Source organism: Leucoraja erinacea, chromosome 21, assembly GCF_028641065.1.
Source record: "Leucoraja erinacea ecotype New England chromosome 21, Leri_hhj_1, whole genome shotgun sequence".
Classification (NCBI taxonomy): domain Eukaryota; kingdom Metazoa; phylum Chordata; class Chondrichthyes; order Rajiformes; family Rajidae; genus Leucoraja; species Leucoraja erinaceus.
This window is the reverse complement of record NC_073397.1, coordinates 8,589,688-8,661,776: the sequence shown is the minus strand read 5'-3', so window position 1 is coordinate 8,661,776 and position 72,089 is coordinate 8,589,688. Positions and strand designations below refer to the sequence as shown.

General features: G+C 45.5%; 1 protein-coding gene across 2 annotated transcripts; it reads right to left on the bottom strand.

Moving 5' to 3' along the window:
• Window positions 1-15,041: 15,041 nt before the first annotated feature.
• tfap2c (transcription factor AP-2 gamma (activating enhancer binding protein 2 gamma)) lies at window positions 15,042-70,418 on the bottom strand. Of its 2 annotated transcripts, none has more exons than XM_055652059.1 (7): window positions 70,330-70,418; window positions 58,045-58,488; window positions 55,810-55,861; window positions 31,805-32,030; window positions 20,875-20,993; window positions 18,836-18,977; window positions 15,042-18,149 (listed from the first exon to the last, which is right to left on the bottom strand). In XM_055652059.1, exons 1-7 carry the CDS (start codon window positions 70,360-70,362, stop codon window positions 17,858-17,860), a joined length of 1,308 nt encoding a protein of 435 aa, XP_055508034.1. In that variant the 5' UTR covers window positions 70,363-70,418; the 3' UTR covers window positions 15,042-17,857. The 2 variants fall into 2 exon arrangements, with proteins under 2 accessions (XP_055508034.1, XP_055508033.1); XM_055652058.1 differs by lacking the exon at window positions 70,330-70,418 and adding an exon at window positions 61,811-62,004.
• Window positions 70,419-72,089: the final 1,671 nt, after the last annotated feature.

Genomic DNA, 72,089 nt, shown 5'->3' with positions numbered 1-72,089 from the left:
TGTAGGTCAATTGGCCTAGGTAACTTGTCCCTTGTGTGCAGGGAGTAAATGAGTAAATGGAGGCAACATAGAACTGGTATCAAAGGGGGTGATCAATGTGTGGACTCTGTGCACCTAAAGGCCTGTTTTCATGCTGGGTCTCTGATTTCTCAACTCTAATCGTTTCCCAAACAAAGGCCACAGCTGATCATCCAATACATGTCTTGCCAAAAACTACAGAATGCTGCCTTTTCACTGTATCAACGTCTCTGGTGATCAGAGACCATTAAGAATGGAAAACATTTGAATAATTAAGAGATGAAAAAATATTAATAAATACTTTTAAAATAATTAATGTTAAACATAGGTTAAAGTAAATAACAAAAACAAATAATTTGCCTTCACCTTTCGGTTTAGTGATGTTCGGTGACCCATACACCTGAATGGGGTGAATAAAAGTAAAGAGCCAGATAGGAAGTGCATCCTGCTCCTCAACTCAAGGGTTTCACAGAAAACCAATGGACTCAGTGGTAGTCCACGGATAGAGCAAGAGGGCAAAAGTACCCAGGTCTGACCACCACTGTATTCCATACATCTGGGTTACACTAAAGAACTGGCTGTTAGCCATCAGCAGAATGAAGCCCATTGGTAAAGCTGTGAGCAGAGACCACAAGAGTTATTCTACCTTAGACCTGTATTATAAAATGCCTGCCCATGATATGACATAGCCAACTCTCTCTTCTGCTATTTCAGTCGAACACAAGACTGGATTTGGTGCGTGATTGTTGATAAAATTCATAACATCCATTTGCCACCACCGTCCCACAGTGCATGATGATGTTACAGAGGAGCAGAGAGGGTTCATGATGAAGTTGGAAAGTTGAAACTAGCACACCTTTGACACAAAACTGGAAAATACCATCCTTGAGTGAAGGCTGAGATGGTGAGACTGAGTTCGCTCGGACAAAGTGAATTGACTGGTATAGATGTAATTTGACTGTGGTATTAAGGTGTCATGGCGTGTTATGTTTTCTTAAGAAAGATATGATCACCTTCCGTATAAACAAATGCCCCTTCATTCTAACCAACCAATGTATATTAAACATAACATTTAGAAATACTTAACTTTAATTGACTTATTTTACTTTCTGATGATCGTCCCACAGAATATAATTTGAAACAATTAAATTAAAACGTCATAAATCCATGCTAATTTGAGGAGTGGCATTTCTCCATTATATACTTTGGTGTTGCAATTTGGAAGCTATTTGCCGGAAGCCATGGAGTTGATGGCACGCTAGGACAGAAAGCAACAGTTGTTGGGATGGAAGCAAAAACTGTGGAGGTTGGAAATCTGCATCAAAAATAAAAACACTGGGAACACTCAGCAGGTCAGGCAGCAATAGATCATCATGGGATCCTGATTAGGGTGCATGGTGGTGCAGTGGTACAGTTGCTGCTTTTCAGCGCTTGCAGCGCCAGAGACCCTGGTTTGATCCCGACCAAGGGTGCTGTCTGTACGGAGTTTGTACGTACTCCCCGTGATGTGCAGGTTTGTAGGTTAATTGGCTTGGTATAAGTGTGAATTGTCCCTAGTGTGTGTAGGGTAATGTTAATGTGTGGAGATCCCTGGTTGGTCTCAGTGGGCCGAACAGCCTGTTTCCGCACTGTATCTCTAAACTAAAACTAAACTAAAACTAAACTAAATTATAAAACAAATTATCTTAGACTTTAGTTCGTGACATGAACTAGGGTTAATTGACGATTTCACAAGTGATCACATTGATAGAATTTTGTCTGCAGCTTAAGAGAGACACAGAGCAGTCAGAAATTGGAATACTGCAAATTAAAACAGGAAAACAAATTAAACAGTATTTGCTGGAAACAAAATCTGAAACAAAAATAGAATTCAGTCAACCTTTGACCCAGGACATTGATTAGTATCTGTCTCCACAAATGTTGCTTAAATAGCTCAGATCTTCCCGCATTTCTGAATTGTTTTCTGCCAAATAAAACCAACACGAGGAGTAGGTGACGTTTCAGGGTCGAGACCTTTCTTCAGACTGAAACATCACGCATTCCTTCTCTCCAGAGATGCTGCCTGTCCCGCTGAGTTACTCCAGCATTTTGTGTCTATCTTCGGTTAAAAACCAGCAGTTCCTTCCTACACATGAGGAGTAGGTATACTGACCAAATAGATTGGCACATTAGGTTTAAAGTATTCCTATAAATAAACCATGGCAATCATTTCATAATTTGTAACAAATGTACATTCCAATGAAAAATCAATATTCCACAGAATTCCAGAGTATTCATAATCTTGGCAAGAAATTATGTTGGCTTTAGCAGTGAGATATGATGTTAGAAACATAGAAACATAGAAATTAGGTGCAGGAGTAGGCCATTCGGCCCTTCGAGCCTGCACCGCTATTCAATATGATCATGGCTGATCATCCAACTCAGTATCCCTATGTTGGCAGCAGGAAGCAACGGCAGTAGGAATGAATTGTTGGTTTTCCGAGTGGCAGAATGTTACCGAGCCTGTGTCATGTAATTAGTCCTGGACTCTTGGCTACTGACACGTTATATTATTGGCCGAGATAAAAAGTCAGTGTGATGTATCCAAGTATATCGATCAATTAAACTTAGATGGGAAGGATAAATAACAAAGACAATGATGTATCTGAAAATGGATATAATGTTCGAAAAGGTGACTCAAGGTACTGCAATAGGAAAAATAGTAATCTTGTCGAACTGGCAAGGAGCTGGCGATTGTTGGTGTAGGTGGGATCTGGGCGTGCCAGTTCATGACGGGTGCAAGATACAGCAAGCAAAATTGAAGGCAGATGGTGTGTTTTCCCTTTGTGAAGTCTGTGCAAGGATAATGAGCTTCTCAGTTCTTCTGTCACGGATTTTCTCAGTGCATTAGTAGTTATTGAGATTAAGGGCAATTGTTTTAGTATTTGGTGCTGATCAGAGTAAGTGCACGTTTGGTGTGCTCTTTGTAGATGTCTGTTGCATCCATCTCTGCACGCAGATTTCGGCATGCACTGCCATGGGCTGGTTTAACTTGAATAATTGATAACTTATTGTTAATTAATTTGTTGGGTTGTATTGTTGTGTTGCTGCATTTAATGTGGAGCTTGCAAGGATTTCATTATTCTGGTCCATTCTATAGAATTCACAGCCCCCACTTCGGTCTAACTTTGTATCACCAGCACTTACCATGTGGTGCAATAAACTGTGTTGGAACCCCAGCACTGAACCCTGTGACACCCCAAAAATAATATCTATCACTACCGATGCTGTGTCTCAAATTGTATTTAATAAACTCTTGTGAGGGATCTCCATAACTGTCTCTATTAAAACTTGGGCTGTGGGTCATCAGGACCTGAGGACATTACATTTCACCCCTACCAATGATTAATGATACTTATTTGAGCTCCTGATTTACTTTCAGCTTATCGTCTCCTCCAGTATAGTGGAAGATGGTGCCTTGCCCCACAACTCCAGTGACCCTGGTTCAATCCTGACTTCAGGCACAATCTGTGTGGAGTTTGTACCTTCTCCCTGTGATTCCATGGGTTTCTCCCGAGTGCTCCGGTTTCCTCCCGCATCTGAAAGACACGAGGCTTGGTTGGTTAAGTGATCACTGAAAATTGTCCCAGTGGGCAGGCGAGTGCTACAATCTGAAGGAGTTGATGGGAACGCGAGGAGAATCGGTTACAAGGAAAGTAAGTGGGGAATGGGCTTACTCTGTGAGCAAGCATTGATTCGACGGGCCAAATGCTCTTTCTATGTTGAGTGGAAACGCACTATCCTTGGAAGGTTTTCTGGTTCTCCTTCTGGAAGACAGTCGAAAGGGTAGATTGCCAGAACCATTTTTCCAGGGTGGAAATGTCAAAGACTAGAGGGCAAAGTTTAAAGGGGATGTGCAGGGCAAGTTCGTTACATGGTCAGTGCCTGGAACCCGTTGCCAGAATTGATTGTAGAGCATCTAAGACTTTTAGATAGACATGTGGAGATGCAGAGAATGGTGGGATATGGATCATGTGCATGCAGCTGAGATAGGTTTATCTTGACATCATGTACGTCACAGACATCGTGTCCCAGGCGATCAATTTTACTCCCCTCCCATGCTTTCAGTTCCATTGTCCAACAATACCGGTTTGACAGCCAAACCTCTCAGCAGAGAGATGTTGCGATTCTCATGTTCAGATAAGATTATCGCCACAGTATGTGAAACTGGCGTTTTCAAAGAGGCAGCTCCAGAAGACAGGGACACAGAGAGATGAGACTGCAAATCAATTTATTTAATGGTGCAAGCCTCAAACGCTCATAATAATGAGGTAACAGAGAGAGGCGACATCTGCTTTTACTGCCTCAGCAGGGTATCTGCTCTGCTCTCACACCTTGTGTTAACATATGGCACACGCCTGCAGCCCATCAAACTGCCAGCCTGCATTAGGCTTTGCCTGAGAGGGAAAAATACAGGGACAATCGTCAGGAAAGCCTTCACAGCCCCATAAGGCAATGCTCATCAAACGCCTGAATCTTTTCATACATCTCACTTCCCTCTCCCTGGATTCTCACTCTAAAGAAGGGCCTCGACCCGAAAGGTCACCTATTCCTTTTCTCCAGAGACGCGGCCTGAGCCTTTGAGTTACTCCAGCATTTTGTGCCTGTCTTCGGTGTAAACCAGCATCTGCAGTTGCTTCCGACTCATTAAATGCTTCCTGCAAAGCTGACAGGGATAGAAAAGGGGTGAAGGAGGGGGGATGTGAATGGGAGGGGGGGGAGGTCAGAGAACACAGATCCCAAGATCAAGCGTAGACTAGGCGACCATTTCATCCAACACGCGCTCAGTCAGCCAAGGCCTGCTGACGCTCCAGGTTGCTAACCATTTTAATGCCACTTTCCATTCTCATACCAACCTTTCACACCTTGCTTCCACCATTACCAGTGAAGGCACAAGCAAACTGGAAGAGCAGTACTTCATATCCTGCTTAAGTAGCTTACAACCCAACAGGTATGAACATTGAATCCTCCAATTCCGACATCACCCTTAAACCCTTCTCTTTCCCCTGACCCCCCCACCCGATGCACACACATGTCTCCCAACACTCCAGTCACCCTGCTCTTTTCCCCTTCTTCATACACTCATCTCCTGTTCCCGAGTCCCGCAGTTCCCTTTTATCCCTCTTCCCATCTTTTTCCAATTCTTCCCTCCTCTTGTCTTCTCAACTGACACTCTTTTGTTTCCTTTTCGCCTTCAGCCTTCGTCACTTTCTTTGCCCTCTGCCGATCAGCAACACCCCCCTCCCCCTCTCCGTTAACCACCCATCTTGCCAGGCTGTGCTCCACCTCCATCCCTCGTTTCCAGCTTTCCCCTCCCTCCCCTCCATCAATTTGAAGAGTTCCGAGCCATTGTCTCTCCATTTGCAGCAGAGATGCTGCCGGGCCCTATGAGTTCCACCAGGAAAGGAAGGACTCAGCTGATGTTACATAGACCTCCCTGGAGATAAGGGCAGCAGCGAATTTGGGAGAGGGGTGTGTTTAGTCGCCCGCCTGCTGGAAGGTGGGGGGGGGGGATTGTCCACCGCTTCAGATGGTTTAACGGTCAAGTCAAGTCAAGTCGTCACATTTATTTATATAGCACATTTAAAAAACAACTCTTGTTCGCCAAAGTGCTTTACATTTGTTATAAGAATAGTATAGACAAACAAACTACATACATACTTCATACTTCAGCTCTGCGTTTAACACAATCATTCCGCAGCAGCTGGTGGAGAAGTTGGAGCTATTGGGGGTTGATGCTGGCACATGTAACTGGGTCCTGAACTTTCTATCACAACGGCAGCAGACAGTCAGGGTGGGCAGTAGGACATCAAAAACCATAGCCGTGAGCACTGGCTCGCCCCAAGGCTGTGTCCTAAGCCCCCTGTTGTTTAGTCTGCTTACACACGACTGTACTGCTAGACTCAATAACAACTTCATCAACAAGTTCGCTGATGACACAACAGTGGTGGGTCTCATCAGTGACAATGATGAGTCGGCGTACAGGATGGAGGTGGAGCTGCTCACAGGATGGTGCAAATCCCACAACCTCATTCTCAACGTGGGAAAAACTAAGGAGATGGTGGTTGACTTCAGGAGGGCGGGAAAACAACACCTCTGCACATTGATGGAGCTGATGTGGAAAGGGTCAGCAGCGTGAAGTTCCTAGGACTCCACCTGTCAGATGACCTGATGTCCACAACCAACACCACAGCACTGGTCAAGAGAGCCTAGCAGCGACTACACCCTCTCCGAAGACTACGTAAAGCAGGTCTCCCCACTACACATCTATGAACTTTTTATAGGGGGACAGTCGAGAGCACATTAACCAACGGCATCACTTCCTGGTTCGGGAGCTGCAAGGCGTACGAACGGCACCAACTTGACAGGATTGTGAAGACCGCCAGCAGGATTATTGGTGCTCCACTCCCTTTCTTGCTGGACATATACAGGAAGAGATGTATCAACAGAGCCATCTCCATCATCAAAGACCCCATACCACCCATCGCATCACATATTCTCCATCCTGCCATCTGGGAAGAGGTACAGGAGCATTAGCTGCAAAACCAGCAGGATGCTCCTCAGCTTCTTCCCGCAGGCTATAAGACTGATAAACGGACTTAGCCCCCTGCCAAAGTATCGCGCACCAACCATCAACCTGGACACACTGCAGCAGCTGTCAATCGGAACGCCTGTTGATGTTTAGTAGAGAGTAGAGTGTTTAATTTAATTTGTTCATGATATATGTATTTTTATTTCTATTTACTTGTTGTTATTTGTACTGCACACTGAATGGACACTGGTTGAGCAACGTTTTTTTTGTTTCCTCTGGGTATGTGAGTACTCATGAAATGACAATAAAGATATACTGATACTCATACATATATACATATAACCCTCGCTCAGTGGACGTCAGGAATGGCTTGGGAGTATAGATATGTTTTTAGTCTTGACTTAAAGTAGTCGATGGAGGGGGCAGTTCTGATGGGAAAGGGGATGCTGTTCCACAGTCTAGGAGCTGCAACCGCAAAGGCGCGGTCACCCCTGAGCTTATGCCTAGACCGCGGGATATTCAGCAGCCCCAAGTCGGCCGATCTGAGGGGCCTGGAGGTGGAGTGGTGGGTGAGAAGACTTTTGATGTAGGAGGGGGGAAGCCCATTGAGGGCTTTGTAGACATAGGGGAGGGTCTTGAAATGTATACGGAACCGCACATGGAACCAGTGGAGAGAGGCCAGGATCGGGGTGATGTGGTCCCTTTTTCGGGTGCCCGTCAGGTGTCTCGCTGCGGCGTTTTGGACCAGTTGCAGGCGGGACAGGGAAGATTGGCTGATGCCAGTGTAAAGAGAGTTGCAGTAATCTTGGCGGGAGGAGATAAATGTGTGGATGATCTTTTCGAGGTCATCAAAGTGGAGGAATTGTTTTATTTTAGCTATCGTCCGAAGCTGAAAGAAGCTAGCTTTTACCACGGCATTGACTTGTTTGTCAAAGGTAGCCACCTCCGCATTGCCTTTGAATCCTATCTTTGCCTCTGACTGGCCTCCAGGGAAACAGCTTGAAGATACTCCACTTAGACACTGAATTCAGCACTTCCGTTCAACACGGATTGTCAGAAAGACAGATGTTAGTTAAAAATAAAGCTGGCACCGTGTGTTTGGCACAGTATTTGTTTACATCTAATTTACATTTGATTGTAAATGTAATGTACACATTTATACAGAAGAAACAACACATATTTTTAAGAGACACAAGAGACTTCAGAGGCTGAGATCTTGAGCAAAATACAACGTGTTGGTGGAACTCAGCAGGTCAGGTAGCACCCGTTGAGGACATGGATAGACAGTGTTTCGGGCATCGTCAGACTGATTGGAGTAGGGGAGAGAAAGTTGGAAAAGTATAGTGTGAGTGAGACAAAGCCTGGCAAATGACAGGTGGATACAAGTGAGGGAGAGGGCAGACGGGTGCAGTTAGTGGCAAAGGCTAGAGGTTAAAAGGAGAGAAAAGAGTGTCAGATATGGAAAGAGGAGTGAAATGCAAAGCTGGAGAGAGGGATAGGGTTGAACGCACACGGGGGGGAAGGGGAAGATAACTGGGAACCGGGGATAAATGGGATGGGAGATGAATGTGCAAACGAGGGGAAAGGAGCAGGTTGAATGAAGTGGTGAGAAACGGCATGAGAAATGAGCTGGGGGGGGGGGGGGGGGGGGGGGGGGGGGGGGGGGGGGGGGAAAGGGGAAAGAGAGAGGGGAGGGTAAGGATACTAATTGAAATTGGAAAAGTTAATTTTCATATTATCGGGCTAAGCTACCAAAGCGAATGTGAGGTGCTGTCTACCAGTGAATGTACCAGGACAGTCTTCTATCCCCTTGCCAAAGTCCACAAGTAGGACTACCCTGGCAGACCCATTGTTTCTACCTGCTTCTACCCCACATAACTCATCTCCAAATACCTCCGTTCTATCTTGTACCCTTTCTCATCCAATCCCATCTGAAATACAAGCGAGACATCTCGCACCTTCTTCACAATTTCAGAAACGTTCAATTTCTCAGCCAATCGCCTCTTCTTTACCCTGTACCTTTGCACTTCCTCTCTCACCTCCATCCAGAGACCCCAGTAGCCCTTCCAGGTGAGACAGGTGTTCACATGCACCTCCTCCAAACTCATCAACTGATTTGGATCTCCTGATGTAGTCTCTCTCCCAAGACCAAACGTAGACCAGGCGACCATTCCGCCCAACACTTGCGCTTTGTCAACCAAGTTGAGTTTCAGGCCACATGATGGTGCCATTAAAAGGGTGTCTCATTTACCCTCCCTCCCCTATCAGATTCAGTATCAAGTGACACAACTCTGCCAAGAGTTACCAGCTCAATAGCCTGCACCTTGCCCGACAGGTTGCATCATGGCCTGGTATGGCAATTCCAATGCCCAAGAATGCAAAAGGCTGCAAAGATCGGTGAATCCAGCACAGTCCATCACAGGCACAGCCCTCTCTGCTATTGACAGCATTTACATGAAGGAGACATCTCTCATCAAGGATGCCCAACATCTGGGATATTCCCTCTTCTCGCTGCTACCATTGGGCAGGAGGTGCAGACACCTGAAATCCCACATGACCAGGTTCTTGAACTTGCCAGCACAACCTTAATCATATCTCAGCAACAGACCATCCCGTACAATACCTTGATCTTGTCTTTTCTAATGGTGTGTTGTCCTAATGTCTTGTTTGATGCACTTTCCCCTGCCTTGCAGAATTTATGTTTTTGTCTGTTGTTTTAGTCATGGGTTGTGATGCTGCTACAAGCAAGGTTTTCATTGTACCTGTACCTCATTGTACATGTGAACCTGACAGTAAACCCACCTTGAGATCATTTGATGATTGCAGCCTCACTAAATCGTGTACAACTGTAACAGAAAGTCTAGCTACTACACGCAACTCCCTAATTGATGATGGCCAACATAACAAGCCTTCTAAAACTCTCAACCTATCACTCCAAGATCCCTCTGTTCTACAACATTCCCAAAGGTCTTACATTCAATGGGAAAGTTCTGTCCCGATTTGACTTACAAAAATTTAACACCCGACTAATCTAAATTGAACCCCATTTGCCATTCGTCGGCCCACTTGCCCACTGATCAAGATCCCACTGATAAGTATCTGCACGCTCTACAAAGCCACCTATTTTGTTGCCATCAGCAAACTTACTAATTATGCCTTGATCATTCTCATCCAAATTGTTGAAATAGATGACAAAAGCCTTGAAGTTGATATTGACTACATCTTTGATGTTGCCTTCATTAACTTACTTGCTCCAGCAGCAGAGAATCTATGATGGAAGGAGAGAAGATTTCCAACCAAGCTGAGCTTAATCTTTGATATTAATTAGCTACTTTGGTGTCGTTGGAGATGCACTCATCCCGCAAGTGCTGCTAATCCTATCACTATCACACGTGCCCTGTGGAGGGGGGTGTTAAACCCCTGTCCCACTTAGGAAACCAGAACGGAAACCATGGAGACCTTGCACCCCACCCAAGGTTATTTCAGACAATTCAAAACCGGCCTCGACTAAAAATAGGTTGCCGTTTTAAAAATTGGTAATTTTTCAGTCGAAGACAGTTGCAATGCTAGTTGAAGGTGGTTACCGGAGGTTGCAGGTAGTGGAAGGTAAGACCTCCCTGGTGGAATAAAACTGGGTTAAAAAAATGTCTTACTTTCCGCTACCAGCAACCTAGTCTAGGCTGGCTTTTAATTTTTTGAAATAATCGCCTGTACATAGAAGAAGTTTGACTACGCGGAAACCACTTTCGACCATTAGGGAGAGTGACCAAAACCTCCGGGAACCTCACGGAAACCTTGGGTGGGGCGCAAGGTCTCCAGAGGTTTCCGTTCAGGTTTCCTAAGTGGGACAGGGGCTTTAGGAGGGACATTTCCAATTGCAGTTTCACACACTGGCTACAACATAGGAGGCCATTCAGTCCTTTATATCTATACCTACTCCAGGTATTCCAGCTAGCCACATATCTGCACCCCCTCCCATTGCTTCCTTTCAAATTATTATCCAGCTCTCTCAGGGCAAATTTGGATGAAGTTGCATTGTCTAATTTAAAAAAAGATAAACCTTTGAGTAATTCATGGTTTTCAGACATTCGTGATCGTCAGGTACACTCAGAAATAGTTTCACGCACCTCAATGCAATCTGTCTGCATAACAAATTCAGCACTGCATTCCTGATTCTAACCACTCAATCAATAGAAAGATATTACCTCTTGTTAATTTTCATACTATCTGCCGATCACCTTTATTGTATCTCTTAGATCACAACCCCTCCATCGTTAGAAACAGTTTCACTCTATACCAATACTCGTGATGAGTTTAAATACCATTATCATTGTTCATGGCAGGACAATTCCATCTTTTCCAATCTAGCCATGTAACTGAAGTGCCTCATTTCTGGAATCTATTGATACAAACCTCTCTGGATCTTCTTTAGTCCTAAATGGGACAGGGGCTTTAGGAGGGACATTTCCAATTACAGTTTCACACACTGGCTACAACATAGGAGGCCATTCAGTCCTTTATATCTATACCTACTCCAGGTATTCCAGCTAGCCACATATCTGCACCCCCTCCCATAAAGTGCAGCATCCAGAATTGGACATACTTACCCAGCAGTGGCTAAGATTGTATTTTATTAAGGTTACTCATGATTACCTTCATTTCTGTTTATTTATAAAGCCCTTGTGCCTCTTTTAAAACCCTTTTTCAACCTGCCTACGAACATATCTACTCAGATCACTCTGTTCTTGTATTCCTTTTAGAGCTAAACACAGTGCTGGAAGAACTCAGCAGGTCAGGCAGTGTCTGCGGAGGGAATGAACAGGCACAGTTTCAAGTTGGGACTTCCAGTCTGAAGAATGGCCCCGACCTAAAATGTCAACAGTCCATTCTTTCCAAGTACTGCTTGACCTGCTGAGTCGCTCCAGCACCTTGTGTTTAGCTCAAGATTCCAGCATCTGCAGTTGACTGTGTCTCCTTTTTTAGAGTTGCGCAATCTAGTTTATATTGCCACCTGTTCGTCCTGCAAAAATGTTACACTTCACATTAAATTTCATGCACCACCTCTGTCCTTTACTCCTTGAGACCTCCTCACATTTCATGTCTCTAAATTGTGTCATCAGCAAACCTTAGAAATTGTTACCTGTACATCCAAGTCATTAGGTGAATCAGTGATCCATGGGAAAAATTATCAGGAGACTGCAGAGGCTTTAGTTTAGTTTAGAGGTACATCATGCAAAACAGGCCCTTTGGCCTACCGTGTCCAACGATCCCCATGCACTAGTTCGATCCTACACAGTAGGGACAATTTACAGAAGCCAATTAACCTACAAACCTGCACATCTTTGGAGTGTGGGAGGAAACTGGAGCACCCGGAGAAAACCCATATTGTCACAGGGAGAACGTAGAAACTCCATCGTGATAGCACCCGTAGTCAGGATCGAACCCAGGCCTCTGGCACTGTAAGGCAGCAACTCTACTGCCATCTGCACTGTGCCGCTGTGCCTCCACTGTGCCAGCTCAGAGCACCAAATACCCACAACCTGCACTATCACATTCCTGGGATTTAACTGCACCGTGCAGTTGCCTGTTTACTATTCCAATCACCACTTCATAAAACATAATTCATTAAAGTTTAACTCGCATATTTACTGTCCTTTATTTTATTTATCCTTCAGCTAGAAGTATCTTATTAACGTCTGATTTCTCAGTTATTTATAAGCTCATCTAAAGCCCCCATCATATTCTTCTGGAGGAAGAGGCCCAGCCTTTCCAGACTTTTAGTGAGTGATATCATTTCCGCACAGGAGGTCACTCCTAAACCACAAGGCCAGGCTTCCTGCTGATCTGGTTGTGGCTTTGCCTCCCATTGAGCTTTGCAAATTAGTTACATCCGAAGAGTTAAGCGGCTTCCATGCCATCTGGTCACCTTATGGATGGAGGGGACTGGAGCAGGGATGGGAGGGGTGGGAGCAGAGGGAATTCCGCATCGATACTAAACAGGGTCATCGGCTCGTGGGGATTCAAAAGACTAAAATCTCCGCTTTAGTTCATGTAGTTCAATCACTTCAGTGGCCTATGCAGATGTCAGGCAGAAGGGCAAGAGGACAACATAACTGGCCAGAGGAAGGAGGAAACCAAATGTTGGACATCATTCCCGCTTGTGATTTTTTTTATACAATGACTCCCACTCGAAAATATGTGGTGGCCAAGTAAGGAATTCACAATCAGGCAGCACATGAGGGTTACATTGGATAATGCTGAATACCATTTTTGTTTATAAGATTAAAAATTATAATCATTGAGCAACTTTTAATGGCTTTCAAATGTTTGTTTTTTGAAAATCCTTAGTGATCAAAGTTTTTTGGACATCCGGGTGAGCTGGGAGAGTGGTTCAGCGTGCAGTCCACATTGTCAGTCAGTGTACTTGTGTGTGGGGGCTTGTTACTGGCCCAACTATCTGATGGGGTTTACATCCATAGCATCTATACTCCATAGGCTCTCCCCAATGGGTTGAGGGACTGATTCTGCAAACGAGGCATACAAGTGCTTGGCAGCAAGAGAGCGGTAAGTTACAGGAGGTGACGGGAGAATGGAGTCGGTAACGACGACAAACGTGATGGGAGAGGAGAGAGGCCGATAGGACGGGAGAGGGAACCAGACTCTAGCCTAACGTGCCCTCGAGGTCGGCTGCGGGTGGCTCCCCCAGGGAACCAGGGAGGACGGGCGAGGGGAAGACACCGGTTGCTGGTCGAAGGAGGAAGGCGATGGTTGGAGGCCCTGGAGCTTGCCTGAATCAGGCACCGTTCTTAACAACTGGAGCGTAGACATGGCGCCTCTTGCATGCAGCCTCAGTAGACTATTTCTGTACAATGTGACAATTGGGAGGGTTAATCTACTGAACTGTAAAAGTAAATAATTTGCTGTGCTGTGCGTTTGCACTTTGCATACGTGACAATAACGCACCATTGAACCACACACTGATGGTAAATTCTGTGTTCTTAAAGTGCTGTGTGAAATGTCACAATTGGCCCAGCTTTTAACATTTTATAACCTCTGGCATCAGAGGAAATACATGTTTCCATTATCTACTGCATATTGAAGCATACATTTAAAACATCTTGATTAGATCAATTAGCCAACCTTCTAAACTTTGGAAACGTCCCCTTATAAAAAAAGACTAAGCAGAGGTCAAAGGTGAGAAGTTAATTAGAAACAACAGGAGGAAAGTGGAATAACACATCACATAGAGGAAATGGGTAAATATTTCCAACACTGGGAAAATCAAGAAATAAATTGCTTTTAGGTTGCAAAGGGAGAGAAAGGGTGTGGAAAATGAATGGGAGGTTTTGAAGTGGGGAGAAGAACAGAAAAGATGAAATGTGAGGTGACATTGAAGGTGAAAGGGAGTGGTAATGAGACAAATAAAACAAAATGGCCAGTGCAAAGATGCGAGTGGGAAAAGCAGAATCCTTACCTGGAAAATAATGCAAAACATTACTGGAAATGCTAATTTTCTGTCCAGAATGTTATAAATTGTGTCTTTGTATCAAGACACTCTGTAATGTTACATTCACCAAATGGCTTAGTATAAACATCTAGGAGAACACTATTAACTGGAACTGAAATATATTGGTTCATCAACACTGGGTCAAAATTCATTAGAGTAAATTCGCCAACCCCCCCCAAATACAATGGGGCCATGTCAATGGTGACCACATTCTATTACACACACAACACTTTCAAGTTTCGACATGCGAGGATGAATCAGTCACTGACGACTTTGTCATTGACTCTTTCAATTACGTCTCGGAGTTGAGTCAGAGCCGGTTACATTCCCACGAACAGTTTGCAAATGATTAGCTGTTGCCGGGTGTACTGACAAGCATATAGGTCAATGAAATGGGGCTTAATTGATTCATCTAGAGGATAATAGGTGAAGGCAGAAGGTGTTAGAACATCATTTTCCACACTACCAAAGATGATCCTGTATTTACCTTTGGCAGTGGTTACCATTTTAAATGGAAACTGGTTAAAAATCACCTACCTGGTGTTCTGAGTTTTAAACCGGCCCTGCTGAGCAGGCAGTAATAGTACTCGGGGTCAAGGTGACCTAGGCAGGCAAGTTAACAGCGTTATAGATGCAACATTTGGAAAAGTTGGAACATGTTGCACACATGTCCTTCCCAAAACCAGGAGCTTCCGAGACCACGTCATACCCAGATTGCTTGCATGCAGAAATTTGGCTGGTTGGAAGGCAAAAGACTACAAAAGCCCAGGGATTTAATTTTGGAGCAGCCACTAACTTTCCATTTCACCACTATCCATCAATACATAGTCGTTGTCTCTGCAATCTAACCAGCACTCGCATGATCTCCCCCACCAGTCTTTGAACTGAGCCAGTTCACAGTACCACATTACTGAATGAAAAAAACAGATATGTTGCAGAGACGGCTTTAAATTCAGAATATCATCTTTATTCTTTCTGATTTGACATTATATTACAGAACAGACACTAAATCCACATTTCAGAAACTGCATCTAGACATCCATTCGCTTAAAATTCACTGACAAGAGTTTTAAGAAAAACTGTCCCACTGGATTTATAGAAAGAAAGTACTTTACAACTCACACCAAGAATAATTATTGCTTTCCGCCCACCTCCCAAAGAGTTGGGCGAGTCTTGAGGAAGAACACACTTTCAGGCACACCGCACCTTGGACATATTTAAATACCCTGTTTTACATTACTTCCTGTTGTAATTATGCAGGAATGATAAAGGAATTTATATCTCAGCTTACCCATTACCAGGGAAACACTTCTCCATAATAATATGAAAATGGAAAGACTTAACCCTATATACAAGAGGTAAACAAGCTTTTTTTTAAAAAAAAAGATTTCAATGTTGCACCATATTTACATTACCCATTAAATTACACATAAATAAATATGTACATTCAGAACAATGTTCCCTTGTTACCCTATTTACCCTGTGAAGGAAACTCTACTGAAGACTGGAAGGTGAATTGCAACCTAAATTTCAAGTAAATTTGTAACTGGACCAAGTGGAGCCTCCAGACAATAAATGATCGATTGGCGACAACAAGGATGAGGAAAATCATTCGGCAGGGTCAAGACAAGGATCGAGGGGAGTTTCGCCCACAGACTTTTCGCAGAAAGGTCACAGGTAAGTTACAGTTTTGTTCAGAGCTGATGCGAGAGGGTGTGCCTTGCTTCCCAAAACCAAAGCCAGGATCATTAGGCATCGAACAACGTTGAGCTGCACAGCCGTTCCTGTTCATTGCTGTAAGATCGCTTGGTTTTGCAGATTTCATGGCTGAATTAAAAACTTAGCAGTAGATTGAACAGAAGTTTTTTATGAATACAAGTAGCACATTATAAAATGGCAGGAAAACCCAGAAACTATTGCCAATAGCAGACACATTATATGTTTGCGCAGTTAGTTTTTCCACACAAAGGCTGGTGGGAATATGGAATGGGCTGCCGGAGGAGGTAGTTGAGGCAGGTACTATTACAACGTTCAAGAAACATTTAGACAGGTACATGAATTGGACAGTTTTAGAGGGATATAGGCCAAATGCAGGCAGGTGGGACTAGTGTAGATGGGACATGTTGGCTGATATGGACAAGTTGGGTGGAAGGGCCTGTTTCCACACTATAGGACTCTGTGACTCATTTGGCTGCATTAACCAGACTGTCCTGACCAGTTTATGTAAACAGGTTAAAGCCTCACACAAATCTCTCAACTATTGCTCTTCCCTACCATTCATTCTCTCAAACATGCTGATTTAAAAAAAAAAAAAGAAAAAAAAAAAACCATGCCTGCACTCACCTGTGGAACAAGAGTTAATTAAAAAAGATCAAACCCACCTTAAGATCCTAGCAGCAGAGCTCGAAGGAGTGACAGTAAATGAGTCAATGTCAGTGTCATCTGCCAATGGACTCCCCACTCTGGCTGGGGCAGAGCTTTCAAATCATTACACTTTGTTAAAAACAATGAATGTTTTTAGTTTGTTCTGTAGCCCCCCCCCCCCTTTGTAATTAGATAGAGTGAATGTTTCTTTCCACAGCCCAAGTTTGAAAATGACAGGTGTCTGGATTGTTCCCAGGGCCCAGAGAAGTTGTAAGTCCCTGAATAAAGACCAGTAGTAGGTTGTCCAAAGGGTTTGTTTAAACCCATTGGTGTGCAAGGAGAAGAGACAAGAAAGCACCAAAGACCAAAACCTTCCTTTTTGACCTTTGTGTGGAATGTAGATTCAATCTGTGCATTTATTAAGAGATGGAATCAAACTGCTCAAAGCACAAGTTCAACCAGCTGGGCTCCACTGCTAATGGGTGCTGGTTATTTAAGATTCTGCTTGCCACCAGCCTAATTTTGTACAGAGGCTTCCGCCTAACTAAAGCCTGGTATGGAGCCCCTGTGTGTTTGCAACTCAGTGTGATCCAGTCTAATATGGTGATAACCAGCAAAGTGTGGGTGTCAAATTTCTGATTCAGAGACAGACAAGGGGGCTACTGACCATAGGTATTACTGGACGATCTGGTGACTACAAGCTTTCATGTGTTGTCTGTCGGATTTATCTTCTCATCTTCCTTAAGGCCTCCACCCTATTTCCCTGACGTAGGATATCAGCAGAGCTGGGAATCTCTCTGCTAATCTTTATCTGGACAACATCAGCACAACTACATAACTGGGAGACAGCCATGCCAGGTACAGTGCAAGTCAACAGGTTACATAAAACGAAACCACATATTGCTTCATCAAAGGCTAGTAGTTTCTCCCTGTCTCTTCCCAGCTCCCTCTCACCAACCGAACACCACAGGATGGAAGAGGTTTGGTGTCATCACTTGTGGTGCAGTGCGATGGAGCCTTCCTTGGGGTTTGGGTCTGGAGCAGAATATATCTTGTAGCTGTAGATTTCAACAAACAGTCCAAGTCCCTGATAGCCTTGGCAATGCAAGTTAGACAGTTTCATCGACTGTTACCCCGGCAAAAGAGGGCAGCGGCCCAGATACTCAGTTGGAGCCATGATGATGAGAGCGCCAGATAGGTTTGATACTTGAAGCATGAATAAAATGGTGGATCATGTAGGCATAGTGCACATCTTCAACCCTGCAAATCACAATTAGAAGGAGGTTCAATCCAGCCCCTGGCCATCAATGCTGTTGCTGGTTTGGTGAATTTCATGTAGTCCCATATGCAAAGAAGGGGAGAGGAAGGGTAAAGTCCACGGATTCATTGCCAGCCGCTCACTTCCTGTGCTTTTCATCTTTGTCCAGGGTTTTATTGTGGTTTTCCTGGGGGCTCTGGCCACTGCTGTTGGCCATGTACATTTTGTCCAGGGTCTTGACTGCTTCGTTCAGGTAATTCTGCAGCGAGGACATGGCAGCACATATGGCAGGGCTCCCAAAGCCGTGCGTGATGAGACTGAAGTGGGTCAGGCAGCTCTGGATTTCGGGTTCCAGGATCGGGCCGGGGCGGGCATTGCCCAAGGGCGATCGGTCCTGGGTTAGCATGTCAGTGAACTCTTTAAAGATTTGCCTGGAAACAAACAGAAAAAGGGATTAAAGAAGTGAACTCGTCCAAGAGCAACAGAGTGGCTCCTTAACAATTATACAACGGAAAACGTCATTTGTCCTAGTGGGTCTAAAGTGGAGTTCATACCCCATAGGATTACAACCGGAAACTGTCCGCCACTTTCTGCAGCCCCCTTCATTCTTGGGCATTCGAGTTACTGAACCAGACAGTGATGCAACTAATCAGTATGTTCTCTACCATACACATGATGTGGGTTCAATAGAATATTTGGTGATGTATCAAATTTCCCCAATCTTCTGAGAAGTGGAGGTGTTGGCGAGCTTCCTTTGTGATCGCATCAGTGTGCTGGGCCCAGCTCAGGCAGGTCTTCAGACAAATACATATCCAGGAACTTGAAGTAATGACCGAGAGCACTGGACACAGCAAAAGGCAATAGAAAGTGGCAATGAAGGATTATGTCCCATAACTAGCTGCACCTCCAGCTCAGCCTCAAACTGCAGCAAAGTGATGGTAGACATCAAAGACAATGCTGTCAAGACCCACCACTTACCATAGATCTACCACCGAGACAAAACTCGGGATGTTAGCTAAGGGAATAACAATTTACTGGTCAGGATGAGCTCAGTTGTCACATTACACCCCGTGTCCTATTTCTGTCCTCCAGCCCTGCTTGTAGCAGCCACACTTACTTGGCTGCAAGGAGCATGCTCTTCCGGCTGCCGATCTCATTCCGCTCCATATGCTGTCGGGTCAGGTACTCTGCAGCTGTTTTTGCGGGGAATTCCGTCTCGCACACGTAACCAAAATCACGGGCAAGGTGCACAGCCTCACCTAAGAACAAGACATGAATGTTAGCAACGAGCAGAACCCAAACTCAATTACTAGACTCCTTGACTATAATGGGCCATGTTAGAGTGGTAACCTAGAGTGGCTTCCACGGGCCTCTTGAGTAGGATTCCTATTCTAATATGGGAGAATGAAGCAGTTTTGAGGAAGCTAGGAGAGGCTGAAGTCCACTTTTGAAGCAGTTTTGAGGAAGCTAGAAGAACACAAAGTGTGGTGGGTATATGGAAGAAGCTGCCAGAGGAGTCGGGAGAAGCAGGGACTATCCCGACATTTAAGAAACAGTTTGACAGGTACATAGATAGGACAGATTTGGAGGGATATGGACAGGTGGGACTGGTGTCGCAGGGACATGTTGGCCAGTGTGGGCAAGTTGGGCTGAAGGGCCTGTTTCCACATTGTATCAATCTATGATTCGATGGTACAGAACTGCAATACATTCATTGCAAAGATGTCTTGCGGCAGGAAAGTTCTAATCATGGCCTGTCAACTTGCAACTTCATCCTCTGCCCATCCCTTTTGAAAAGTAATATCTGCCTAAGGTTGGGACAGCTGGAGAAGATTATAGATGGTCATGGTGGTGTCCTTAAAAAAGGGGGACGCACAGGGAGCAGGCCTCATGACCCCATCTCATTCCACACATTCACAACATGGCCATGGCACATTACAACTTGTACTAGCTGATTCCACCCATATAATATTGGAGCAGTTCCTTAAAATGCTTGGATGCACAAAGGGGATTTATTGGGTGAAAAATGAAGGATTGAGAGACATGTGTACCGCAGGTGTAATCCCTCCATTTGTTCTTTGATAAAAAGAACTGGTAACATTACAGCTTGTTCTTTTATAAAAGAATCGGTGAAGTTGCCTTTTACCTAATCTCCAAACCCGGCCAGGAGATCCATTTAGTGTCCTGGGGCAACATGGGAGAGGGGAGAGATTTCCCCCCCCAAAGTACCTGCTCAAATGCAATCATAGACTGGAAGTTAAGTGGAAATCCTGGACCAAAATAAATCATTTAATCAGTAACATCCCCAAGAAAAGCCCCGGGAACTCTTACTGCCTTTCCCAAACAAATCACCCAGGTTCATAAGGTCATGAGATCAAAAGTGATTGGAGTAGAATTAAGCCATTCGGCCCATCAAGTCTACCCCACCATTCAATCATCTATCTTTCCCTCCTAACCCAATTCTCCTGCCTTCTCCCCATAACCCCTGACACACATACCAATTAAAATGATCCATCTCTGCCTTAAAAATATCCATTGACTTGATTACTGTGTAATTTACCACTAAACAAAGGTTCTCCATTTCTAAGTAAGTACAATGGAGACTATCCTACCAACAACTAGAGGGCAGTCCTGAATTACTATCTACCCAATTTGGAGACCCTCGGACTATCTTGGATCAGACTTTACTGGCTTTACCTTGCACTAAATTCACGATATTCCCTTTATCGTGTGTCAGTACACTGTGGATGGCTCGATTATGATCATGTGTTTAAGAAGGAACTGCAGATGCGGGAAAATCGAAGGTACACAAAAATGCCGGAGAAACTCAGCGGGTGCGGCAGCATCTATGGAGTGAAGGAAATAGGCAACGTTTCGGGACGAAACGTTGCCTATTTCCTTCGCTCCATAGATGCTGCTGCACCCGCTGAGTTTCTCCAGCATTTTTGTGTACCTTCGATTATAATCATGTTTGACATAAAATGCTGGAGTAACTCAGCGGGACAGGGAGCATCTCCGGAGAGAAGGAATGGGCGGCGTTTCGGGTCGAGACCCTCCTTCAGTATTGTCCTTCTGCCGACTGCAACAAAATGGCTTTTCACTGAACCTCAGTACAGGAGACAATGAACTAGTCAATTCAGTTGATCAACAACGCACCTTCCACCAGCGAAGTCAGCAGAGTGACATTGGCAGCTTTCCGTCTGCCCGCAGGAAGGTTTAAACCTATTTTGTCAAGCCTCTCCCGTAATGATCTTCCTCCATTTTTTGACTTAGCCCTGGAGGAAGAATAATTGTGTTAGTTTATTTTTAGATTCAGATTCAGATTCAATTTTAATTGTCATTGTCAGTGTACAGTACAGAGACAACGAAATGCATTTATTTTTAAAAGCGCATAAATTTATGCCATTTCACGAGTGAAAGACATTGAAGAGACGAACTTGAATTGCCCCACTCAGCACTGCCTGCCTTAAGATGTGTCTTTACATTCCTCGTCCACCTCCCTAGCAATCACAAGCCAGGCTCACTGAGCTGAAGCTCAAGTGAGTGGTGATGAGAAATGCAACCATTTTAGCATTTGGCAGGTTTATCTCATTTAAAGCCCCAGATTCTACTCACACAGAGCTAACTATTGCTTCATGATCAACAGATGTCCACTTCAACTCTTCACACTCTTACTTGGCAGAATAATGAGAGATAATGGCAGGATTTGCATACTAGTTAGCCCCTAGCCCTTGTCATCTTCATGAGTGTAATCATACTTACACCCGTGATAACTAAAACTTGTGAGCCGCCAATACTTATGAGATTAGGAAGAATATAGTAAAAACCATACGAGATAGAAGCTGGTGGAGGCCATTCAGCCCATCATGCCTGCTCTGGCAACAAAATATGCACTAACACCGTGTTCATTGAAAGCTGACAGATCTACCCACAACCTTGAGGTAGGGGACATCATTCACTAAACACAAACATGGTAGCTAACATGGGCCGCACTGGGGCGCAGCGGTAGAGTTGCTGCCTTACAGTGCCAGAGACTCGGGTTCAATCCTGTACGGAGTTTGTAGATTCTCCCTGTGACCACGTGGGTTCTCTCCGGGTGATCTGGTGTCCTGCCACCCTCTAAAGATGCACAGTTTGTAGGTTAATTGGCTTCAGACAAAAATGGAAATTGTCCCTAGTGTGCAGGATAGGGTTAGTGTATGGGGATAGCCTTTTTCCGCACTGAATCTCTAAACTAAACGAAATGAGATAAAAACAAAAGTGAGCCCACAAAGAGGTTCTTCAACATTCCATAGAACACCGTACAGCTGAGGAAAAGGCTCTGCGACCCACCATGCCCGTGTCAGCCATGATGCTAACATAACTATGTCCATCAGCATCAACAAGATCCCTATTCTCTGCCCGTTCATGTGTCCATACTTCAATTGGCATTTTTCCAAACCTCACTTACTTCCAGGATGGTTCCAGAAGATTGTACAAGGGAGAAATACACCAGCTGAGGAACTACATGCCAGTTACCTTTACATCTATTGCTGGCAAGACGTTGGAGTTAAAAATCAAAGAAAAAAACAAAACAAATTAAAGCCGAATAAAATCAAATCTAGTCAACGTGGTTTTATAAGATGCAAATTATTTTTGACGTTTGCTTGAATTCTTTGAGGATGCGTCAGGAAGTGTTGATAGAGGAGAACTTGTACATGTCATGTGTTTAGAATTACCAAAGACATCTGCCATTGTGACATACAAGAGGCTTGTGCTTAAATGAACTACCCAGGGTTTTAGAGAAAGTGTATTTGCATGGATTGAAAACCGCTCGCTATGTTGAAAACAAGGAGTTTAAATAAATGTTATTTTAAGGTAAAAGGCATGTAACTAGTTGAGTGCTCCAGGAATAGTGGCCCTTGTTTAATATTAACATTGATGACCTGGAAGATGGAAAACATTTTAAGGTTAAAGGTTTCCAAGTTTGTTAATGATACAAAGGTAGGTGGAAGAGGCGGTTGTGATGAGGGCATAGTGATTCTACAACAAGTTGAATATGATGGGTGGAGGTCGAATCATTAGGTATATTTAAGATATAGATACAACATCAATAGATTGAATGATTTGGCCCAGGCAAATTGAGTTTAATGTGGGGTAAGTGCATGGTTCTTCAGTCAGAGAAATTATAGAAACATAGAAATTAGGTGCAGAAGTAGGCCATTCGGCCCTTCGAGCCTGCACCGCCATTCAATATGATCATGGCTGATCATCCAACTCAATATCCCGTACCTGCCTTCTCTCCATACCCCCCGATCCCCTTAGCCACAAGGGCCACATCTAACTCCCTCTTAAATATAGCCAATGAACTGGCCTCAACTACCCTCTGTGGCAGAGAGTTCCAGAGATTCACCACTCTGTGTGAAATTTATATAAATTATATAAATGGAGATAGATTGCATATGTACACATTTCCAAGGGACATGGTTGTTCTGTGCATGAATCTCATGGTGATAGCAGACAGATCCAGATAGCATGACAAGATAGGTCATTATGGAATGCAAAATATATTTGGTGTTTATGGCACAAGAAGTTGGGAGTTGAAGTACAGGAAAGTTTTGTTACTGCTGCAAAGGATGTTGGTGAGGTCCCACCTGGAATATTGCCCACAGTTCCTTTCCCCTTACCTACAAAGGATATAGTAGTCACAGGAGATTCACCAGGCTAATTACTGGGATAGGAGAATTGTCCTATCAAGAGAGACTACACAGTTTGGGTCCATATTCCTTGCAAGTTCAGAGAATGAGTGGTGGCATTATTGAAGCATACAAGATTGCAAGGGGAAGCTTTACCGGGTAGATGTTGGGATGTTTCCACTAGTGAAAGAGTCATGAACTGGTATAAAGTATATTGCTACTGGTTATAGGGTGTGGGAGATCATGAGAGACCCCTTCCACCCCTGCAATGGACTGTTCCAGCTGCTACGGTCAGGCAAACGCCTCCGTTGCCATGCAGTGAGAGAACAGAGAGGTTGAGAAGGAGTTTCTTCCCAGAAGCCATTCGGACTGTAAACGCCTATCTCACCAGGGACTAACTCTACTGAACATTTTTCCTTCCATTATTTATTATGTAAAGGTATATGTGTGTTATGATTGTGTTTATAGGTTGTTTGGTTGTTTGTCTTTTTGCACAAAAGTCCGCGAGCATTGCCACTTTCATTTCACTGCACATCTCGTATGTGAATGTGACAAATAAACTTGACTTGACTTGACTTGGTAATTTAAAACTGATATTTGCAGAAATTTCTTCTCAAATGTTAATGAAACTCTGGAAATCACTGCCCAAGAGGATGGTGGGTGAAGGGCAGATCATTAGATATGTTTAAGATGGATAAATATTTGACATATCAAGGAATTGAATGTTATTTGAAAATGGGACAGAAGAGGAGACATGGTCAGCACAGATCAGCCACGATCACATTGAATGCCAGGGTAGCTTTGTATGGCACCATCCTGCTCCTATTTTCATGGTTGGTCAGGAGGGAGGTGAGCACGTCTTAATTGAGAGTTAACAACTCTACCCTCATTATCCAGCAGCTCTTCAGATTCTCCCCAGCATTAACCTAACCCAACCCACTGGCATCAATCATCTGAATCAAGGCTTCCCATCAACCATCCACTTGGCAGAGGTTCCTCTGCTTCCACCTACCAACCACCCCCCTGACTAACCATCCACAGGCCACATCCAGCACCGATCACAGCACATCCCACATCACTGTCACCATTAACCACAAGTAGACAATTCTTATCTCAACCTCTCCCTTCTGATCCATAACCTCCTCCTCACAAACCCTCAGCCCTAGCTTTACCAGCTTCCTTTCTCACACCCTGCACTGGCACAACACACAGAGGAATGGCCTTGTGCAAGGCTGATCCAGCGATGCCCGACATCCCAAGCACTATCAATATCCAAGTGGTGGGCCCTCAACCAAAGCAGGTCTTCTCCAATCACATGGTGGCTGATTGGTACACAAAAGGCAGCGATGAAATGCGAGGCAGATTTGTTCTTAAAGCAATGGCCTCTCCCTTCATCTAGTCTTCCCATAGTCATTCTTATCTCTCTTCCTGCCATAGATGAATATTCAATTGGACTCTATTTGTGAGGCACACTCTTCATAGACATCACTTTTGAAGTACCCCAATTCTCTGAAAGTAACTCCGCACCAAAGAGAATTAGAAGCTTACAATGTTTACACCGCAGCCTGCACCTCTTCCACTTGGATGAACCCATGGTAACCACAAGCCACCTTAGCACCCACTCCATCTATGTTGGGAATCCTTGCTGCCCTCTTAATTTCCACAGCTTTGACAAACTTCTCTCCCTCGGCAAAAACAGCGCAAGTTATTTATACCTCAGACACACCTTCAGCCTCCATCCAGTGAGTCTCTTTGGCAAAAGGAAGCAAAGGAAATGACATACAATATACATCCAGGGTCTGAGCCAGCCCTGCACGGCAACACAGTTTCTCCACATTGCAGATAGACTCAAAATACTGGAGTAACTCATCGGGACAGGCAGCATCTCTGGACAGAAGGAATGCAGCCTGTCTCGCCAAGTTACTCCAGCATCTTGTGTCTATCCTTGGTTTAAACCAGCATCTGCAGTTCCTGCCTACACTTCTCCACTATGTAGTCTGACTCCTGTCCCACCTATAATCCATCATGATTTTTCCAATGTGATGTGGGTTCAAGATTACTGAACCTTCAAACAGTAATCCCCCCCCCCCAATCACAAAATATGAAGAGTTGCGAATTCATTTTACTCTTTCTGGCTGCAGTGTCCGCTTTGCAAATACCAGACGAGCCTCGTAAGAAAGTGGTCTATTGAAATAAACCACTCTGACTGGAGTGATTAAGAACATAGGAATTCAAAAGCAGGACAAGGCTTATCACTCGTCGCACATATCAACCCCACCTATTGCTTTCCCATATACTTCAACAGCAATTGATGCGCTGTTCAGCTGTACAAACAACTTGTAATTGTGTGGTTCAACCAGCTTCCTTTGGAATGTATTTTGAATTATTACAGATAATTCCCGACTCCAACTTTTTAATTCGTAGTTCGTGTTCCTTGGAATTTGAAGCAACGACTACCGTGAATATTTTGCTCAAATCTGTTTTGGCGATGGAATTCGTGCGATTTTTCAGCACTTATGAAAAGAATTCCACTTTGAACTCTGCAGACACTGGGGCAATGTAGGAGAGACTGCTGATTATGCCACTCAATTCCCATCAAAACTTAAAGGCCTGTCCCACTTGGGCGTCATTTGCGCATCATTTACGCGACATCACTTATGCGTCACGACGCGCACGTGATGCGCACATGGCGTGAATTGGGCGCGCATGGTGCAAGGGGGCACATAGGCAGTGACGCTCGGCGCCCCAGGATTCACAAAATCTTCGCGCGTACCATCCACGTGACACGCAAATGTTGCCCAAGTGGGACAGGCCCTTAAGGCTTTGGTCAGTGGCTGGAAATTTCTAAAACTCTGTTCGCAGCCTATTTAAATAGTTCACCAGGACATATTCCTCAGTTGGCAAGCATGAAGAAGTGTGAAAAATGCTAAGAACACTTTGTGTGAAGTTTGCACATCGTGCCTGTTACACCGTGTGTTTCCCCCCCATGTTCTCCATTTTCTCAAATGCATTTTCTCACACGTTCCGCGTGCATGCTGGTTGGAAGGTTAATTGACCACCGTAAATTGCACCAAATGTGTGCGAGTGAGTGGTAGAATCTTGGGGCAGCAGATGGGAATGTGCGGAGAATAGAATGGGATGAGTGTAAATGGGCGCTTGATGATCTACACGGACTCGCATGGTCGAGAGGCCCCAATTCCAAGCTATGTTACTCAATGACTGACTCTGACCAAGCCAAAACTTGCTTAGCCAATCTAACCCTACGATGGCAGGCTGCTTGTCTAACACCCAGTGCTGAATCAGCAAAAATTGCTGCCAACCGAATGATGGAAAAGTGAACCCATTGTCTCAGTCTCTGCAACAAACCCATTTCCTGTTCCGTCCGCTCACTGGCACCCAGCAGAGACTGGACCACATTGCCAACAACCCTGGTGTTGGGAATAACCAAGTGTTGCACTTCCAACCGCACAACACCAATTAGATTCTCGTAACATTAACATAGAAACATAGAAACATAGAAATTAGGTGCAGGAGTAGGCCATTCGGCCCTTCGAGCCTGCACCGCCATTCAATATGACCATGGCTGATCATCCAACTCAGTATCCTGTACCTGCCTTCTCTCCATACCCCCTGATCCCCTTAGCCACAAGGGCCACATCTAACTCCCTCTTAAATATAGCCAATAAACTGGCCTCAACTACCCTCTGTGGCAGAGAGTTCCAGAGATTCACCACTCTCTGTGTGAAAAAAGTTCTCCTCATCTCGGTTTTAAAGGATTTCCCCCTTATCCTTAAGCTGTGACCCCTTGTCCTGGACTTCCCTAACATCGGGAACAATCTTCCTGCATCTAGCCTGTCCAACCCCTTAAGAATTTTGTAAGTTTCTATAAGATCCCCTCTCAATCTTCTAAATTCTAGAGAGTATAAACCAAGTCTATCCAGTCTTTCTTCATAAGACAGTCCTGACATCCCAGGAATCAGTCTGGTGAACCGTCTCTGCACTCCCTCTATGGCAATAATGTCCTTCCTCAGATTTGGAGACCAAAACTGTACGCTCCCTGGTCCATTAACTCCCTGGTCCATCAGCTGATCTGCTAAGAAGCCTCCATTGCCGAGTGATTTCTGGGTCTGACTGTTCTAAAGCTCTCCTATCTTTGGTAGACCATATCTTGACTCACTCTAAACCTCCTTCACCAAGCTTACAAAGGTTGCAGTAGTCACTCAGGGGTTTAATCTTTAAAAAGAATCTGATTTCCATCCCATTTTTCACCACAATCACTCCAACCCCACCATCACCCACTGCTTTCTTCGCAACTTTTGTAAGCATACATGCTTGATTTTTTTTTTTTGCTTTATCGCTCAATGGTTCAAAGGTGATTTATTGTTATGTGCATTGCACCATGAAATTCTTCACCGAAACACAGTGAAAAGCATGTGCATAGATTACACATGCACGAGTCGCCATATTTCGGCAGCATTTACCAAAAGTTCAACTCCCCAGGTAAGCGCCAGGCTGCTACAGGGCCTCCTCCGTCTCCCTCGGCCAGCTTGACCTGCTAACCAACGTCAAGAGATTCACCCGACCGCCATTGTGTCCCGGGGGTGCCTCCTGCAGCCTGGGCAGAGGGACTTCAGGCCTTGAAAGTACTGGAGCACTAGAGGCAATACCCCGGCCCCACTCCTCGAGTCTGTCATCACCAGCGGCTCAGACGGCACCTCTGGAGAAAAGGAACAGGTGACATTTTGGGTCGAGACCTTTTTTCCCCAGAAACGTCACCTATTCCTTTTATCCACAGATGCTTTCTAACCTGCTGAGTCACTCCAGTTTTTTTGTGTCTATCTTCGGTTTAAACCAGCATCTGCAGTTCCTTCCTACACATAACCAGCGACTCCAACCCCCTTGGTTCTGCAGTGTTCAGGACTCAGCTTGACCGCTTCCAAGCCTCCCCCCCCTACAGGCCACAGACCGCCGGGTCTTCCTTCTTCCGCCCACCTCGTCTCCTGGGTGGGTTCCCAGCTCCGCACAGCGTTCCGGGAGCCTTGGCCCCTTTCCCATTCACCACGTCAAATAACATTTCTATTGATCTGGGAACTGGATGTAGGAATGGGGCTTTCAGTTCATTGAACCAGATCCTCCATTCGTCATGGTCATGACTGATCATGTTGTAACAATTCAGTTCATTCAGTGTATCCTTTCAACTTCCTTCCCTTTTCAACTTCCGCGGAAGAGGCTTTCAAAGACTCAGAAAAGTTTGCATCAACCTTAAACCACATATCCCCTTATTTTAAAGTGATTCGTTTTCCAGATTTTTCTGCAAAAAGGAAAAATTCACCCTCATTTACCATGCCAAGACTTCTCAAGATGTAATGGATATGTTACTGTCAAGTCCTCTCTCAACTCTTCTTCAAGCCTAATCTGTTCAACCATCCCTCATATGACATTATGGCATTCAGTATATCAGTCTAGTAAATCACTGAAGTGCTTTCAACTTATTTACATCCAGTCATTTATATCTATACTCTACCTTCCTCTCTCCTTTTTAAACCTCGTCATATGCTCTTCTCAACTTATTTTCCACCAATCTATGTGCCAGCAGGAAATTTCGTAACCATTCCTCGAGTGAATTAATCCAAGTCATGTAGTAAAATAACGGCTCCAGCATCAATGCTTATTGTATTGAACCAATCTTAGCTCACTACATCTTGTCAGCCAGTAAAGGACACATTTATGCCTACTAGCTTTCCAATTAGCCAGACAAACTTCAGCCCACGCCCACTATGTAACCACCTACATTTTGAGCTTTGATTTACCACAATAATTCTGAGGTTGCCTTTTATCAAATTGCCTCTGGATCTCCGAGTACATCAACCCATGCTCCATTGTGTAGGAGGGAACTGCAGATACTGGTTTAAACTGAAGAGAGACACAAAATGCTGGAGTAACTCAACGGGACAGGCAGCATCTCTGGATAGAAGGAACGGGTGACGTTTTGGGTCTTCGGACTGAAGAAGGATCTCGACCCAAAACGTCACCCATTCCTTCTATCCAAAGATGCTGCCTGTCCCGCTGAATTACTCCAGCATTTTGTGATTAACCCATTCTCATTTATCCATAGCCCGTTAATTTATCAATGAACAGTAAATTGATCAGACACTATATCCCTTTTCACTGTACGATGCTGAGTTTGCCCAATTACTTTGAGTTTTTCTAAGTGCCCTGCTCTAAATTATTTAATCATAGTCTCTAACTTTATTTGTTAAGCTAATGGACCTGTAGTTCCCCACTTTCTGCCTACCTCAGTTTTTAAATAAGGGAGTTACGTTTGCTACTTTCCAATCTGATGGATCCTTCCCTAAATCCACCAAACATCTTGTACATCCCGACTTCCAGAACTAAGCCCGTACCTTTCTCTTTCTGCAAGAAATATTTCATCAACACAATTCTTTGGTCACAGGGTGGTGAATCTGTGCAATTCACTGCCCCAGGCGGCTGTGGAGGCCAAGTCAATGGATATTTTTAAGGCAGAGATAGATAGATCCTTGATTACTACAGGTATCAAGGGTTATGGGGAGAAGGCAGGAGAATAGGGTTCGGATGGAGAGATGGATCAGCCATGATCGGCAAAGTATTCTTGATAGACCGAACGGCCGCTTCTTCACACAACTGTCCATCTTAAAAGTGGAAAGTACCTTCAATATTCAGATCCCCATCCATGTCTTCCAGTAGCCATGTCTCTGTTATGGCTCTCAGACCATGCTGATTTATCACATCATGGCCTTACAAGTTTTACTTGTTGAACAAAGAACCAACCAAGATTCCCACCTGTTGATCTTGGTTAGACCAACATGAAAATAAGGGACAATTCAGTTCAGAGTCCAGAATACGACTTTGCTAAACAGAAGGTTGCGGTCATTTGTTCACATTCCAGCAAAGAATGCAAGATGATTTCCTTTGAGTAGAGACAGGATTTTACTCTGAAATGTGCTGACTAGCTCAGTTGCTGGCTGTATTAGCATAGATCAGCATTTAATGATCGGTTGACAGTGCTGAGTGTGCAATGATGCAGTCACTGCTCCTAGTTGCAATGTTGAACCTTGCTACCTTTGCCAGCATTTTTCCAGAGCAGCAAGTTCTCTCGTTTAACACCTTTCCTCCAGCAAATGCCATAAAGCCCACTGCTGCTAGAACTAGTACAGACACAAAATGGCTATGACATTCCAACGTACACAAAATTGCTGGAGAAACTCAGCGGGTGCAGCAGCATCTATGGAGCGAAGGAAATAGGCGATGTTTCGGGCCAAAACCCTTCTTCAGACTGATGGGGGGGGGGGGGGGGAGAAGGAAGTGCGGGCAGATAGGAGGGTGGGAGGAGACAGCTAGAGGGTTAAGGAAGGGGAGGAGACGGCAAAATTGGGAGAATTCAATGTTAATGCCATCCGGACGCAAGGTCCCCAGGCGGAATATGAGGTGCTGTTCCTCCAATTTCCGCTGTTGCTCACTATGGCAATGGCGGAGACTGTATGACATTCCAACGTCGTGCAGTTGTCCTGCTCCCACAGTTAATGAAGCCCCAGAGAGTGAGATGCAGAATCCAAGCTCCACAACACTGACAGACTGTTGTATAGCCAGAGGTCCCATCTTCAGACTGATGGAGTAATGGGGAGGATAGCTGGTGGGAAAAAGATGTACGGAAAGGACCTCACTTCAACTCCATCAAGTCTGCAGAAGGGCCTCAACCCAACACTCTACATTTCTCTCCACAGATGCTGCCTGACACACTGAATTCCTCCAGTCGATTGCTTTTTTGCTTTTTCCTTTTTTTGCTTACGACTCTTGCATCCAGTCTGTTGTATCCCCAAAAATGCCACCCTATGCACGGTAGTAAAGACCGTCAAATATCACTGGTTGTAAAAATGCATCTCCTTTTATTTCACGAAACACTTATCTCATGCATCAGTCAAATCACACAATTAGTTTAGTTTAGTTTAGTATAGAGATGCAGCGCGGAAACAGGCCTTTGGCCCACCGAGTTCGCACTGATCCCCGCACACTAACACTATCCTACACACCAGGGACAATTTACAACTATACCAAGCCAATTAACCTACAAACCTCAACGTCTTTGGAGTGTGGGAGGAAACCGGAACACCCGGAGTAAGCCCAGGCAGGTCATGGGGAGAACATACAAACTCCACACGGACAGCATCCATAGTCAGGATAGAACCCTTGTTCCTGGCGCTGTGAGACAGCAACTCTACTGTTGCACCACCGTGCCGCACTTCCATTGAGACGGCGCAGCCCCATTCATGTGCCCGCCAGTCGGTGTTCTTGCAGCGTTCCGTTTTATGGCGTTTCAACCCAACAAGAAATGAGAAGGGATTTTAACACCAAAGAGAGTCTCCACCACTCACCTTCGCAGGACGCCCCCGAGAAGGGAAGCATTCAGACACTCGGGCGGGGACAGGCGCCTCTGGACCTCCGCAACCGTCACCTTGTACTTGGACGTGGAGCTCAGGAGCGAGAGCCGGCCAGGAACCGAGCAAAACACCTCGTTGGGGTTTGTCACGCCGCCAAGCAGACCGTCCTTCTGGTAGGAGAGAGCCGACAGCGCTGTGCCTCGGGATATCGTCATTGGACCTTGAAAGGGAGAAGAGTAAAAGCCAGGTTAGTGAAAGGACAAGAGTACACCTATGTGTCAAATCACAGCATGCTGTCAAATTTGTTGTCAGCATGAAACCAAAAGTGCAACTTCTTAAAAAAAAAATAATTGAAACAGATCAATTAAAAAATAGAACATATGTGGAATGATGGAGATATCGGGGCACATTCACTGGTTCGGATCAATCCAGTGCATATATCCAGCCGGGGCAAGCTTCCTGCTACTCAACAGCTGGGCCAGAGGGTCAGATCATTGAGCAGGGCCTCACTTAAATTACAATTTTACAGAATTGCTCTTTTCACAGGATGAGATCTGTGTCTTAATGTTGTGACTCTGGATATCCCTGCTGAGTTGACTCTCACATGATCACACTCACTCTCTCACCCTCACCAGTATCCCTCCTCTCACCATCATTCCCCCTCTCAGCTGTTCGGTTTAGCTTATCGTCACATGTACAGAGGTACAGTGAAAAGCCTTTGTTGTGTGCTAACCAGCCAGCAGAAAGACAATGCATGATTACAATCGAGCCATTCACAGTGTACAGAACTGGTAGATGATAAGTGAAAGCTAGTAAAGCCCCCGATCGAAGATAGACCGAGAGTATCTACTGAGGTAGATAGTAGTTCAGTATTGCACTCTGGTTGTGGTGGGATGGTTCTGTTAACCTGAGCTGAGATCAGCCACAGCCAGGGGGGCAGAAGGAGTGGCGGGCACAGCAGACCGTCTGGGGCTGTGATGGGGAACAAAGCAGCCCCACTCTCAGCCACCGGTGGATTACTGCCTTTCCCACTCACTCTGTTGCGGAATGAGAAAGGATCTGTGGTTCTCAGCAAAATCCAGCCAACATAATTAGTAGAAGGTGCAGCATTTAATGAATGTACAACTATAGCTGCTTCTCCCCCTCAAATGAAATGTGCCTGTTGACCTCTGCCAAATAGCTCAGCTACTAAACAGTCGATAATATTTTCCAGTTACAGGCAACCCAGTGATGCCTGCGGATGGAGCTAACGTTACACAGCTCCAATGACCCAGGTTCAATCTTGACCTTGAATGCTGAGACCATGCATACTGCGGCCATGCAGGATTCTCCCAGGTGCTCCAGTTATCTCCCATATTCCAAGTTGATGGGTTAATGGCTGCTGTAAAGGGCACCCCTCGTGGAAGTGGGTGATGAAAGTATGAAACATGAGGAATACAAAGGAGATTGTTTTGAGAGCAAGTATATAGATAAATGGGCTGAATGGTCTCCATTAAACTGAAAGACAAAGCAATAAATAGTCACCTCCATAAGATTAAAGGAGGAGATTTCACTCAGAAATCAAGTGTCCAACATCCCTCCTACAGAGACACAAAGAGCTGGTGTAACTCAGTGGGACAGGCAGCATCTCTGGAGAGAAGGAATGGGCGACATTTCGGGTTGAGACCCTTCTTCAGAAGAAACGTCACCCATTCACTCTCTCCAGAGATGATTGATGCCTGTCCCGCTGAGTAACTCCAGCTCTTTGTTGTCCAGCTCCATCCAGGACAAGGGGTCACAGCTTAAGGATAAAGGGGAAATCCTTTAAAACCAAGATGAGAAGAACTTTTTTCACACAGAGAGTGGTGAATCTCTGGAACTCTCTGCCACAGAAGGGTAGTTGAGGCCAGTTCATTGGCTATATTTAAGAGGGAGTTAGATGTGGCCCTTGTGGCTAAGGGGATCAGGGGGTATAGAGAGAAGGCAGGTACGGGATACTGAGTTGGATGATCAGCCATGATCATATTGAATGGCGGTGCAGGCTCGAAGGGCCGAATGGCCTACTCCTGCATCTAATTTCTATGTTTCTATCTATCTTCGGTTTAAATCAGCATCTGCAGTTCCTTCCTGCACATCCCCGCCACAGAGTTCTGGTTGAAGGAGGAATATCTGGGTAAAGCAGTGAAAAAGTCATTTTTCTTTCTTCAGACAGAGTTAGTGTTAGATCCTTCATGTACGCCCGGATCAGTGCATGAGACACAGTTTAACGTTACAGTAGCAGGTCAGCACCGTAACTCAACACCAATGGCTCAATGCTGCTTTTATTGTCACGTGCAAATGCACAGTGAAATTAATTTCTTACAAACAGTCCAGCAACGTACTGCCATGCCTGAGCACATCCCCCATTAGCAAAGTGTACAGAAGTACTTCTACTGATCCCGCATTCAAGAAGCGATGTGCTTATGTGGCATATTCAAAACCCAGCCCGCGCTCTAGTTGTTATGAGTGTACAATTCCACAGCGAGGGGTAACTTACATATATCTCCTCAGCGGGGCACACCAGAGTGGGATGGATGGGCCACTACAAACTCTTGCTGAGAAGGAAACCATCATGCTAGCCTCACATGTACGTAAACATCCAAGGCATAATATAATATATTCATCCTTGAGTGTTTCTCTATATATAAATATCAACAAATACCAAACACCCAGAGTGCTTTTGAGAAAGGAGTTACTGTATTTAGACCTTGCTTTAAGGACCAACAAGGATGTTGGGCACCTTGATGGGGAACCTGCAGGTGGTGCTAAGCCCATGCATCTATAGTTTGTTTAGAGATACAGCACGGGAACAGGTCCTTTGGCCAACTGAGTCTGCGCCGACCAGCGATCCCCGTACACTAGCGCCACCCTACACACTAGCGCCAATTTACAATTTTATCGAAGCCAATCAACCTACAAACACGTATGGTAATACGAGTGGAAACCGGAGCACCCGGAGAAAACCCACGTGGTCACGGGGAGAACATACAAACAGCATGCAGACAGCACCCGCAGTCAGGATCGAACCCGAGTCCCTGGCGTGATAAGGCAGCAACTCCAGAGCTGTGCCACCCTGCCGCTTCTGTTGCATTTCCCTTTCTTTTGGCTGAGGCTGTAGGTTTGGGAGTTGCTGCGTAGCCTGGGCAAGTTGCTGCAGCAAATGCCGTGAGCAGCCTTTGAAGAAGTCTCTTAAAATAGAGAAGTTCAATCTATCTTACGTATCAACCCCACCTACTGCGGATAAAATGGAGAAGTTTGATGAGAGAGAGAAATCATTTACAGAACAAATAAACACAGATAAAGGGTAGTCGCTGATCAAATAAAGAGAATCACACATCATGGAGATAATGAAAAGTGCACTGAACATCCACAATAAGGCCATTTACTGAACCATCAATACATGCTTTAGTCAATACTAATTGCTGGCTAATCTATTGTTCTTTCAAACACCTAATTTCCATCTCAATATCAAACCAGTGGAGACATCTTTGCTACGATTTTATACCACTTGGCATTAAGCAATCAAACTCTAATCATTGATGACAGCATTCAGGGAGCATCTTTTAAAATTTCCTACCAAGGTGGTTAATTGGTCGGCTAATTTGTTGCTGTAAATAACACCTTGTATGATTGGGTGATGCTTATGGAAGTTGCAGAGAGATAAGTATGGAAATGAGTTGATGAGAATGGTCAGAGCCAGCATGACTAAACGGGCTGAATGGCCTCCTCCCATATCCAGAGAACATATGAGAAATTGGCCAAAATTGCTTGCACTGTTATTTGGCAGGAAATGCAACGGTAAACTTACAGCAGAATAAAGCATATCACTGGAAAATTTGGTGTTTAAGATGATAGTGCACTGCAAGAGCCAGTAACCTATGGAGCTGTACAGCACAGAGCACTTTGTCCATGCTGACCAATTTGGCATTCTGGGCTAGTCCTATTTACCTTCATTTGGCCCATAGCCCCCCCAAAGTCTATTTTGTAGTTTAGTTTAGCGATATAGCGAGGAAGCAGGCCAGTCGTCAGACTGAATCCGCACAAACCAGCGATTCCCGCACATTAACACCATCCTGCACACACTAGGGATAATTTACACATACTCCAAACCAATTACCCCTCAAACCTGTGCATCTTTGGAATTTGGGAGGAAACCGATGATCTCAGACAAAACCCATGTGGCCACGGGGAATATATACAAACTCCGTACAGACAGCGCCCGTAGTTGGGATCGGGCTCTGGTCTCTAGCACGGCAAGCGCTATAAACTCTATCGCTGTGCCACTAAGCCACCTGTATCCATATATCTGCCCAAATGTCTTTTAAAAGTCATATTTACTGTACGTCCACTACTCTAGTTTCCTCAGGCAGTTCATTCCAGATATAGACGAACCTCAGAGTAGAAATGTTGCTCCTGTTTATTCCCATGCCACGTAGTTTAGGTTTGTCTACCTTTGAAAATAGACTGCGAGCATTCAGTTTATCCATGGATCTCATTAAGGACACCCCTCATCCCCCTACACTCCAAAGAGAAAAGTCCCAGCCTCTCCAACAACTCAAGCCTACAAGGCCAGGTAACATCCTGGTGAATCTCTTCCACACATTGTCCAAATAAATGACACCATTCCTGCAGCTGGATAACCAGACCTGCACGCAGTATTCCAGGTGTGGCCTCACTGACTGCTGCATCGTGATGTCTAAGAGGTACACAGCACAGAAACAGGCTCCTCGGCCAAACTTTGTCCATCCTAACCAAGACATCGGAGCTGGTATCAGGGCTGTAATTACCCCATATCACTCTAAATGTTCATCTGCCTATCTAAATGTATTTTAAACATTGCAAGAGCCAACAAAGATTTGATAGGAAAAATTATTTCCAATGTCTTCTGTAAATATGGGGGGGGGGGGGAGGAATTGATTAGAGGTGTTAAAAATAGATTTAATAGATGTAATCATATGGTGGCTCAGCAAGAATTCATCAAAGTAGTGCATGGTAGAATGGTCAACTTATCTTATCAGCCACCAGATAAAACAATAAGAAACAGTTTACTAATCCACACTATCCTTTTTATTGCAAGCAGAGAGTACAGCTGTAAGCCATGGAGTCAAACAGCAGTCTTGCCCCACCAAGTCTGTAAAGATCATTGAACACCCATTTAGTACTAATCTTATGCTGATCCCATTTAACTGTCCCTATATTCCCCTCTATTCACCCAAGATTCTACCACCCACCTACATACATACCGGGGACAATTTATTGTGGCTTAATAACCTACTAATCTGCACAACCTTATGCCCCTGTCCCACTTAGGAAACCTGAACGGAAACCTCTGGAGACTTTGCGCCCCACCCAAAGTTTCCATGCGGTTCCCGGAGGTTTTTGTCAGTCTCCCTACCTGCTTCCACTACCTGCAACTTCCGGCAACCACCTGCAACCTCCGGGAAACCTTGGCTGGGGCGCAAAGTCTCCAGAGGTTTCCGTTCAGGTTTCCTAAGTGGGACAGGGGCATTAGCATGAGAGGAATCCAGAGAGAGGGTCAACATGCAAACTCCACAGAGACAACACTGGAGTTCAGCATTGAACCGGTATCAAAATGCTATAGATTCTGTGCTGTGAAGATGAATACTAACAGGCAAATTGCGCTGTTGAGAACAGTGCAAGTCTTTTATTGGAATTCAAGCATGATAATCACCCTTTGTAAACAGTTTCCACTGAGACACCATAAGGTGAAAAGAGGAAAAAGAGAGAGAAAAAAACAAGGCCCACCTGGGTGCATTAACAGCCCTGGGGTTATTCTTTAATTACTTAGGTAACAAAAGAACCACATCAGAAAAGGGAACCTCAGCAGTGGAACTGTGGGGAAATATAGATCCAAAATCACCTGCCCCTCCCAAGCACATCATGCCTACTGTATTCTGTCTTCAATAACTCTGACGCCCTCCACAATGTTAATAGCAAATGCGTTCACATTAACCTCATTGCCTCACCATGTGACGAACAACATCACATATTTCAGCATTAAAGGTGGAAGCATACACTGGTTGGGGAAGACCCAACATTATTTTATGTTGACATCTACAAATAACAGCAAACATGTAAAGAAAAGAGAAAACCACATTGAAATTAAACATAAAGCAGCAAGCTGGAGGAACACAACATTTGCAGATAGCGTTTACGGAGGGAAATCGAGAGATGATGTTTTGGATTAGGAACCTTCTCCACACTGTCCATTTCTCTCCACAGATGCGGCCTTCCCCAATTTCCTCCAGCAGTTTGTTATTTGTTTGATTTCAGTTTCTGTCTCTCTTGTGTCTCCAGTATAATAATTAACTCGATTATAGTAACTGTAGTCAGGCTGTTAACATCCATTTTGGGGTCTACAATGTCTCTTCAAAGGAGATTGATAGCCAGCGGCTAAACACAGCCACAAAACATATTTGTACTTACAGCCATTTAACAAGAAAGTTTGCTTTGGAAAGAATTGATAAGTGCAGAAGGTTAGGTTAATTGCACTTTAACGAGGTGCTAAAAACTTCATAAAAAGAGTCTTTATGGAATAGACAGCACTCGTTATGTGCTATTAGTCGCATCTTATGCTGTAATGAAGTGGACGTAATTAACAGTTGATTATCCCCTGCACTTGGCAGATAAACAGGGCATTGGACTGTAACCAAAACTCTTATTTTCTGAAAGAAATCCTCTCTTATTTACATTTGTATATCAGTATTAACTGAACCTATCATCTCCTAATGTCCCTGTCCCACTTAGGAAACCGGAACGGAAACCTCTGGAGACTTTGCGCCCCACCCAAGTTTCCGTGCAGTTCCCGGAGGTTGCAGGTAGTTGCAGCAGGTAGGGAGACTGACAAAAGCCTCCGGAAACCACACGGAAACCTTGGGTGGGGCACAAAGTCTCCAGAGGTTTCCGTTCAGGTTTCCCAAGTGGGACAGGGCCATTAGCGAGTCTCATCGCGTACTGACCACACTACTGATATTGCCACACTAACCTCAAATGAAATGAAATGAAATATTCAATTTATTGCGTTGTACAGTACCAACGAAATATTTTAGTTTCCCTTGAAACACTCGCGGTCAACATTCCTTACAGGCAAAGGTGGGTGAAGTGTCTTGCCCAAGGACACAACGACAGTATGCACTCCAAGCGGGATTTGAACCGGCTACCTTCCGGTCCCCAGCCGAACTGCAAGGAGCTCACCTTTTCCAAGAAAGTCAACATAGAAATATAGAAATTAGGTGCAGGAGTAGGCCATTCGGCACTTCGAGCCTGCACCGCCATTCAATATGATCACGGCTGATCATCCAACTCAGTATCCTGTACCTGCCTTCTCTCCATACCCCCTGATCCCCTTAGCCACAAGGGCCACATCTAACTCCCTCTTAAATATAGCCAATGAACTGGCCTCAACTACCCTCTGTGGCAGAGAGTTCCAGAGATTCACCACTCTCTGTGTGAAAAACGTTCTTCTCATCTCGGTTTTAAAGGATTTCCCCCCTTATCCTTAAGCTGTGACCCCTTGTCCTGGACTTCCCTAACATCGGGAACAATCTTCCTGCATCTAGCCTGTCCAACCCCTTAAGAATGTTGTAAGTTTCTATAAGATCCCCTCTCAATCTCAAGCATTTGGATTCATCACGATAGGATATCAGATGGCAGACAAAGGACGAGTTTCAAGGAACTCCATAAACAAGCCTCCTTGAAAGCATGAAACAGCAATCAGCAATTTGCTGCAATCTGCCCACTGACTGCTCAAAGCTGAGGTATAAAACAGAGGAAGATACTGAGCACCTCAAGTCTCTACAATGGGAGCACGTGAAGGCCAACAACAATGGAAGGAGCATACAACATGATAGATAACCCACCCACCTGCCCGGTCGAGCACCACTGGTGGCACATCCAACAGAGGAACCTTGTGCCATCACAGATCTGGAGAAGTAACTCATGCTTTGGAAGGGTGGAACCGTCAAACTAAGATAAACCAGCCCCACATCAGGATAAACCCATGGACAGCAGCGAGACAAACACATTCGAAGAAGGGTTTCGGCCCGAAACGTCACCATTTTCCTTCGCTCCATAGGTGCTGCTGCACCCGCTGAGTTTCTCCAGCATTTTTGTGTACCCACATTCTACTCTTCTTGGGTGCTTGTGACCATAGTCAAATTGTAGGTATAAAGAGAGCAAAGAAACAAAGCTCCACTGTGAGTCAAAGCCTTGGTGACCTCCACATCCAGACATAAAACTGTCAAAGGAAATAAACAGAAAGGATGCCACATGTTGGAGTTTTAACATCAGCCTGGAGTGTGGAGAGCAAAGGAATTAGAACTGAAAGTGTTACTGTAAACTAGACACTTGAAAGACATCATCTCCATTGAATTTAGATCAGAAGGACAATGAACAAAGCGTCCACATGTTATAGTCGTGCTTATAAAAGTTGCAAATTAGGTCTGCTACAAATTAACTGCCCAAATGGGAAGAAACGCAAGCTGTGATAGTCTAAGGCAGGCAGACAAACCTAGGTTTGTGTGTTCATGAGGCCAACTCAGGAATGGATCAGAGAATATGTTCAGTGTGGGAGTGACCCTCAAAAGGTTAGTAAGATCCTGCCTACAACCCCAGGTAGAGGTCAAGTGGGAAAGATTTAGTTTAGTTGAGATAGTGTGGAAACAGGCCCTTCAACCCACACTGGCCAGCAATCGTTCTACACACTGGGGCCAATTTAAAGAACCCAATCAATCTACAAACCTATATATCTTTGGAATGTGGGAGGAAACCAGAGCACCCGCAGAAAATCCACAGGTCACAGGGAAACATACGAAAACCCACGCGGATCACAGGAAGAACATAAAACTCCGTGCAGACAGCACCTTTATCAGGATCGAACCCGGATCTCTGGCACTGCAGGGCATCAACTCTCCTGCTGCACCACTGTACCACCCCACTGTGGCCGACAACTGCAAGCAGCTACAGCGCTTTGGGGTGAAGGCCATGCAATTCACCGTGGCAGATAGAGGGGTGAGAACTGGATTAATTTTGGTTACAATCCGCAGTGAGTTTTAATGACCCAATGAAAGCTCACCATTTGGTAAATAATGGCCATGCTCAAGATGCACTGCTGTTCCCTGTTCTTTTTGCATTTCAACACTTTAACAATGAATACATTTCTTCAAGAGCAAAGAGCCAATAAAACAAGTAGAATCATTTCTGGGAAGTGCTGCTCTTGCTACTGGGAGCAGAGAGGATCATTGGCGTCTCCCTACCCTCGGTACAAGAACTGTTCCAGAGCCGCTGTCTGAAAAAAGCTCAGAGAATTGCTAAGGACAAACTGCACCCCCTCCACATACACCTGGATCTCCTGCCATCAGGCAAGAGATATCGAAGCATCAAAGCCCGGACTACAAGACTGCTAAACACCTTCCTGCCACAGGCTGTGAGGCTGCTAAACAGTCACTCTGTACTCACAGTCACTTGACTCTGCGGCTGGCACGGACACTCTAATAACTGGCACTGGCCACTCAAATCAGCTGCCCCGGACATTTTTATGATTGGTTTATTATATTTTAACATTGTGTTTTTACCTACTTTTAACTATTTATACTGTTCCATCAGGGACTGGATTGTTTTTAGTGTTATTATGTGTGAAATGTTTTAAATTTCATGTGCGATGCTCCGCTATTCCCTGGGAAACGTCTTTTCATTTTGCACTGTACAACTGTTGCTTGCAAGATGACAATAAAGGTTGATTGATTGATTGATTGATTGATTGATGAGATTGTAAACTCATTAGACGATGGATACAGAGGCGAGTGAGGGATACGGTTTAGAATTGTGCACATTCACTGAGAAAGAACTCAAATCGGAGCCTCAACAATCCAGCAAAACTCTCCATTTTGAACATTAACTAAAAAATATTTCAATAACAGGTGAAATGATTGGGACACAAAACTCTGGGAGGGAACCAGGAACAAAACCTCAAATCTTACAAGCAGTGCAGAGATAAAAAAAAAAAAGAAAAACAGAAGGCTTCATATCAGACTGACACAAGGTCCAGAAATCCAATAGTGCAAATTCTGATCAATACAACAACTTCCATCTGTGGGGCAGCTAATAGAGTTGCTGCCTGACAACACCAGTGACCCGGTTCATCCCTGCCCCTCTGGGAAGTTTGCATGTTCTCCGTAATCCTCCGTCATCGGGTGGCGCCGTGTATGGCAGCCTCGCCAGCAGTCTGTCCGGCCTTTCGCCCTTTTTGTTATTTTTTGTCTGTTTGAATTATGTTCCTGTGCGGATGTTCATGTTAAACTCTATCGTGTATTGCGTTCTTTTCATTGTATGGCTGTATGGTAACTCAAATCTTACTGTACCAATTGCTGCGTGTGACTATAAATGGAACTTGAACTTGAATTTATCCGGATGCTCCAGTTTCTTCCCACATCCAGAAGACATTGGCCATTCCAAAGTTCCCCTAGTGCCCAGTTGTGGGAATGCAGGGAACATAGAAACATAGAAACATAGAAACATAGAAATTAGGTGCAGGAGTAGGCCATTCGGCCCTTCGAGCCTGCACCGCCATTTAATATGATCATGGCTGATCATCCAACTCAGTATCCCGTACCTGCCTTCTCTCAATACCCTCTGATCCCCTTGGCCACAAGGGCCACATCTAACTCCCTCTTAAATATAGCCAATGAACTGGCCTCAACTACCCTCTGTGGCAGAGAGTTCCAGAGATTCACCACTCTCTGTGTGAAAAAAGTTCTCCTCATCTCTCGGTTTTAAAGGATTTCCCCCTTATCCTTAAGCTGTGACCCCTTGTCCTGGACTTCCCCAACATCGGGAACAATCTTCCTGCATCTAGCCTGTCCAAGGTCCCCTTAAGAATTTTGTAAGTTTCTATAAGATCCCCTCTCAATCTCACTAAATTCTAGAGAGTAAAACCAAGTCTATCCAGTCTTTCTTCATAAGTGACAGTCCTGACATCCCAGGAATCAGTCTGGTGAACCTTCTCTGCACTCCCTCTATGGCAATAATGTCCTTCCTCAGATTGGAGACCAAAACTGCACGCAATACTCCAGGTGTGGTCTCACCAAGACCCTATACAACTGCAGTAGAACCTTCTTGCTCCTATACTCAAATCCTCTTGCTATGAAAGCCAACATGCCATTCGCTTTCTTTACTGCCTGCTGCACCTGCATGCCTACCTTCAATGACTGGTGTACCATGACACCCAGGTCTCGCTGCATCTCCCCCTTTCCCAATTGGGCCACCGTTTAGATATTTACAAACATGTTAAAAATTTTCGCCGGCAGTCTCCTGTATAATCTGCTTTCCCGTTTTTGCCACCAAAATGGATAACCTCACATTTATCCACATTATACTGCATCTGCCAAACATTTGCCCACTCACCCAGCCTATCCAAGTCACCTTGCAGTCTCCTAGCATCCTCCTCACAGCTAACACTGCCCCCCAGCTTAGTGTCATCCGCAAACTTGGAGATATTGCCTTCAATTCCCTCATCCAGGTCATTAATATATATTGTAAATAGCTGGGGTCCCAGTACTGAGCCTTGCGGTACCCCACTAGTCACTGCCTGCCATTGTGAAAAGGACCCGTTTACTCCTACTCTTTGCTTCCTGTTTGCCAGCCAGTTCTCTATCCACACCAATACTGAACCCCCAATGCCATGTGCTTTAAGTTTGTATACTAATCTCTTATGTGGGACCTTGTCGAAAGCCTTCTGGAAGTCCAGATACACCACATCCACTGGTTCTCCCCTATCCACGCTACTAGTTACATCCTCGAAAAATTCTATAAGATTCGTCAGACATGATTTACCTTTCGTAAATCCATGCTGACTTTGTCCAATGATTTCACCACTTTCAAATGTGCTGCTATCCCATCTTTAATAACTGACTCTAGCAGTTTCCCCACATAATTATATGCTTATAGAAACTTACAAAATACAAAATTCTTAAGGGGTTGGACAGGCTAGATGCAGGAAGATTATTCCCAATGTTGGGGAAGTCCAGAACTAGGGGTCATAGTTTAAGGATAAGAGGGAAGTCTTTAGGACCAAGATGAGAAAATCATTTTTTACACAGAGAGTGGTGAATCTGTGGAATTCTCTGCCACAGAAGGTAGTTAAGGCCAGTTCATTGGGTATATTTAAGAGGGAGTTAGATGTGGCCCTTGTGGCTAAAGGGATCAGGGGGTATGGAGAGAAGGCAGGGATGGGATACTGAGTTGAATGATAAGCCATGATCATATCGAATGGCGGTGCAGGCTCGAAGGGCCGAATGGCCTACTCCTGCAGCTATTTTCTATGTTTCTATGTTTCTATAATGTGAGAACAGTGTAAATGTGTGCTTGTTTGTCAGTGTGGACTTTAGGTGGGCTGAAGGACTTGTTTCATGCTATCTTTCTCCAAGACTGAGTGTGAAGTGATTCCGTTTGGAACTAAAAGTGAGCAGTAACAACCTAAACTAAATAAATCACATTTGATAAAGATGTTTGGGCTTCAGAACCGAAGGAGAGGATCATAGAATGTTTGTGGGGCTAGATCGCTGGAGAGAAGGAATGGGTGATGTTTTGGGTCAAGACCATTCTTCAAACTAGTAAAGGAGAACTTCGTCAAAGTCTGTATACTTGCTTGATACTGTCACGCCAGGTTTGTAGGTTAATTGACTTTGGTGAGTTAACATAGAAAATAGGTGCAGGAGTAGGTCAATTGGCCCCTCGAACCAGCTGATCATCCAAAATCAGTACCCCGTTCCTGCTTTCTTCCCATATCCCTTGATTCCGTTTGCTCGAAGAGCTGTATCGAACTCAATCTTGAATACATCCAAATTGGCCTCCACTGCCTTCTGTGGTAGAGAATTCCACGCAAAATTGTAAAAGGTTGTAAAATGTTCCCTGTTGTGTAGGATAGTGTACGGGGGTAATCGCTGGTTGGACAAACTTGGAGGACCAAAGAGCCTGTTCACACACTGTTTCTCTAAAGTAAACTAAAACATCGCCTCATTCCTGGAAGCGAGGTGCAGGTGCTGAAAGTACGATTTACACAAAATTCCACGTATTGGATTGAAACATCTTGGGAGGTCTGTGATAAATGTAACAATGCAGAGCCAGAAGTTGTGTCTTTTAACAGGTTTTACCAGCTGCAAACACTAAGCACACAACAGCAAATACTTATCCTCCAGCGTATCTCAATGGTCTTCCTCCTAAAATTCAGACATGGGGACATTACAAAGAAATGTTGTGGAACACAGTATGAACACTTCCAATCTGATTGTGTCACTCACTACTCTCTTGCACACTAGGTTTGTTTTCCAGAATTGCGACATATACAATCCGGCACCCTCTATCTGGGAGATTATAGTCCTACAGTTCAGAAATGGTCCTCTCAGTCCATGCCATTTTTTTTGCCTGTGTACATTAAATCATTTGCCCACATTAGGACCATATCCTTCAATGCCTTGCCTATTTCAATGTCTGAATAATTCTTCTTAAAAATAAGAGCGCAACCCTTACTCTGTGGCAGTCATATAAAGCACACTTTACAGCAGGGGTCTCGGAGTGACAAACAAGGACAGGACCCCAGGCATGCCTGCAGAAATGATTTAATCCACACACAAGCTCAAGTGGAATAGAAGCAAGTTTACATAGAAATATTTTCTGCTCCCTAAATTATCTAGACTCTTTATAAAGGGAAAAGTAAAGAAATGATTTTGAAAACAAACTTCTGGAGGAAATCAGCAGGTTAGACAGCATCCAAAGGTGGGGGGGGGGGGGGGGGGGGGGGGATGACAGATGACGTTTCTGGTTTGGATCCTTCTTTTGAACGATTGCTGATACTCAAAATAAACTGCTGCAGAAACTCAGTGGGCCAGTCAGCGTCTGTGAGTGAGAAAACCAAACTGCTGGAGATTGGAGGAGGGTCCCATCCTGAAATGTCATCTGTTCATTTCTCCCACAGATGCAGTCTGAGTTACTGCAGCAGTTTGTTTTTATTCAATAATCCAGCATCTCCAGTCTCTTGCTCCACCGTCTTAATGCAATTTGACGGTTCTTACTGCTGAGAACGCTGATGATTATTACTCAGAAAAGCCCCAGAAACAGCGATGAGAAAAATTATGATGTCTTGTTGCTAGAATTGAGTTCGGCTAAAGTGTGATCAGTTCGACAGTGGGAGAATTACCCTGCAATTCTGCAAACAATGTCCATTTACACACAGGGCACGGATTGCATCTTCGACCCTTGATTCCTGGTAACCTGGAAATCAGTGACCTTTTGTGTCTATAGCAGATAAGATCAGGTAACGATTCATCCTTGATTTTCTACATCATAGGTTCATCCTACAATTTAGATTTCATTGAAAATCTCACCAACATGCCTTTTTTTAAAAAAAATACTGCAGATACTGGGATCAGGCAGTGAATGTGAAAAGAGAAACAGTTAATGTTTCAGAATTTCTGGTTTCAGAATTTGTAATGTTTCTCTTCCAACAGATACTGCCTGAACTGCTGCATATTTCCAGCATTTTCTGTTTTATCGTTGCATTTAGCTTTGCTGTCTAATACCAAATAGAGCAAGCTGAGATATGATGAAAGGAAAAGTTGAAGACCTGAAACATTGCCTATCCATTCCCTCCACAGATGCTGCCTAACCCACTGAGTTATTCCAGCACTTTAAGTTTTACCTGAGACAGGATTTGGCGTATTATCTGAGATTCAGGGGTTCCATGCCACATATGCAATGATCCAATAAACAAAGGGAAGATAGGCACAAAATGCTGGAGTAACAGGCAGCGTCGCTGGAGAGAAGGAATGGGTGACTGGTTTCCGGTCGAGATTGAAGTTTAAAGAAGGGTCTTGAGCCGAAACGTCACCCATTCCTTCTCTCCAGAGACGCTGCCCGCCCCAATAAACAAAGGGCTTGGCTAGTTAACAAATATGTAAGTTACAAAAGCTATTCAATACTCATAAGGGTTAACCTGTGCTGCTTTAGTTCAGAGTATGCCTCAGCCTGCAAGGTATACAGAACACCAGCAGTGGCTTTGTGATGTTAATTAGGAGTTAAAGCCTGACCCAAGACGAGAGCTGCTGACCCAGAAGGCGTACCCCACCCAACACAATGATCTCAGACAAAAGTATAAACACAACACAGCAAACCAACCATCTATAACAACCATTCCATCAGCAGCAGCAAGGCAAGGTACAGGAAAGTCCTAGATGAGCTGATAGGGTTCATGGTCTATGTTTGATCAGTAATACAGGTAGAATGGAAGGAGCTGGGCAAGATATCAAGAAACAGGCCCTCAAAAGTTAGCAATGTGTTTGATTAACAGTGTCAAAAAGTCGTGAATATTGGAGGACGGTACAATGTGGCTGAAGCTTGGAGGGGGGAGCATTTTGGATTCCTGGAGTATTGGGACCCGTCACGACAGATTACATCTCTACAGAGGCAGCACTCCAGGTACAGGGAGTTCTCCAACACTGTGGGGGCAGAAGAGGGAACTCAGGAGATAACAGCAGGAAGAAGACAATGTGCAAAAACGACTGACTAAGACAAGTTGTGAACTATTAGATTCAAACCACGTGGACTACCAAGAGCTGTTGGGTGCTGCTGGTGAAGTTGTGAAATAAGGTTGCAGTTGTAATTACAGATTATGATGTGGTGAATGGAGACTTTAAGTGGATACACAGAGGGGGTCTAGGACAGAACCCTGCAATCTTGCTTTTCTGAACTCGGTTTCCATTCACTTTCTGCACTACCCGTTGGATCACCCTCATGAATAGGTTGATTCTACTCGTATGTGGTACGATTTGCACTCAAAACTGTATCTCGATACGTGCAATAGTAATACCAATACTAAACTCAATATCGATGGTAGACAAAAATGCTGGAGAAACTCAGTGGGTGCAGCAGCATCTATGGAGCGGAGGAAATAGGCAACGTTTCGGGCCGAAACCCTTCTTGAGACTGATGTGAGGGTGGGTGGGGGGTGGGGAAAAAGAAAGGAAGAGGAGGAGCCAGAGGGCTGTGGGAGAGCTGAGAAGGGGAGGAGACAGTAAGGACTACCTGAAATTAGAGAAGTCAATGTTCATACCGCTGGGGTACAAACTGACCAATCGCGGAATATGAGGTGCTGCTCCTCCTCCTCCAATACCCAGTGGTCCTCACTCTGGCCGTGGAGGAGGCCCAGGACAGAAAGGTCGGATTCGGAATGGGAGGGGGAGTTGAAGTGCTGAGCCACCGGGAGATCAGGTTGGTCATTGCGAACCAAGCGGAGGTGTTCGCGAAGCGATTGCCAAGCCTATCCCAACCTGATCTCCCAGTCTTCCAGTCTATGTGATTCCATAGTTTATGTGTAGAGTGTGCACCTCTGCTGTCTGTACTTGCTGAGTCGATCACTGGCCAGTTCTTGGAAAGGGACATACGGTCAAAACACAAATGACAGCCCCTAATCTAACACTTTTGTAGTCCTCGGTCTCATATAATCAGACTCATTACGTAAATGTTATATTTGGTGGGTAAAAGCAACAGCATAACAGAGATCACAGCTCTTTGGTACAGGATCCTCTCCGTTTGTCCTGCACCTTTGTACTGAAAGTAATACTACAATGAGCGGGGCAGTTCGGCTGTTTACATCAGAATGCATACAAGAGATGGAGAGCAGCAGGGAGAGGGTCAACATTGTGGATGGAGGTTGGCATTGGAGATGAAGATTGCAGCTGCTACAATGGTTCAGGGTTTCAACCCAACAGCACCTCAAGAACAACAGCTACGGTTCAGCAATGTTAGTCCTGCCTTTGGTTAGAAAGGTTTACTTTAGTTTCATTTACTGTCACGTGTAACAAGGTACAGTGGAAAGCTTCGTTGTTGCATGCTATCTAGTCAGCAAAAAGACAATACTTACAATCATGTTGTTCAGTGTACATCTACAGGGTCAGAATGGAAGATCAAAGTGGAAACAAGTCATCAGAACTGATGGGGAATGGATTAGTGTGGGCATTTTAAATAGCTGTTTTGTTTTCATTATTTCTCTTTGAGTTGGCAATCTTGTTACACCGCTTAAAGGAATAACAAGGCCACTTCGAAAGAAAGAGCAGTCTGACAAAATGTTGCGAACTATTTCACTGGGTGCAACATTTAAACATTGGGATATGGAAGAGTTCTTCACCAGGGAAAAAGTATCCCCTACAAATCTAGCCTTTCCTTCGAGAAGCCTCTAATAATCAGTGGTTATCAATATTGCAGATCTGATCCCAACTATCATTAACTTGGAAACTTCCCATCTTTTATTCAAGTATAAAGCCCGTGCTCTAAACACAAAGAACACCCCAGCAATTGCAGTCCACACAACTTCATTGCTCCAACCTCCCTCTTTCCAAAGCTGCCCATTTTGTTGGGCTACTGGAAACGATTTTTACTAACCTGGACCAGGGCAGAGCTGTGTATATACACGAGACAGCTCAGGTAATGTAAACACAGAGTCCGTCCGGTACCCAAACATGTCAGGTGTGCAGGTACTCAATCCTGAACCACACTGGATTGTCCTTCCACACTGCGGGGACGTGTAACATTAGGAGTGTTCAATGGGGTGAATATTTGCCGTTCTACAACTGTGTTGGTTAGCCAGACCATAAATCTCTCTCCCTGCATTAGGTCCCATAAAACAGTAAACCTGTGGACTTCCACAAATGTAATCACTTGGTGTTAACTTGGTATTTTATACGCTTGTGAAATATTGATTTCATACAGCACAGGGTATGGGTATGCCTCTCTTCATGGAGATATTGACACCTAGTGGTAGTGACTGTTTTAAACATTTACTGGAGAGAGGGAGGGGGGAGAGGGGGGGGGGAGGGAGGGGGGAGGGCGATAGGAGAGGGGGGAGAGGGAGGGGGGGGGGGAGTGGGAGGGAGGGGGGAGGGGGAGGGGGGGAGAGGGAGGGGGGGAGAGGGGGGGGGGGGGGGGGGGGGGGGGGGGGGGGGTGGTGAGAGAGACACAGATGAGGTGTCAATGAAACAAGACCAGTATTGGAGCAGTCCTGACCCAAAATGTCACCTATCCATGTCCTCCAGGGATGCTACCTGACCTGTTGAGTTACTCCAACATTTTGCATCTTTCATTGCAAATCTTCACCTTGTTTGATGCCATTAATTCAGAAGGAACATTCCAACACTATGGACGTGTAGGTTAAAAGATTGAAAAGAATGAGGATGGGGTTAAATGGCTACATGATGGTTTGTGACAAAGAGGGATGCTTGGTGGTTAGCACAGACATGATGGACCTAAAGACCTGATTCCAAGCTGTATAACTTTATAAGAAACTGCTTCAAGTGGCTAATTTAAACTTCATAAAGGCTGGTGAGGCATTTTGGGTTGTAAAGCAACACAAAGACTTCCCAACGTTGAAGAGACAGAATGAGAGTGTGATAATTAATGTCAGAGAAAGCGCAGATAAGCATCAGGACCCAGACCACAGTGCAAAGACTCTAGCGTGATTGAACTATGGGAGGGAAGTATTTCATGAAACAAAACTGTCCTCATTCTTTGGGAAGGTGTGGAAATGCAGAAAGAGCAACAGCTTTGCATAGAAATGCTGTGGTAAACAACAGTCTGTGCACAGACATCTAGCAAGAGAAGATAAACCAAGGACAAAAATAAGTCTTTGTCATCAAAGTCAGTATGGATGACTTCCAACGTGTTACATTAAGCAGGTGTCTGAGAGCTCCTAAAGATATCAATTAAAATGAATGCACATGGCAAAGTAGTTAAACTCCAACGATACCCGATGCAAGCAAACAAAGTTTAAAATGCAGCGATTTTCGCTAGACTTCCCATCAGAAGATATTCAAATGTAGAGGTATGCTGAACCTTTAAGACTATGAATGCAATATTCTACAACCACTGCTGGGTAAAAATAACTGCATGGGCATTGACATTAGGTACTGGAGTAATAGAACACAGGCAATTACCTCAAGGTACTAACCAAGGAGTGTTCAATACTAGAGCATCCAAATCTTCAGTGACATGTTTAGACAAGTTGAGGGAGTGCTTTGAATCATATTCAGCAAGGCAGTAAATCCACTCCAACACATTCCATACCCCAGCAGCTTGAAGGAAACCTTGGTTTGCCTGGCCTGACAGAACATAACCCCTGTAAGAACACTGATCGTAACTGAAAACGATCCTGGAGTATCCCAGCCTGTCAAGCAACATCTCTGGAAAACATGGATAGGTGACATTTTGGATCGGGACCCTTCTTCAGATGGAAGAGGGGTGCAGTCCGAAGAAGGATTCCAACCCAAAACGTCACCTAACCATGTTCGATTATGCTGCCTGACCCGCTGAGTTACTGCAGCACTCTGTGTCCATTTATCTGTGCAAACCAGCATCTGCAGTTCCTCGTTTCCATCTCATGGATAATACTGGGCCGTGAAAATGCTACACCACAGATCCGAGAATCAAACAATTCTACCATTGCCAAGAATTGTAGATATAGCCACAGGTCTACATTACGCAATGGCCCACAACTTTCAACGCCCAAGATGGATTCCACTGTGTGTTCCCACAAACATCTAATTATAGATAATGCTTTGCACACTTTTTGAACTAGGGTGCTGCAAGTGTTACCATTCAGAATCAGGGCAGGAAGCATAGTTTTCCAACAGGTGTTTCAGCTGCTGGGAGGATCAGGAGGAGTAGGATCACTGCACAGATTCTGTGATGTGGTGTTTTGAAGAGGCTGAGAGCAACGATTTGAGATTACAATTTTATGGAAAATTGAAGCCTGCATTAATCATGGAATTCTGCTAAATTTGAATACAGCAAAACTTTGACGACAAGAAATATATCTCTGATGGGCATGTTACCATGACAAGATGATTTTGATTTCAATCCAAGCAAAGTTTAATAGCTTTGGAGATTCTGGCACAGACTGATACAGCAGGGATCAAGGAACTGCTCACTCAGTATTGGACAGACTTACTGTCACATCTGTCAGATGTAGAGAAAACAGTCTGAGTGGTGAGGAGAGCTGACAACAACTATCAAAAGTATTGATGCTGCCGTGACTAAGCAAGCAGCCACAGTCACACCAGTTCAAGGGGGAGGTTGCTCCACAATGCAATTTGTTTAGAGCAGAGTGGATAAAATGACATTGCAAAAATCAGTGATGACAATTAGTACAGGATACCCCAAGTTCCTAGCTAGTAATAAAAGTTGCCAGATATTGAAACTGATTGATATTTGTGGGAATCAATTATTCTCAAACCACCAAATATTATCATTTTCATAGGATGCTGTTAGTATTTAAAAAAAAATGCAGTTAAGCAAATACTGGCCCCAGCAGCCACAAACCAGCAGTACATTCCTGCAAAACATTAATGCACATACGGGCTGGAAAAATTAATCCCCAGGATTTCTACCAGGATGCAGACTCGAACGGGCAGGTAGCTGTGGGTGAGCTGGTTCAGAAGCAGGATTATCATTCAGCAGCCTGTCCTAAGATCACATCAGACTTGCCAAATTGCCTACGCTCCTGCTCTGACTTCTGAGGTAACTAATTATCCGAGCGTAATTGATATTCAAAGGAGAACAAATGATTGTCAACCGCTCATCCAACATACCTCAATGTAGAAAGTCGCATCTGTGGGATCTGGCAGCTTGCACTTGTGCTAGGTGCCAGGAATTTTAAAAATGCATCGCAATGTGGTAACTCCTTCCAGACAGTGCCACTAAATGCGCAACATGGTTGCATTAGGGTATTATACACTACCTATGAAAATAATGTCATTGAATTTCTAAACAGGTCTGTTCGGCTCATTGTAGATCAATTATAAACCATGACAGGGACACAAAATTGTGAATGGGTTCCCACCAAAGGTTGATGCTGACCTTGTACGATACAAAGTTCTCAATCATTTAAACAATCTTCAGTCCAAAGCAAATAGCATCAACTGCAACAATCACCAGTCTCACATCTGGAAGAAACCATCTACACTAAATGCCATTGCTTTAGTACGCTGCACTCCCGCAATAGCAATAATTAGGAGACCAGAATTGCACACAATACTCCAGGTGCAGTCCCACCAGGGCCCTGCACAACTGCAGTAGGACCTCCTTACTCCTAAACTCAAATCCTCTTGCAATGAATGCCAACAAACCATTAGCTTTCTTCACTACCTGCTGTACGTGCATGCTTACTTTCAGTGGCTGATGCACAAGGACACCCAGATCTTGTTGCACTTCTCCTTTTCCCAATCTGACACAATTCAGATAATAATCTGCCTTCCTGTTCTTGCCACCAAAGTGGATAACCTCACATGTGTCCACATTATACTGCATCTGCCATGCATCTGCCCACTCACCAAACCTATTCAAGTCACCCTGCAGCCTCACAGCATCCTCATAGCAGCTCACACCGCCACCCAGCTTGTGTTATCCACAAACTTGGAGATGTCATAATTAATTCCCTCGTCTAAATCGCTAATATATATTGTAAATAACTGGGGTCCCAACACCGAGCCTTGCGGAAAATCGAAGGTAGACAAAAGTGCTGGAGAAACTCAGCCAGTGCAGCAGCATCTATGGAGCGAAGGAAAAGGGTTTCAGCCCGAAACTTTGCCTATTTCCTTCGCTCCATAGATGCTGCTGTGCCCGTTGAGTTTCTCCAGCATTTTTGTCTATCTTCAATAAACTTGTAGAATCGTCCAGCACAAAAACTGGTCCTTCGGCCCACTGTGTCCTTGCCAACATTTATGCCCATTACGTTAATCCTATTTGCCTTCATTAACACTAGATCCTTCCATGCCTTGCCTATGTAAAATGTCTATCTAAATGCCTTTTAAACATGGTAATTGTACCTGATTCGACCACCTCCCCTGGAAATGCTTTCAAGTTATCAATACTGTGTTTAACTTTCACTTTTCACATCCCCTTTTAGAATTCCTACTTCTCTCCTTCACCCTTAACTTACAAGCTCTATACAGGCAGCACCCATGGTCAGGATCGAACCCAGGTCCCTGACACTATAAGATAGCAACTCTGCCACTGCACCACTGTGCTGCCCACATATAAAATATTTGGACTATTTACCCGTTTGTGTTGCTCATTGTCTGACATGCTTCTATCAGGTCACTCCTCAACCTCCCACTCCACGGAAAACAGCTCCAGTCTTTGCATTCACTCCTCATAACTAACGCTCTCCAATCCAGGCGACATTCTGGTGAATCTCCTCTGCACCCTCTGCAGTGCAATCACATCGGTCCTTTAGAGTGGCGACCGGAATTGCATACAATATTCAAGTGTGACTCAATCAGTGCTTTGTAACATAATGCCCCAACTTTTATATTCTAGATAAACAAGTTAACATTGATGCTATTAATGAAGTAGTGATACCTCCTATTCAAAGAGGCATTAATACCATCGCAGTCAGAGAAATATGGAAACACAGGTTGCAAAGTGGCAGCATAAATCTGCTGTACTTCAGCAAACGAACAAGGTCCATAGACTGTAAAGTATTTTGGAACTTCCCTAAAATAACAGAACTTTATTGCTCACGTAGACAGAATCATGGTCCCACCTCGTAACACTGACACTAAAATGAAGTATAAATGATCCATCCATTGGTTTAACAACTGAGAGGAAGAATTGATTAGAGGCAATTTGAAACCATATTTGATATGTCCTACAACCAGTCCGCCACACTAAATTATTTTTAAATTACATACTAAATTGCCCCTGAAAGTGTTACCATGTTACCATCTTATAACAGATTAAGCATTTTCCTATATTATACTATACTATCCGATTCTGACTAGTAAGACTAAGGCAAGTACTTGGTTGACAGTTTCCAGAGATTTCAACAGGAAAATCCCACAGCCACACTCTCACCATTGGTTACCTGGGGAGTATATTATCTCAGTTTACCATATTCCTGCACCACTGTGAAAACTCTTCAACATTGATTAACTAATTCTACACACACAGCCACAATTAGAAACTCAGAAATGCCAAATTCAACACCTTTCTTTTATTCCAGGCTTGCTCTCAGCGGCGTCCTATTAAAGCCAGTGGCCTCTAGGTTCACCCGGATGGATGAACAAGTTGCAGAGGCTGAGATGACGCTTTGCCCTTTGCAGTATGCCATTGGAATTTATTTCACCAAACTAAACCTCAATCTTGTATCGGAGAAAAATCAAGCAGGATCCTCACACAAACCAGACCCCTACTAAAGCTGTGCAAAAAAGCCCTGACTCCCAACAGGCAAACTGTGCAAACTCGGGCTGGCAGAACACAACACCGAAAGGAAAGCAAAATCACAGGAAGAGCTCAGCAGGTCAGGCTGCATCTGTGGAAGGAATGGACAGAGGGCATTTTTAGGGTTGGGGCCCTTCAGTCTGAAGAAGAGTCTCCACCCCCTACCTCGACGGTCTATTTCCCTCCACTGATGCTACCTGACCAGTTGGGTTCCTCCGCAAGTTTGTTTGCATTTCTTGTGTCTCAATGTCCCATATTTGGGTTGTGGGGGAGAAAAATGCTTGCGGTCACAAGGAGAACATACAAACACCACACAGGCAGCAGTCCAGGTCAGGACCGAACCCGGGACTCTGGGGCTGTGAGGCAGCAGCTCCACTCCCTGCGCCATTTGGCCGCCTGTAGGGTCCTCACCCAACTTTTGGGAAAAGGGGGAATCTAAATATAATGTAAAACTAGTCGACCTCCAGGAAAAGAGCCATGGTCAGGCCAGGTCCAGGATCAGGTCCAGGACTGAGCAAGGCAATTCCTGTCCGTCCGGATCCAACAGGATCCCTCAATGTGGTGAATTGCTCAGTAACGCTGCCTGGCAAACGCTGGGGTAACGAGTGGAGCTGGAGTGTTGGTTGTCCCGCGTGTCTGTACCGCCTGCCCGGAGCCAGGCTGGAGGTTGGAATTAAGCTGGCGGCGGCCACTCTTACCTTTCCTGATCACCCCATGGTCTTGTATGAGCATGCTCGGGTCCTCGACGTGCTGTAAATAAACAAAAATCACCGTGTAAAGGGCGGCTCCAAGCTGCGATCACCCCCCGCTGCCCGGAACCTGGCGGCCTGTGTCTGATCCAGCCTTTCCCCCTTATAGGGTGGTTGCATGAAAGGTCACTGGGTCATAGGGCTTGACGCACGGAGCCGCTAAATCCAACTGGAAGACATCCGTCACTTCTGGTATATGTTATTAATGCTAGAAACGCGTACTTTCCTACCTGTTAAAAACCACCAAAACGTTGAATTTTTGAGCCGAAAAAAATTGTGGGAGTCGGGGTAAGTGTGAGAGACATGTACCCAACTTTAGAATTCCAAACGTGAAGCGAAATGAAGGTGTAGAGAAGCGAGAACTGAAGGGACTACAGCAGCTAAAGTGCTTGGTAAACATTGAAAATATTGGGGATTATCGTGTTTGCTCACTGCATTTCATCAACAGTAAGGCATTATTTGTGTTTTTTCTTGATTTTTTTGGCATCTAAAAATTCTCAGAAGTGATCATTCTGGCTGTAAATTTTTCTTCAGATGCATTTTCATTTTGTATGTAAAAACCCATGGGAACCATGAGCGATCAAAAAAAATTACAGCCAGATTAATCACTTCTGAAACTTTTTAGATGCCAAAGGAATCACGAAAAAACACAAATAATGCCTTAGTTGATGAAATGCAGTGAGCAAACGGTCAATGTTCGCCAAGCACTCTGGCGTGTTCTGGTATTTAAATCATCAAAAATAAGATATAAAAGGGTATATATATGGAGTATGGAGTGAATACGGTTAATTGACCGTTCGTGGCCAGAAATGTGGGTACTTGGCGCAGTACTGGGTGACACCAGTCCCGCCCAGTGTTTCCACACCACCCTCGCCTTCCTCAAACCCCACATGTGAGGGGTGATAAAAGTGCGTTCCACCTTCCACCCAGCCCCCCTCCCCTGCACGGAGCAAACCCCTTTTTCCCCAGCCCACCCACCGGCCTTTAACAACTTCCAGTCCATCACTGTCTCGCGTTTAACTGTTGCATTTCGTGTTAATATATATATTATGATCAACCACGGCTGGGTCGCCTGGGTGAGGTTGTCTGATGTTGAAAGACCGAAACACCCAATGACCCCAGGTTACATCACTGATGATGTGTTCAGGAGCATCTATTGATGTATTTGTATCAATATATATATAATGCTACTGTTAAATTAATTCTGTGTGTGGAGGCAGGTGATATATATATATCCATACATCCCAGTCAGGTGTGAAACCACCTGCCTCCACACACAGAATTAATTTAACAGTAGCATTTAACAAATGTTGTGGTTTAAAGCGAGAAGATTAGAATGGGGATTAGAATGGGCCATTTAGAACGGAGATTAGGAAACACTTTTTCCTCGCAGAGAGTGGCGAGTCTGTGGAATTCTCTGCCTCAGGTGGAGGCAGGTTCTCCGGATGCTTTCAAGAGAGAGCTAGATAGGGCTCAAAAATAGCAGAGTCAGGGGATATGGGGAGAAGGCAGGAACGGGGTACTGATTGGGAATGATCAGCCATGATCACATTGAATGGCGGTGCTGGCTTGAAGGGCCGAATGGCCTACTCCAATGACGGTCATTTCATGATCAATTATGTCAAAATAGATACAAGCCATTGCTGTTAATATTGGCTGTTATGGGTGTTAAATTGTAGTCTGGAAAGGCAGATTGGTACAGTGTGGGTAAACGTTAGAATTTGCTGTTCTAGCGATTTGAGGAGGATTTACTTCACTTTCGTGTAAAACGAGTTTTCGATTTGTCATTGAGACCCGTTTCATTCACTCTGTCAGAGGTTCGTTTGCCTTTGATTTAGTGGGAGCTCTATGCTTTTTAATGTGTGTTCGAGTGGGACACACATTAAACACATTCCGTGAACTCTCTCTCTCTGACCCATCCCTCAATCCTCATCACACCGCCATCGCCAAATCAACCTGCACTCGTTCTACCGGGAGGACTATATTTACATTCCAAATCGAGAACGGGACTTCATTGTCTTTCGCTGAGAATGTGTGAGCCCTTCTACCGAAGCCGCCCTGTAGTCGTTGCAATCAACAATTATGGGCGGATTTGAAACGATTCCCTTTCGGGAATAACCTGAAAATCTTGTTCAGATGTTCTCATAGACACTTCAAAGGCCATTACTTAAGCAGATAGTTTACCGGCACTTCCTCCATCGTGTGAACCGCGTCGTGCATGGTGAGGTTTTCCACCAGCGCCGTGTCCATGTGGTGAGGGCCCGGGATGAGGATGTCTGGCCGGCGGATGTCTCTCCGGGGTTCTAGCGCCGAGAGGTGTGCGGCCGCGCTGACCCGCTGGTGATGAGAGAGCACCGTCTCCTGCCCCTGGCGCGCCGGCCAGCCCGATTGCTGCTGCTGCTGCGGGTGGTGGTGGAGCACGTTGAGGGAGTAGGGGTCGCTTAGGTGAGAGTAGTGGTCCGAGGACTGGGTATAGGCCAGGGGCTGGTACGGAGGGGGGAAGTAGGGTGGCCCGAAGTCGGAGCTCGGGGTGTGAGACAGAGGAGGGGCGGCGGAGTACAAGTGCTGGGTGACAGTCCCGAGCTGCGGCAGGCGAGGGGTCCCGTTGCTGCTGCCATCGTGTTGGTCCTGGGGGAGAGAGACAAATAGAACTCCGGTTACCGACCATCCTGCACCCCGGGAAAACAAGGAACTGCAGATACAGGGTTGATTCAAAATAACAAGCACGAAGTGCTGGAGTAATTCGGCGGGTCAGGCAGCATTTCTGGAGAACACGGAGAGGTGCCGACCTTCTTCACGCTCACCTGAACCCTGCTACTTGTACAAAGGCACAGTCCCTGTATCCGCATCTATTGCTGCGCTGGTTCAAATGTTTCATCTGATCCTCTGGTAGACAAAAGTGCTGGAGAAACTCAGCGGGTGCGGCAGCTTCTTTGCCTATTTCCCTCGCTCTTACCTTCGATTTTCCCGCATCTGCAGTTCCTTCTTAAACACAATCATCCGATCCTCTCCCCACAGACGCTGCATAACCTCAATTTTTTCCGGCACTTCCTGTTCTTAGTTTAGATTTCCCGCTGTCTACAGGACTACTTTTGATTTTCATTCCTAGCCACCGTTGATAATTAAGAGGCCGAAAGGTTGCTCGGGGTCGTTCATTTTAACTGCTGTACCTCTAAATATTGTGAGTTAATGTTAACTCTAATTTAGACCCGAGAACGAGGGGATGTTGTGTGGCATCTCTGCGGATGGGAATAAGGATTACAGCGCGGAATGTAGCATCGGTGACATTTTCCAGGACTGAAACATAGAAATTAGGTGCAGGAGTAGGCCATTCGGCCCTTCGAGCCTGCACCGCCATTCAATATGATCATGGCTGATCATCCAACTCAGTATCTCATCCCTGCCTTCTCTCCATACCCCTTGATCCCTTTAGCCACAAGGGCCACATCTAACTCCTTCTTAAATATAGCCAATGAACTGGCCTCAACTACCTTCTGTGGCAGAGAATTCCACAGATTCACCACTCTCTGTAAAAAATGATTTTCTCATCTCGGTCCAAAAAGACTTCCCTCTTATCCTTAAACTGGGACCCCCCAGTTCTGGACTTCCCCAACATCGGGAATAATCTTCCTGCATCTAGCCTGTCCAACCCCTTAAGAATGTTGAAAGTTTCTATAAGATCCCCCCCTCAATCTTCTAAATTCTAGACTGAAGTTTCTAATATCAAAATTAAAATCTCCCAAAACAAAATAAAACGCCTGCTCATGTCACAACTCGGAACTTTAATGGCCCTGCGTTCAATAATAATGCATAGCACAATAAGAATCACATTGTAACAGCCTCCATTACAGTATGCCCCGGAGACCGAAATGGCTTGTTACCGCGTTAATCATAGTTCATGATTCCACTACATGCGGCCACTAGAAATTCGCGAACACTGACTGACCATTTCTAATCGGCTTTTGTAGATCACTGCTGATTTCCACAACCAAGCATCCAATTAGTTTAAAGCCGAATTTTAGCAACAAGAACCATTAACCAGGGATATTTATTATTGCAGCTATTGGTGTGCAACTACTGAATACTGAATTCTACGGCGAAATAAAAATGCCCAAGATATTTCCCGAGAGAAAAATCGAAGCACTAATTCCATATTCTCGAATGCTTATATTTGAACCATGAAGTTAAAAAGAAAAGAAAGTTGTAAATTTGTACCAGAATGTGAAACCAGGTGCAGCAGCTGATAATAGACCGTGTACACATTCTGGATCGATGTAAGCATAGGCGCACTTTTTGTACAGGGGGTTCAAATACATAGAGGTGAAATCGTGTTTAAGAAGGAACTGCAGATGCTGGAAAATCGAAGGTACAAAAAAAATGCTGGAGAAACTCAGCGGGTGCAGCAACATCTATGGAGCGAAGGAAATAGGCAACGTTTCGTTCCGAAACGTTGCCTATTTCCTTCGCTCCATAGATGTTGCTGCACCCGCTGAGTTTCTCCAGCATTTTTTTTGTACATTCGAGCTGAAATAGTGGCCGGTTCCACTAGACAGCAGTTCCATGTCAAGCGCCATAAGAGTCCCGCGGGTTTCGACAAGACTATGAGAGTCAATGCAAACAAAATGCTGCAAGGACAGTGTGTTCGACGTGCCGAGCAGGCTGGAGGTCTGTAACGTCCACATTATGTGGCACTACCTTGAGTTAATGGGAGCAAGGGAGGGGAAGGGAGGGGGCTACAATGCCAACCTGGCTGCTCCACGGCGCACGACCGACACACAGTCATGGACTGTTTAGTGCCGTCGGCTTTTAAACGAAGAACATAAAACGCCGAGGATAGAAAGGAGACCAGGTCGGGCCCAGGACACACGCCGCGTGGTTGGGTTCTGGGGGAAGTCTCGCTTCGTTGAAATTGCGCAAATGCTTCCAGATAAAAGTTCTAACCAAACAGGACGATTTCCTGATGTGAAGATACAAACCCTACTAACTGACAAGTGGATGTGAATTGCATTCGAGCGACTGCGTAAAACTAGACAGAGCATTAAAACCCCCTCTCTCCGCTGAACGTTCGCGTGTAGTCCTGTCACACTACTCTGAACCGTGACGTCTGCCAGGAAACAAAACGGGTCAAGCAGCATCCGTGGAGGTCGACACTTCAGGTCGAGACTCCGATCCTGAACACCGTCACAGATGCTGTTTGACCCGCTGAGTTCTCGCAGCTTTTTGATGTTTTGTGCCGGATTCCAGCATCTCAATCTCTTTTGTTTGAAGTCGGTCTGTTTTGCGAATCTCCACTTCAGCGATGCGCCTTCCTGTCCCCCGGGGAGGAGCCGGGGTGTCATTTCTGGCCTTTGTTTCCTTGCACAGGTATCACCAGAGTGAATCCCCACAGAGCCGTCAGGTAGCGCTCTCGGCACTCAGACCCCAGATCCAAAATTAACGTTACCGCGTCCAGTCGCCAATGCCCGTTTGCAGCTTCATTCAGTGTATCCTTATCTCAGAATTATCCACGATCTCCCCTGGAGCAGCTCGGGATTTGTAACTACGCGAACGAGTCCAAACCCAATCTCTAGTTAAGCAAGAGTGGTTGACTAGTGTAAACCACAAAGTCTACGGACACTAGTTAATACAGGGGCATGAATTGGGGGCACGGACGATGAAGGGGGGGTTAGGGAAAGGTGATGTAAACTTCTCAAATAGTTCCTGGCGTTTCTTTACTTAACAGGATAACCCTGGTTCGGCGGACTTGAGTAACGAAATTTACTTCGGCACTTGTCTAGTGCTACAGGGAAGAGGTCTCTCCAAAGTTAAAAGATAGACACGAAACGCTGGAGTAACTTGGCGGGACAGGCAACATCTCTGGAGAGAAGGAATGGGTGGAAACCCTTCTTCAGACCAAGATTTAAAGAGCATTCAAACCCCGCAAGTTGCAGCAACGAGCCGCCGCTCTCACCTCGCAATCGTCTTCGTACTTGACGTTGTCAGCTAGTTTCCACAACATGTTTGCTCCGACGTCAGATCAACTGAGAGGCAGCGCTGGGTGAGGTGCACCGTGCCGCCGCTCGCTGCCCGCCTGCCCGCCTGCCTTCCCTGTGTGAGCCGAGAGGCGCCGACCGCTGCTCCCCCTCTAATGGTCAGCGGGGCTCGGCCCACCCTCCAATGAGTGCGCCGATCGGCAGGCGGATCAGCGGATGCCGCCGCCTTGCTCCGCCTCTGGGCGGGACTGTGGCCCGATATTGCCCGCCTGTTGCCGGTGGGTGGCTCTGTGGGGCCGGAGCCCCGTGCACTGCAAATATACTAGAGGTGCCTCTAGTATCTTTGATGCAGTGTGAGAGCCGGTCCATGGCTCGCTGCCGGCGCCAGGTTCGCATCCAGTCCCCAAACCCCCCCGCCAACACACTTAACGTGATCCTACATTTCACAGCAACCACTCCATGCGCTAAAACAACGTCTCCAATCCGCCCCCGTGGTTGCAAATGCCTCCCCGCTTACACAAAGCTTATCCACAGAGTATTACTGATCTGTGTTGTGTAGTAAGGAACTGCAGATGCTGGTTTACACCGAAGATAGACACAAAATGCTGGAGTAACTCAGCGGGACAGGCAGCGTCTGTGGAGAGAAGGAATGGATGACGTTTCGGGTCGAGACCCTTCTTCAGACCCTGTGTCTGGAGCCCTTTGGGCAGTTGTCACCGACAGCGAGAGTGGAGCTCGCTGCCCGTGTGGAGTTCATTCCCTCCCGCCCGACACTCGCACCTTGCAGCCGGTGACTCGGGATTGTTGCGGTTAGAAGTCACAACACTTTGGTTCCGGAAATCGCAGCTCAGCATCCTGTCGGTGCACGTTGACAGATCCTGGGCCATGGGTAGAACCGGTTTACAGTGAAAAAATATAGTGAGTCACTGAACGCCTACCTCCCACTCTGAAGATGTTTGAAGGGGTCAGGGAAATCGCCGGCCCTACTCACCCCCCCCCCCTCGACATCCGTGGACAGAGGCATGTCCGGAATGTGTAGCAGCAATCCAGTAGTACAGACCAGGTCAGAGCTGCCTACCCCTTGGCAAATGGGGATGTCCAATAGAGCCGCCCCAAGCAGTTGATTTCAAAGTCAGCGGTCTGTCAGTAGTGCATTAAGCTGCCTGCGAGCAGTCGACCGAAGGGGTGATCGCGACCCTTGGATCCCATCTTCCACCAGCCTACGCCAGGCTGACAATGCAAGAGCTCGACATTGAACCAAATTCACAAATAGATAGTTATGTGCATTAAAACGCTAATTTGTAAATCCGTTCGTGTTGCAGAACCCGCCGGCGGTAAGGCCATGAACAGAACGTGTCTTTGCTGCAAATGTGCTCTTTCAGTCCATGCAAATATTAAACGATTGTCCGCAATAATTCGCCGTGTTACTCTGTTCGGCGCCGCCTTTACTTTGTGCCCTATAGTTACACACATTTTTGTTATTGTTATTATTATTATATATAACGTTTGTCACCGCAGTAACGTGTTTTAATATCCAACAATGTTCTGTTGTTGGAATATTACACTCTCTCCTGCAGGCAGGGTTTAATGTGCCGATTGTCGCTGCCCGGTCTGCAACTGGAGATGTAATCATGTGTTATGGTCACGAAAATCGAAGGTACACAAAATTGCTGGAGAAACTCAGCGGGTGCAGCAGCATCTATGGAGCTCATCGGTGAAGAAACCGCCTTCGCTCCATAGATGCTGCTGCACCGGAGATTGAATCGTGTTTACCGCTTTCGTATTTTACCTTGGGAACATCAATTACGTGATTTAAAATTAAATTCTGACCGCCTGCTGCGAGAAAAAAATATATTTTCCCTTCCAGAGACTCATCAACCGTCCGAAGTAAGAATTCGCCACGAAGCAAATTTTCGCCACGAAATATTATGTTTGGACCTTCCCTTAAACTCCAATGTTCCTGAGAGAACTGCCAACATTTCAGCTTGCCTGCAAGAGTGTATAGAACTGTTTTTCTCTGCGCCCGTGCTTCAGTTGGGAACAGCGTCGGATTCTCACTGGAACTCTGTTGTTTCCAATAACTATACTGCCTATTAGTACTGTACACTTTAAGCTGTATTATATTATATTATACAAATTAATTGTGCATTAAGATGCGTATACATCGCATTTTAATACACTGCGGTCTATTTCATTACATTGAAATACATTCAATTCATGATCGTATGATTGATCTGTAATATAATCTGCATTTTATCTTGCTGTACAATATATCTCTGGGATTATATACTGTATTGTGCCCACTTTTATTACACCGTACTATGGCATATTCCATTACATTTTTGCATTGTGTTATATATGGGACTGTATCCGTGTTTGCACAGTGTAGCATCAGTTGTATTGTACAATACCCTGTTATATCACGCTTTAAGTGCATGATATTTTATTGTACTACATCGAAGGTAGACACAAAAAGCTGGAGTAACTCAGCGGGACAGGCAGCATCTCTGGCGAGAAGGAATGGGAGACGTTTCGGGTGGGAATCCTTCTTCAGACCCTATACATCAGTGTCTGGCCGCTGGTGTTCGGGGTGGGCCAGCCCTATGGGCAGTTGTCACCGACAGCTCACTGTCCGCTACACATTTTATGGTACTGTTCAGTTTTATCTATAATAAATGGCATCGCTCTGCGTTGTTTTGCAACGTTGTCGTATGGTATTAGACAACACCATTACGGCACGAAATCGTTATTATACTCTGTACTGTGTTTTGTATGACCAGTGTTATAGCGCGATCTCACTGTGCCAAAAGGAGCGCTACATTTACACCTATTAATGTTGACTTTCCGTTGTCGTTTTTGTACTTTGAAGGGGGTGATTGGTGAGGCACGGCAAAATAACAGCTGTGCTTCCATAAAACGGGCGTTAGGCAGAGATGCGAGTGATTCGGCATCATCAGGCTGCTAATGTTCAAGAACCCGGCGAGTTATGTACCGCCGAGCCAACATCCTAGCGGGTGGTAAATGTTCTCTGTACACTGAAGCGCTGGCTGCCTCCACCGAGGCGAGAATCCAATCCCCCGCTTGCTGGTGGCCGGCGACTCTCTCGGACAATAGTCTCGTTAGCATTTTTGGTGGGGTCCATTATAAACGGAGCTGTTAACAAGTGGCATTGTCCCGACTGGGAATCACATGAGGAATGCAAGATAGCAGCCTCCAATTTCAAAGACCCCCAATCGGCTACTTAGGCAATGGAATTAGCGAAGCTAGCGGTCCTGTTGATGAGACTGAAAGTCCACCTTAGAGTTATAAATTATAGTGTGTAACTATTCCTGGCTATGTGTTGCAGGAATGTCGGCATGACTGCCCATAGCGGCTCGGCTGCCATGAAGACTTTTGGTAGTTGGCGTCTGGAATAGTGGGAGCGGCTTTTGTATTCCTTTGAAATCGGAATAGTGCATCTTCCCCGGTGACTCGGGTTGTTAATGATTCAATGGGAAAATAACCAGTCCAGTTAAAAACAGCAAAGGTACACAAAAATGCTAGAGAAACTCAGCGGGTGCAGCAGCATCTATGGAGCGAAGGAAATAGGTAACGTTTCGGGCCGAAACGTTGCCTATTTCCTTCGCTCCATAGATGCTGCTGCACCCGCTGAGTTTCTCCAGCATTTTTGTGTACCTTCGATTTTCCAGCATCTGCAGTTCCTTCTTAAACAGTTAAAAAGTTCCTTCTTAAACAGTTAAAAACAGCCACTGACTCAAGGTTCCCTCATGTATCCGGACTGATTGCATTCTGGTATTCAAATCCAATGCAGCGTCTACAGGGTGTGATAGACTCAGGCCAGTCCATCACGGGTACAGTCGTTCCCTCCTTCAAAAGCATCTACATGAGGCGCTATCTCAAGAAAAGCGGCACCTATCATCAAGGATCCTCATCAAGGTCCAATGCCTCATCTCGCTGCTACCATCGGGCAGCAGGTACAGAAAGGTCTCGACCTGAAACGTCTCCCATTCCTTCTTTTCAGAGATGCTGCTTGTCCTGCTGAGTCACTCCAGCATTCTGTGTCTAACGATAAACCATCTCTTGCATTTACTAGCGTAAATTGTGTTTTTGCCACTGAAGTTCCTTTCACAGGGACTTGTTTGCGTGTACTGTGTTTCTGTGTGTTTGTCCGTGTCTATGTGCCTGTGATGCTGCTGCAAGCAAGATTGTCATTGTACCTATTCCTCACAGTACTTATGCATATAACAATAAACTCGACCTGATTTGCCTTCTATGAGTGAAACTAAATTATGACATAGAAAATTATTTATATCCGGCTCTGAAATTGGGACTGTACTTCCTGCTTGCATTTTCAATGATGGAAGCAAACCAATTGGAATCGCCCTTCTCTCTAATAACTGCAGCACATTTATCACATTTTTAATACAACACTTATAGACTCTTCTCCAGACTGGACGCCACGCGAGAAAGGAGTATTAAAGCATTTGGCACAAAGGGATTAAATATACACAGATAGTTCGAAATTCTCGAGAGTGTCATAGAATGAAAGGTGATCTATTGATGCATTAAAAAATGTGAGAGATAAGAACGGGGAAGAGAGAGAGAGAGATAACGGGCGGCTCGGAGGCACATCGTCCACTTAACCACAGGTGAAATCCTCCCCTCAAAATGCAGCCCAGACCAAGACGGGTTAATTAAAGACTTCAGATGTCAGAAATCTGAAATAGGTCGAAAATACTAGAAACACTCGGCGAATCAGCAGGTTGCGTTTCTGGTATTTTCTGTTTTTAGTTTTGGTCAATGTAACATTTTGAAGCAGACCAGGTGTGATTGATAAAGGTACACAAAAATGCTGGAGAAACTCAGCGGGGGCAGCAGCATCTATGGAGCGAAGGGAATAGGCAACGTTTCGGCCCGAAACCGCTCCATAGATGCTGCTGCACCCGCTGAGTTTCTCCAGCATTTTTGTGTTCCTTCGATTTTCCAGCATCCGCAGTTCCTTCTTAAACATGCTTGATAAAGAGTCAGTGAACCTCTACCCGGGCTGAAGACTTCATTGTGGTCATAAAGTCTTTACATCGTGGAAACAGGCCATTCGGTCCAACATCCTCACACTCGTCCCACCAGTCTGCGTTTGGCCCATATCACTCTAGACCCGTCCCACCCGTGTACCTGTCTATTTTTTGTTAAAGGTAGCGATAGTACCTGCCTCAACTACTCGTTCCAACACCTACCATTCTTGCATGAAAAATTACCCCTCAGGTTCTTATTTAATCGTGCCCTCCTCACCTTAAACCTATGCCCTCTGGTTATTGATTCCCATACTCTGGGCAAGAGACTTATACGATCTATTCCTCTCACAGTTCCCACATTCCTCCGTGTCTATATCAAACAACAAAGTCTATTAGGCTGTTTTGCTTTTGGGGGGTTCTTTGAAACAAGCGACCTATTTCGGCCCACTCCCGTTTTTCCTTCTGCCGCCCAGCAAAGATATCCTTTTACAATTCATTATCCATTGCCCTTTGAAATGTATCGTTGAATCATCTCCCCCCTCAACCCACTCTCAATGGCAACAGCGTATCCAGTAAGTAAGCCCTCAACGAGTATCTTGCCTTTTAGGAATGAATAACGCCGCAGTCCCAATTACAATTATCGCATAATGTCTACCGCAAGGGCGTTAACTTATCAAAGTTGTTTAGATGGTGTGGCGAATTGCCCCAGTAATTCTACGGTGCTGTGAGCCACTGCTAAGCTTCTGGCGGTTTGTTCACCGATGAGCTAGATAAACTGACCTGACATTACAGGAATGGGTTATACGGTCACCCCGGCTGGATCTCGCCAGAGGGCCCGCAAACAGAAGCTGAGGGGTAACTTGCCATACAAAGAGTGGTAGATGTTGGAACGAGTAGTTGAGGCAGGTACTATCGTTACGTTAAAAAAAAAAGACAGGTACATGGATGGGAGGGATATGGCCAAAGGCAGGCGGATGGGCCGACTGCAGTAGGGACATGTTGGCCGGTGTGGGGAAGTTGGGCCGAATGGCCTGTTTCCAGGCTGTTAGATTCTATGACCATAATGAGGTCTTCAATCCAGGTAGAAATTCGCTGGCTCTTTGTCAATCATATATGTTCTGCTTCCAAATGTTACATTAACCAAAAATAATTGGTGGGCAGGGGTAGGGGGGGCGGGGGGGGGGTTTTTTTTTTGGGGGGGGGGGGGGTTAACGAATACCCCCCCCCCCCCCCCACCCCACTCTTCAGCCCCGTCTCTCAATGTAACACTGGTGATATTAACCACTACACAGGAAAAGCGTCCCATCTCCTTCAGAACTCTCTCGTTTCCAAAATGCATCAACTTAAAACTTAAAACTATCCCTCGTCAATATCACAGCTCTCCCAATAACTCATTAATTTCCTCCTCATTAACTTCTAACGAAAGAACCTGGGCAGTTAAAGTCCCGGCTATAACCGGACCCCAGCTGAGGCGACTGAAACGCAGAGCCGGTCATCTGGCGCCTATTAATCACAAAAAATACAATTCAGACTGACCTTTAACGAATGATCGTTGGACAGGCGCACCGTCGCCTCCAAAAACACCCCGTGCACTGGTCAAATTTAACCCCGTCAGCAAAATTTTGTGCCAAGCGGTTTTAAACAGAGCAAACCCCGCAGTAAATAGGGATTGAAACATTATGATTTTACAACCGTGCTACCACTTCCATGTAACTATTTCACCAAACTCGCACCAGCCTGATCATTCAGTTCACACCCGACCCCGTCCCTAGACTACACTAAGATGTATTTTGTCTTCAGCAAGTAGAAATCTCATAGTTCCGTTCGTGGTGAATCTGACAATTAACCCTCTGAGCACAATCCCCGTGACTGCTGGAGGCCAGGATTTGAACCCCCCGTCCTTTTTCCATGTGTTCCGGTACTGGACGAAATCCATGACAAACTAACTGCGAAGTAAAGTATAAGAACTCACTGGCCGAGTAGGTGGGTGGTGGAGGCAAAGTACTCTCATTGGTTTCAAAATATATCTGGTCGAGCGCTGGAATCGCCAATACACAGGAGGCCTTCGACAGTACTGGTAAATGAGATTGGTGGAGACATGTAGCTGACTATCACGGCATGGACATAGTGGGCCAAAGGGTCCGTTTCTGTGCTAGATGGCACTGCTAGTCGAGAATGTTTCAGCCCTGTCCCTGCAGACAAGGCCTTTGGCTATCACGCACACACACTCACGCCTTATTCAGTATAGCAACAACAAAAAAAATGTTGCAGGGTTTCTGTGGGTCAGGCAGCATCTGTGGTGGGAAATGGACAGACAACTTAACGGGTCCGGACCCTTCGTCAGACTGTCTTCAGCCTGAAGGTCTGGAGCCGATAAAGCCGCCTGTCCACTTCCTCCACAGATGTTCCCTGATCCGCCTCATTCTCCCAGCCTTTGGATTTTTTTCTCCCAAGTTTCCAGCGTCTGCAGTCTCTTGTGTCTCCATGCACTCTGTATAAATTGGTTACTCCTGTTTAACGAATACTTCGGCAGTGAGTGCAAATGGTCCTTAAAACTATTAAGAGCTGATCGATGAACCCTGCTCCCACACAGCCAGTCATAACCTCCGTCTGAATCGACACGGTGAGATAATTGGGTACATCACGGTTCGTTTACAGGTAATAGTTTTTTTCTGATTAGTTGGTCGAGTATTGCAAGTTACCTCCAGAAGCAGCGGTTACATCGGAATCACCCTGCGAGGCAGGTTGGGGTTTGAACCGGACCATCCAGTTGCTACTATCTCCACAACGACTGCTTCTCTCTGCACGTTTGTTACCTGTGTTTGTTTTAAGTAACGTTGTTCGCGTTGCGGGGACATGATTTAATTGCCCCCTCGGGAGGAACAGGAGAAATATTCTTCGCCTCTGACAAGCTGCGGCACGAGTCGCTGGTTAGGCGGGCCGGGGAACCGCCGCTCGTTTCCAAAGCCAAATCCAAAGTGTCAGGGACTACCGCGCCTCCGTTGGGCAACGGGGAGCCTCGGTGTCCGAGATACAACGCAGCCCCCGCTGGCCACAACTAGGGAGCGGGAGGTGTGCGCGCGTCTGGAACGGGACGGGGGATTTTGGTTGCGAGCCGGCCACCTTGCCCCGGGACCCCGGGGGTGGCGAGCGCCGCCGACAGGTTGCCCCGGTCCGGTGTGATCCAACCCCTCCTGTTTTACATTAGCGCCCCGATTCTCCCCCAGCGCTGTTGGAGCTCACTGCGCTTCCCTGCCCACCCCTCCGCTCGGTACGCGGGCCCCCTGCCCTGGAGGTTAGCTGGGGCAGGTGAGTGTGTGCAGTTGTCAGCAAGCCCTCCCCTCGCCCGTCTTGTGCTACACGCTCGCTGCACAAGCCCTACCTCCCCTGTAGCGTACAGCTGTTCTCCCCCCCCTCCCCTCCCCTCCCCTCCCCTCCCTCCCACTCCCCTCTCACACGCGAGCGAGGGATCGGAGACCACGTACCTGCCAGCTGCCCATTTTCCCCATCAGCGACATGTTGGGAGCACAAGCGGAATGACTGCGGGAAGTATTTTGCCTCCTGCAAGCCCGCAGGACTGGAGTGGTGGCGCGCCGCGCCTGCGCACCTCGGCCAGACGCACCTCAGTAATTTACCTGAGGGAGAGAAAGAGAAAGAGAAAAAGAGAGAGAGAGAGAGAGAGAGAGAGAGAGGGGCAGGGAGAGGGAGACGCCAGACTCCAAGCCCACAGACTTGGCTCCTCTCCCCTGGTGCTCGGTCTATTGTTACTGCCCCTTGTCATGCAGCCCAATTGATGGGCCGTTAAGAAGGCTATCGCCCACCTTTGTTCTGGCCGGGCTAATGTATTCCTCGCGAACTCGCACCAATTCAGCTCAATAGGTCCCCTATCAAAGCAGTAAACGTGCAAAGAACCAACTGCCCAATGAACCTTCAATAGAAAATAGGGAGGGGTGGGGGTGGCGGGGGCTGAATATCAGATTAAATAAAGACAGGATTATTTCAGAGGGGGGGGGGGGGGTCGTACTCTTGGCGTGGGTGCCTGTGACAATATTTCCGTTTTTCCCTCACTTTGTAGTGGGTCTGTAGATTTTCCCTCCTGAAATTATCACTCTCATGACATGAAATCTGGAGTATTGCGTACAGTTTTGGTCTCCAAATCTGAGGAAGGACATTATTGCCATAGAGGGAGTGCAGAGACGGTTCAACAGACTGATTCCTGGGATGTCAGGACTGTCTTATGAAGAAAGACTGGATAGACTTGGTTTATACTCTCTAGAATTTAGAAGATTGAGAGGGGATCTTATAGAAACTTACAAAATTCTTAAGGGGTTGGACAGGCTAGATGCAGGAAGATTGTTCCCGATGTTAGGGAAGTCCAGGACAAGGGGTCACAGCTTAAGGATAAGGGGGAAATCCTTTAAAACCGAGATGAGAAGAACTTTTTTTTTCACACAGAGAGTGGTGAATCTCTCGAACTCTCTGCCACAGAGGGTAGTTGAGGCCAGTTCATTGGCTATATTTAAGAGGGAGTTAGATGTGGCCCTTGTGGCTAAGGGGATCAGGGGGTATGGAGAGAGGGCAGGTACGGGATACTGAGTTGGATGATCATATTGAATGGCGGTGCAGGCTCGAAGGGCCGAATGGCCTACTCCTGCACCTAATTTCTATGTTTCTATGAAATTATCCATCTCTGATATGAAAATCCGAGCAAACCTGTCGGAGATGCCAGAAATGTCAAATGTGTACGGACGCAGAAGCCGCTGGAACGACTCAGCGGGTCAGGCAGCGTCTGTGGGAAGTGTAACAGGTGAGGCTTCTGCTCGCCTTGTATTCCCATAACCCAGCCCCGCTGCCACGCACTCAGGGGACTTGGGCCACTTCATTCTGCCGTTTACTTTGGTCACCCTGCTTCACTGATACACTGGCCAGTCTCACCACCTCCCATCACAAACCTTCACTTGTGTAGGAAGGAAGTGCAGATGCTGGTTTAAACCGAAGATAGGCACACAAAGCTGGAGTAACTCAGCGGATCAGACAGCATCTCTGGAGAACAGGAGTAGGTTTCGTCAGACAAACCTTCAGGTTCGTCTTATCGTCAATTTTCCGGGGACATTTCATTGATAAACACCAGCTCTAGAATCATAAACAGAATACTGGAGATACTCAGCAAGCCTGGTGGAGAGAGATATCCACACATCAAGATGGGACTGTAGATACTGATGTTGGTATCATAAACGCACAGAAG

What these genes read in the sequence shown, in the direction of transcription:
- tfap2c (XM_055652058.1), bottom strand. Translation starts at nt 61,858, where the DNA reads ATGTTGTGGAAACTAGCTGACAACGTCAAGTACGAAGACGATTGCGAG. An exon ending in AGTACGAAGACGATTGCGAG is followed by an intron (nt 58,489 to 61,810) that starts GTGAGAGCGGCG and finishes TCTCTCCCCCAG; the next exon opens with GACCAACACGATGGCAGCAG. An exon ending in GCTGACTTCGCTGGTGGAAG is followed by an intron (nt 18,978 to 20,874) that starts GTGCGTTGTTGA and finishes TCTTGTTCTTAG; the next exon opens with GTGAGGCTGTGCACCTTGCC.